Raw genomic sequence first — 60,948 nt, 5'->3', positions numbered from 1 at the left:
GTAGGTATTATCATTCTCATTTTACAGATGAGGAAACCAAGGCACCCAACCAAAGGCATATAGTAGGAACTGGAAGAGCTGGGATTAAAAACCCAGGAAGTCTGGCTCCAAACTTTATATTCTTATTCACTATATAGTAAACCATCCATCTTGTAACCCTAACACTCATCTGTAACTAATGTGTTGTTTCCCACCAGAGCAGTAGTTCTTCACCAGGGTGATTTTGCCCTCCAAGTTCACCTCCCTTGTCCCCCAACAATCCAACTGGGGAACATCTGGCAATGTCTGGAAACATTTTTGGTTGTCACAACTTGGGGGCTGGGGTGGTGTGACTGGCATCTAGTGGGCAGATATTAAAATTCCTATAATGCACAGTAGAGTCGCCAGAATACATTATCAAACATAAAACATCGATAGTGCTGAGGCTGAGAAACTCTTCAATAGAATATAAATTCTAGGAGGGCAGCATTTTATAGTTGATCTTGGTTGCTGCTACATCCTTAGGCCTAGAACAATTTTTATACTTAAGTACTTAATTTGTCCAATGAATGAATATTTAGCTGTTTGAGCCTAGAACTGGGCCTGGTACATAGCTGGTAGGCAGCAAACATTTATTAAAAGTAATTATTGAATAATGGCAGTATCAATGGATGTAACAGGACATAGTAAATTGAAGTAATTTTAGTGTTTCACAGTCCCAGTTTTTTGGGCTTCATTTTCTTCCCAAATGATTATAAATAAAACCAGTTCTGCCAAAACAAGTCCCTTTTGTAAAGAATCAGACTTTTTTCTTAACATGAAAGCCTTTAAAAATGTATCAAACAGCGTGTATTTAGGGGATTAGCAGATACCCTTCTATTAGATATTATCACTAATTAATTGCTCCAGTAGCTGGCAAATACTTTCAAAAAGTTTTTTAAGAGCTTTACAATTTTTAAAAAGTTTTAAAATAATTCTATAAGAATTCAGTTCTTACAGAATTCAATTATAGCATATTTAAGAAAAATATCAATTCTCTAAAAGTGCTTAATCCACATCACTCAAAGATTTTTATAACCACAATATTCTAACTTCAATCCTATATTTTAAAAAATCCACAGTGTAACATCCATGAAAGTATGTTAAATCGTTCTTCTTTTACCTACCTCATCAAAGAGCTACTGAACATTACCCAAAGGCATTTGTTCATAAGTAATACTGCTTGATTTACAAAATTATTTCTCAAGGAAAAGTTCAAAAGGTGGTTATGTGGATATTCAAACAATATCAGAAAACTCGCTACTTCCTTATTCCTGTAATTAATGAGTCTGGCTTGCCCAGATGTTAAATTATGAAACCACGCTGTGTAAAATGCACCTATTACAATTAAAACCAGGGTAAACCCGTATTTATTTACTAGCACTGTTAAAACATTACACAAAACACATTCAAGTGGCAAGTAATTATAATGCAAGCCCTTGCATGGCAATCCAAATTTATTGAACTACTGATGCTAAGTTATACAAAATTGCACCACTTTAATTAAGGCTTTTAGTTTACATTTGGCCACCTCAAAGTAGTTGTAACATTAGGTTGGTCAATTTAAATACTGTGGCTCCCTGTTGGATAGACACACAATCTTTACATCCAAACATTAATGCATACAAAGCAACAAGGCATTGTTAAATAAAACAGCAATAGTTACTGCAAATTAGGCCTTGTGACCAATTACATATGATTAAAATTACTTCCCACATTCACATCCACAGTACTCGTCCACCATTTAACATCTCAACCAAAACGTTACACATGTGAAACAATCACTAACAGGCAAAAATACTAAACCTGTATATTTGGTATTGCAAATACACTTATGCATGAGCAAGCAAGGGATTCACAGTGAGAATCTACAGCTGCAGAAGCCTGAAAATGATTTACAAAAATTGTTAAATCATTAAAAAATTGTTTGAAAATATACACTTCTTGTTGTAGACCCCCACTGTACACACGACTATAAACATTGTTCCCTATGTAAACAAAAAAAGGAAACATATAATAAGAGATTTGAAAAGTCTGGACATTTCCTTCCCAACAGATATTAAAGGCAACGTCTTTAATCTAAGACATTATACTGAAAGGACTATCATATTTTAAAGACAAGATCACTGTCTCCACAGGTTTTTTAAAAATTAAAAAAACTATATAGCTGTGTTAATCAAAGCGCTTATTTTGTACAATAATAATGACCTTGAATTTCTTAAAAAAAATTACAATAAGCTACAAGTATCAAAGAAGCGAAGTTATCTGGAGTAGTCTATATAGGAGCTCTTTGGACTTTCTTTTATTATGCTAAAATAGTGGTGCTTTTAGGATTTACATTATTGTACTCTCCAATACAAAGTATGGGGCATGTTAAAGTATACAGTACACCATTTTCATACATGTACAACATTGGTGGATGAAGAATGTCTCTTAGCAGTAATACTGGATGTAGCCTCTGGTTTTACCAGCTGCATACTCTAGGACTATTATATAAGTAAAAATCTCTCTTGTGATACTGGAAAGTGATTAGAATGTGCAAACTGATATAGTAGCTTTCATCCGCCTCTTAAAGGGTACCACCACAGGAAAGTCCATTTAAGATGTTGGTAGGTTTAACAAAGTTGGAATGCTGGCACTGTTGAATTGGGCAACAGTTCTTCAGACCTGTCAAAAGGAAAAAAAATAATTAAAAACATGGGCTAGAAAAAGTAAAGACCCAAAAGCAAACAGTTAAGAAAACAGTCTTAAAAGTGTTAGAAATGAATATAATCTAGGCTCTTGTTCTAGGCATTACATTAGTGGCAACATACCACAATTCATGGCAGACCTTTTCATTCCAAAAAGATGAAGTCTATTCTGCTGCCCTCTTGAAAGTCAGTTAAATGAAAATCTTAGGAACAGAAAGGGAAAGTACCTTTGTGCAAATTTTTGTGCATTACCTTCCAAGGATTAAAAAGGAAAAAAATCACATTAAAATTGTTAGTCAAGTCAACCTTATTAGAATTAGGATTGAAAAGTCAGATAGCAATATTAACAAAATGGGTGATCCTGTGTTTACACAATCGTAATGTACTCCTAGAATTAGATCATAAGTATAGAATGCACATCTAACCAAGGTTTCTAGTATCAGATAATCAAGTTCTTCCTCACTCTTTCAATAAAAGTGGCTAAAAAGCTCGTTCAGAGCAGACAAATAGAATTTATTTCATGATGGTGTTTTACAGATTTACAATCACGTTATATACTTTCTAATTCCATATTTAAACATTCTATTAAGACTGATGTCAGAAAAAGGTGGTATTATACTAAAATCACATGTAATTAAAGTTTTTTAAAAAGTAAACTTAGAACTGTTAAATATATACTTTGAATAATTTTCTGCATGCATGCCTCGGCTAAAAAAATGTTCCCTATTATATTTTCCTGGTGATCAGACTTGTTACAAGCTCCAGAAGAGTTGTTAATACATATGTGGCTGCTGAAATAATTTTCCCCAATGCCTAGAACTTTAGGTCCTCATTCTGAGTCTGAATGAGGTTTGCAATCAAGTTTTCTAAATCCTGGCAGACTGTTGTAAATTAAAAAGGACAGATGGAAGTGTGTGAGCTCAAGCACATGTGTGCTGCTAAGAATGGGCATGCGGTCAGGAATTACAGGATATTAGAATGAGAGGATATATACCACTAAACAGAAAGCCCTAGATGGAAGGCAGGAATAAAAACTCTGAAAAGACGCAGAATCAAAGTGCTATGGCAGCACTGAGTCAATTAACATAGGAAGAAGTAAGAGTCAGGAATGTCAAAGGTTCTTAAGAATAAATAAACAGTTTAACAATAAACAGTTTAATGACAGCTGAAGAGGAAACAAATTATCATTGGCAAACAACAGCAGCTAATAGTTGAGTGTTAACTATGTGCCAGGTACCGATGCGAGATCTGTGCAGCAAACCCCATGGTACACCTTTACCTATGTAACACAAACCTGCACATCCTGCACATGTATCCTGGAACTTAAAAGTTGAAGGAAAAAAAAAAAGTGGCACATGATGAACATGTCAGGGGTGTGTGTGTGTGTGTGTGTGTGTGTTTTAAATTAGGGACAGGGTTGGCTGGGAGCGGTGGCTCACGCGCATGTGTGTGTGTGTGTGTGTGTGTGTTTTAAATTAGGGACGGGGTTGGCTGGGAGTGGTGGCTCACGCCTGTAATCCCAGCACTTTGGGAGGCCGAGGTGGGCAGATCACGAGGTCAAGAGATTGAGACCATCCTGGCCAACAATGGTGAAACACCATCTCTACTAAAAATACAAAAAAACTAGCCGGGCGTGGTGGCATGCGCCTGTAATCCCAGCTACTAGGGAGGCTGAGGCAGGAGAATTGCTTGAACCCGGGAGGCAGAGGTTGCAGTGAGCCAAGATCGCACCACTGCACTCCAACATGGTGACAGAGCAAGATTAATCTCAAAAATAAATAAATACATATCAATAAACAAATTAAGGACGGGGTCTAGCTATGTAGCCCAAACTGATCTTCAACTCCTTGCCTCTAGCAATCCTGCCTCAGCCTCCCAAAGTTCTCAGAATATAGGCATGAACCACTGTACCTGGCCATGTTAGGGGTTTTTATTAGCAACACTACCCTGTATTTATCTTAATACAGAATGTATCATGTTTTGCGATTAACTTTCTCTTTCAGTATACCTGAATTAGCTTAAGTAATTAAGAGTCAAGGAGAGGCTGGTCTTGTTCACCACTGTATTGCCAGCACCAACCAGTATACTGAATGAACCTATTTAGAATATTCACTTAGTTGGGTGTGGTGGCTCACGCCTGTAATCCCAGCACTTTGGGAGGCCAAGGCGGGTGGATCACTTGAGGTCAGGAGTTCAAGACTAGCCTGGCCAACACGGTGAAACCCCATCTCTACTAAAAATACAAAAATTAGCCGGGCATGGTGGCACGTGCCTGTGATCCCAGCTACTCGGGAGGCTGAGGCAGAAGCATTGCTTGAACCTGGGAGGCAGAGGTTGCAGGGAGCTGATATTGCGCCACTGCACTCCAGCCTGGGTGACAGAGTGAAACTCCATCTCAAAAAAAGAATACTTATGTGAAATACTTTACTCATGATGATAAGTAAATAATTAATAAGATAGCATACTAACTCATGGATATCTTATAAAAATAAACCATTTATTTTTCAGAACAAAAAGAAGTCTATACTTGCTTTCATGACAGAGTGCCCTTAATAAGGTTGAGTGATTAAAAGTTAGAGGAAAGATAAGTGAACATACCTGGCTCAGAGCTACAATGCATTTAGTATATTAAAGCAGCTGACATGATGACTTTTTGCGAGCCTTCCCAGGCACTGGAGTTTTTCTGTTAATTTGCCGCACTAGGTCATAAAAGATCTGCAAATACAATAATTTGTTTTAATTTACAGGAGGAACACCCACCCCCCCCCAATGAAAAAAGTAAATTGAAAAAACAGAAATTTCCATGGATATAAATTAATCCCCAGAATTGTTCAGCTAAGGAATGAGAATAAAATCAGGTGTTATAACTGCCAAGCTCAAATTTTTGGGGAGTGTTAATATTGTGCTCCTTAAAATACTTAGTTGAAGGAGCTGCAGAGATCTTAACTTAGTTCAATTAGAACATTTACCATCACACAAAGAAAAAATCCTTTTAAAAACTGTAAGTTTTTGCTCTACAACATGACTTGGAGCCTTTCAAGAATCATGCATACTTTTCGGAATTTTACTCTCTATTTTTTATATAACATCCTTCATATACCTGAAGTCTTAATCTGTCTTCCCTATCCCTGTATTTTCTGTCCAGTCTTCCTTTTTCATGGTAAATATCAATGTACAAGTATTTAATAGAGACTGAAATAGTATTGTTGTTTATTTACTACATAGATACATTTAACATGAGGCTTTTTTTTTTTTGCCTGTAACATCAACATATTACCCTGAGTACATATTAACTTGGGGTTAAGACATTTTCCATTCATCTTCAATGTTGTACTTCAAATGAAGACCCATTTTAAGTATATTTGACCATACCTCATTAACATTTATTTTTGATTTTGCAGAAGATTCTAAGAATGCACAGTTGTTCCATTGTCTTGCTAGATTTTGACCTTGTTCCTTCCCTACAACTCTTTCATCTTCCAAGTCACACTTATTACCAACAAGAATCATTGGAACCTAAAAATACATTTGTGAGAGTAAAAATAAATAAGTAAATATGCTATATGAATTCAAATCAGAAGAATTCTAAGAGTCAAATCTAAGAATTACTTTTCATATAATGCCACAAAAAATATTAAATAATGTAAAATAAAATTTACAGCCTTAACAATTTAATCTGTAACATAAACGTAAGTATTAACTTTGATGTCAATTATCTCCACTGCCTTCTCTTTTCATGGAGATGCAAACGATAACTCCAAAGGGAAGAAAAGAGAGAAAGAAAACTCTCATATGTTAAGTAAAATGAACACAACCTAGTCAATGTAGACATAAATAAGACACTTTTACATAAAATTTTGAGAAAACAAGCTATGATCCTGTTATGAGAGATGGGGGAAAAAACCTTAAAATTTTATCATAATGGACGGAAGGCTCCCAAAATAGAATTTTTAGTTTCTCATAGTCTTCTATTAAAAAAGTCAATCAAGGCCAGGCACAGTGGCTCACGCCTGTAATCCCAGCACTTTGGGAGGCCGAGGCGGGTGGATCACCTGAGGTCAGGAGTTGGAGACGAGCCTGGCCAACATGGCGAAACCCTGTTTCTACTAAAAACACAAAAATTAGCTGGGTGTGGTGGCACACACCTGTAATTCCAGCTACTTGGGAGGCTGACACAGGAGAATTGCTTGAACTTGGGAGGCAGAGGTTGCAGTGAGCTGAGATCGTGCCATTGCACTCCAGCCTGGGCGACAGGGTGAGACTCCGTCTCAAAAAAAAAAAAAAAAAAAAAAACCAATCAAAATTTACTAAAAATCAAGCCACTTATTAAATGGATTTACAAATTAAAAAATGTTCCCTGAGGTTAATTATGTAGGGTCCCCCCAAATTCCCTTGTTTCAGAAGTCCAGAAAATAAAAGCATTTACCATGGGTGTCTCCCAGCTCTCACAATATTTGCTAAAATTAAACTGCAGTACAATGAGTCTTATTTATGTATTTATTTTGAGACAGAGTCTCACTATGTCACCCTGGATGGAGTGCAGTGATGTGATCTCAGCTCACTGCCAACCTCCACCTCCCAGGCTTAAGCGATCCTCCCACCTCAGCCTCCCAGATAGCTGAGACCACAGGCACGCGCCACCATGCCGGCTAATTTTTTTTTTTTTAAATTTCTGGTAAAGGCAGGGTTTTGCTATGTTGCCCAGGGAGGTCTTGAACTCCTGAGCTCAGGGGATCTACCCGCCTTGGCCTCCCAAAGTGCTGGGATTAGAGGTGTGAGCCACCATGCCCAGCCTGGTTCTTACAGTATGCAGATCAGCAAAACCAACACCACTTCGAAACTTGTTAGAAATGCAAATTCCTGGGTCCTACTGCTGACCTACTGAATCAGAAGCTCTGAGATCTCAGCCCAGCAATCTATGTTTTAACTGGTCCTACAGGTGATTCTGATGCAAAAATCAATTTTGAGAACCACTGCTATATTTAGTGTGATGAGGAATTAAACTCCATTATGGTAGACTCTGAAGGGGCACCTAAATTAATAATGTTAGAATCTAATGTATTTGTTGCCTTTCTTTAAAAATTATTATTATTGGCTGGGCACAGTGGCTCATGCCTGTAATCCCAGCACTTTGGGAGGCCAAGGCGGGTGGATCACCTGAGGTCAGGAGATCGAGACCATCCTGGCCAACGTGGTGAAATCCCGTCTCTACTAAAAATACAAAAATTAGCCAGGTATTGTGGCGTGCGCCTTAGTCCCAGCTACTCGGGAGGCTGAGGCAGGAGAATTGCTTGAACCCAGTAAGGTGGATGTTGCAGTGAGCCGAGACCATGCCACTGCACTCCAGCCCGGTGACAGAGTGAGACTCTGTCTCAAAAAATAAAAATTTAAAAAAAAAAAAAAAAAAAGGCCGGGAGCAGTGGATCACACCTGTAATCCCAGCACTTTGGGAGGCTGAGGCAGGCGGATCACAAGGTCAGGAGATCGAGACCATCCTGGCTAACATGGTGAAACCCTGTCTCTACTAAAAATACAAAAAACTAGCTGGGCATGGTGGCAGGTGCCTGTAGTCCCAGCTACCCGGGAGGCTGAGGCAGGAGAATGGCGTGAACCCAGGAGGTAGAGCTATCACGCCACAGCACTTCAGCCTGGGCAACAGTGCAAGACTCCATCTCAAAGGAAAAAAAAAAAGGAAGGGTGTAACATTTAATTTTCACAGGATAATAGCAAAGGAGGAAATTTCTCACTTTCCACATGATATATATTTGAAAACATGTATGGGTATTTTTGCCTTTCAAGGAAAAAGTTTAAAAAAACCAACACCCCCCTCCCCACCAAAATACACAAGCTTTAAAATGAATTTAAATTTAGACTTAAACAATTATAATCAGGGTTTTGAAATAAAATATATTTATTTGGAAGTCAGCTTACATCATCAGTGTCTTTAACTCGAAGAATCTGTTCTCTCAGGTCTTGTAAATCGTTAAATGTGGACTGTGCTGTGATGGAATAAACTAATGCAAATCCCTGTCCATTTTTCATGTATAAATCCCTCATTGCTGTAAATTGCTCCTACAATAGAAAGAAAGGAAAGTTAAAAAACAATAATGTTTTGACAGTTATTTTTACAATTTTCACAGTCTATAATTATAGCTCAATGAAGAATACTGTAGTATTATGTAACTTTGTTAAAATTATAATCTATGACAAGATACTATTTGAAAAATTGGCATTTTAGTTTCTTTTTTTTTTTCGAGACGGAGTCTTGCTCTGTCACCAGGCTGGAGTGCAGTGGCGCGATCTCGGCTCACTGCAACCTCTGCCTCCCGGGCTCAAGTGATTCCCCTGCCTCAGCCTCCCGAGTAGCTGGGACAACAGGCGCACACCACCATGCCCGGCTAATTTTTTTCTTGTATTTCGGTAGAGACGGGCTTTCACCATGTTAGCCAGGATGATCTCCATCTCCTGACCTTGTGATCTGCCCGTCTCGGCCTCCCAAAGTGCTGGGATTACAGGCGTGAACTACCACGCCCAGCTGGAAATAGGTTTCCTATTTAAAAATAATACACCAAAGTCGATTTATATACAAAAAATATACTCAAGTGGAACAGAAATATCCTGTCCCCAAAAGTTACTAAAGGCAGCTTTTAAAATACATCATCATGTATAAAGCACCCCAACTGTATCTGCCAAGTTAATCTATTAGCTATGACTCAAATGCTGTAGGGCTCCATCAGCATGATCTAGACCATCCCATTTTCCCACACTACTTTTTCTTTGCTAGACTGTGAGCATTTGAAGGTAACAACACTGTGCCTGACATGTATCAGGTATTCAAACATTAGCTGAATGAATACCATACACCGAGAACAAATCTTCCCTTCATCTTCACATACCTACAAATTTAGTTTGTCTATAAATACGCTGAAGGAGAACAGATACCAATCAAAATATTTCTTTTTCTTTTGAAATGGAGTCTCACTCTGTCACCCAAGCTGGACTGCAGTGGTGTGTTATCAGCTCACTGCAACCTCTACCTCCAGAGTTCAAGCGATTCTCCTGCCTCAGCCTCCCGAGTAGCTGGGACTACAGGTGCCTGCCACTGCACCTGGCTAATTTTTGTATTTTAATAGAGACGGGTTTCACCATGTTAGCCAGGCTGGTCTTGAACTCCTGACCTCAGGTGATCCACCCGCTTTGGCCTCCCAAAGTGCTGGGATTACAAGGCATGAGCCATCATACCCATCTCAATCAAAATATTTCACACAGCTGCTGATGAATGTATGCCTGTATTATTTGAAATATGGTAATATATTGTTTTAAAAGTACTAGTGAGACTGAAAATTTTTCTTCTAACACATTTTCTAAACTTTTCAATAACTGACCCACTGCAATTACAAAAAGTGCTATACTTCCTCCCCCTCCCGGGTTCAAGCTATTCTCCTGCCTCAGCCTCCCAAGTAACTGGGATTACAGGTGTGTAACACCACGCCCGGCTAATTTTTTTTATATTTTTAGTAGATACGGGGTTTCACTGTGTTGGCCAGGCTGGCCTTGAACTCCTCACCTTAAGTGATCCACCCACCTTGGCCTCCCAAAGTGCTGGGATTACAGGCGTGAGCCACTGCGCCCGGCCAATATAAAATTAAGGATTCAATGGAACAACAACAAAAAGATTTAAAGTTTAGCAACTAGTAGTCTTATTTTTTTTTTGACACAGAGTCTCGCTCTGTCACCCAGGCTGAGTGCAGTGGCACAATCTCCACAGTCTTGGCTCACTGCAACCTCTGCCTCCTGGGTTCAAGAGATTCTCCTGCCTCAGCCTCCTGAGCAGCTGGGATTACAGGCTCCCACCACCACACCTGGCTAATTTTTGTATTTTTAGTAGAGATGGGGTTTCACTATGTTGGCCAGGCTGGTCTCGAACTCCTGACCTCAAACGATCCAGCAATCTTGACCTCCCGAAGTGCTGGGAACAGAGGTGTGAGCCACTACAACCGGCTGCAAGCAGTACTTTTAAATAAGCTTAACTAATATTTGTCTATAGAGTACTAGCATTTATAAAGTCAATACTGTACAAATGGTGTATATACTTTGGTATTTAGTTTTACCTACCGTTCCTGCAGTATCCAAGATTTCAAGCATACACTGTTGTGCATCTACTTCAACTTGCTGGTAGAAAAATTAAAATACATATTCATTTTTTCAATGTACATAAAACTACCTTAATATACACAAAAAAGCTAATGTATCAAAAATAAGACACAGATTATAACAACTTTACAAACTAATATCCAGCAATACTTCAACAAAGCAGGAGGAAAAATAGCTAAGTAATCAAGATTCAAAGACCCCCAAATTGTAATCAAGTTCAAAAGCCATGTGTTCTCAAGTCAACACAGGGAAACCTACACGAACCAGTCTCAATATGGATCTCTCAGCACTTAATTCTAGAGAAAAAAATAGTTTCGAAATAGCTCAAATAAATAAACAAAACCAGCAATAGTTCCAACAGTATCATAAGTAATTCTGTCTAAATTCTCCCATGATACTTTAGATGTACCTCATTTCTCTAGGTAACTATATGCCCTCACCATACTGGAACAAGATTTCTGGAATTAAGGAAGCAGTGGCACAGCTATTAAATAAATTACACATATATCCCTGTTACCCCTTTCCATCTAATATTTCCTAGGGAAAAATAGGTATTTAGAATTAGATGAAGAAAGAAAAGAGTAATACTGTCTCACAGCTGGGGTGCAAAAGTTTCCAGTTTTTTTTTTTGGTAGACTATGCACATGGAGGGAGGAACGGAAACACAGTATTTGTGCAACAGCGGGGCCAGGTTGGCTGCTTCACAGAGGTTGGGAAATACCTCTTTCCCTACTAAGTTAAAAATGTCTACACATTGTTTTATTGTCACATGCTGTTAGTGGACACAGGAATTCACCTTTCTATAGGCTGAGCATCCCTAATCTAAAAATCCAAAACTTGCAATGTTCCAAATCCAAAAGTTTTTGAGCCATGTGTGGAACATCACGCTACAAGTGGAAAATTCCACACATGAGCTCATGTGACCAGTCACAGTCAAAATGCAGCCAAAACTTTGTATCATGCATAAGAATATTAAAAATATTATGTAAGATTATGTGTATGAGATGTATATGAAACCATGAATTGTTTAGATGTGGGTCCCATTCTATTTCATTATGTATATACAAATATTCTAAAATCAGAAAATAATCTGAAATATGAAATACTTCTGGTCCCAGTTATTTCAGATAAGGGATATTCAACCTGTATTGTGAGTGGTGGCACTTTCTCAAGAGGTTAGTAAGTACAAAGCTTAGGAAGACTTGTGTCCACCTATTTCTAGGTTAAAAAGAAGGGAGCTTGAGAGTAATCAGTCTTGCTAGGTAGGGGACTGGAAGTAACATGGGGCTACTACTTGAAATGGATGGTTTGCTTTGAAGTTTATGTGTCAAATTACAAAAAATTCTGTGAATATGTGAGAGTATGGGTGTTTATGATCCTCTTAAACTGGTAAATATGCAATGCCAGAAAGTGTAAACTTTTCCCACTAATTTTATAAATTAACTCTGCCTCCATCCTTTGTATAAAACATTCAATAATTATAAAGCTAAAATAAGTATTTATATTAAAATCAAAAGCAAAAGGCCTTCCAAAGTAATATATACCTTTCTATAAGAATCTTCTATCGTAGGATCGTATTTTTCTACAAAAATTCCTTGAACAAATTGTACAGTCTGAAAAAAAAATTAAGAAACCATTATACTTCTAAAGAAAAGAGTACATTCAATCTTTAATGTAACTGTAAACTGATTTCACATAGGGAGTTACACCATCGATGAAAAAAAAACCACAGCCAATACTACATTCGAATGTGTACATTTGGGTAAGAAAATTACCTCAGGAAGCTGTTTATTTTTAAATAAATAATCACTATGCTCCTTATTGGGTAATTCTAAATTTAGAGATCATATATTAAAAATTTTTAAATGTCTCGTTTCAGTCCTTTGTTTTTTTTCTTTGAGACAGAGTCTTGCTCTGTCTCCCGGGCTGAAGTGCAGTGACGCAATTTTGGCTCACTGCAACCTCTGCCTCCCGGGTTCAGGCCATTCTCCCACATCAGCCTCCCAAGTAGCTGGGATTACAGGCATGCACCACCACACCTGGCTAATTTTTGTATTTTTAGTAGAGACGGGGTTTCACTATATTGGCCAGGCTGCTCTCGAACTCCTGACCTCAGGTGATCCGCCCGCCTCAGCCTCCCAAAGTGCTGGGATTACAGGCGTGAGCCACTGTGCCGGCGTTGTTTCAGTCTTAAGAGCTTAAATTTGATTTTTAAATTAGAAATTGACTAATTGTTATGTATACACACATACATGCAGGATCAACTGACCTCCCCATCACTTTGGATACAAATGAAAAAGCAGTTCATTTCACATTGTATGTACTTCTCAGTTTGTTCCAAGCATGACACTTCTCAGCTAGGTGGCCTTTCTAAGTGGCCAAGATGGTTTATCTTATGAGTGAGACAGAAGGTCAATCAATTTGCTTGTGGAGCTTTGCTAAGCTCTGAACTATTCATCAAATTATTTTCCCTACGTTTTTCCTCTTTCCCAACCCTCATTACCGAGTTATGTCTTCATTCTTGCTATACCATTCCTTGATGCAGAAAACATGCCGTTAAAAAATATAAAGCTGGACAGTCAAAGGTAATATTTGAAGACTTTTTATAAGCTTTGATATTTTCTAACATAAAATGTACAGGGTAAGACTATTCATAAGAAGAAAGAGCAAGCCAGGCATGGTGATTTATGCCTGTAATTCCAGCACTTTGGGAGGCAAAGGTGGATTACTTGAGGCCAGGAGTTTAAGACTAGCCTAAGCAATATAGCAAGACACCATCTCTACAAAAAATTTTAAAAATTAGCCTGGCATGGTGGCACGTGCCTGTAGTCCCAAGCATTCAGGAGGCTGAGATCACTTGAGCCCTAGCCTGGGCAACAGAGTGAGACCCTGTTTCAAAATAAATAAATAAATAAAAAGACCAAAATGTATTCCTATCTGGCTCTGAAATGCGAATGCAAAAAGACATATATTTGTACGCTCTCAATCTCTGTGCTTAGCTCAAATTGTATTCCAGCCTAACTCGTGTCATTCTGGAGTCAATGTTCCAGAGAGAATATGATCCACCCAGATATAATTAAAAGTTGAATAAAATTACAAGAAAAATATTATATTGCTTCTAAAGTCATTAAGGAATTTTATCATAACAAAGACAAATCATCAAAACCTAAAACTCAACAGAAAAAGAACGTCTTGGAATGAAAGGCTTAGGTAAAGTAAGAATGACTTACCAAAGCAGACTTTCCAACGCCTCCTGAGCCAAGAACGACTAGCTTATACTCACGCATGATGCAAGCTTGTCAAAACCTAGTACCTTATTAAAGGAAAAAAAAAAAAAAAGAATTCTAAGTAAAGTTGTGTATTCCTGTGCTTTTCACAGAAATAAAACATTCAGGAAAATAGATTTATTTAAAATGCTTACTATACAACCCTAATATGGAGCACCCTATAAGCAGACTTATTAAAAGATGCTCAGAGGTAGAAGAAAACTACAGAATTACAGACATGACTTTGAGCCCGATCCAGGATAGAGCACAGGTCTGAAAAGAAATCCAACCTATCACCTGTTTTGTTACATCAAGTTTTACTCAAACACAGCCATATCCACTCATTTGTGTATTGTCTGTGGTTTCTTCTGCGCTGTAACAGCAAAGTAGTTACAACAGAGCCTAAATATTTACGTATCTGGCCAAGCCCTGGCATACATAAATGGTAAATATAATATGTTGGTAGAGGAAGCAGAAGACCAAATATTTATTCCTAAAGTGGGGGACGTACAGACAACCTGAAAATGGTCTCGAATCAGAGGCAGAACTGAAGAATATGAGTTCCCAGACTGAAAACGTCTACTTAGAATGTTTAGTATGATGAAATAGTAGAAATAAAAACAAAATATATCCAGAAAGAAACAATCCATACCAAGGCTTATCATTATAAAATTTCAGTATGTGAACAATAGACAGAAGGTCTTAAAGGATTCCAGGGTGGGGGCATTACATGAGAATAAAAGGCTCCTACATTCCTAGAAAAAAACTAAAGAGTCAGTAAAGTGGTACGAAGGTAGCCACCAGAACAGGTTTTAAAACTTCTAATCAATAAATGACAGTTTTTTGGGTTATGGTTAACAAAGCTACTATAACTGATTTAAATGATTTTAATCAACTAATAACAATTTGCCTCAGAGGATATGCTTCTACAAACTAACCAGTTAATGAGGGTTCCTCACTTCTGAAACTCAGGCAATCAAAAATGGCCTGTTAAACAGACACATCCCAAAGCCAACCAATCAACAACTGTCTTCACTTGAGTGACAGTGCTTCTATAGCTAACATTAACCTGCTCCTGTCTTTGAAAGTTTGCCAACCATTGAACTTCCTAATTCCCCAAAATCCTGTAAGACCAGCAGTCTAGCAAGGTTGGGGAAATTAAAAAAAAAAAAAAAGGAAAAAAAAGAGCAGTGTATCTGACCAGGATAGCTTAGGTAATCAAGAACTCGGCCAGATGTGGTGGCTCATGTCTGTAATCCCAGCACTTTGGGAGGCTGAGGTGGGTGGATCACTTGAAATCAGGAGCTCAAGACCAGCCTGGCCAACATGGCAAAACCCTTTTTTTTTTTTTTGGTGGGGGGGAGTGGAGTGGGGGGCAGGGACAGGGCTTCACCATGTTGGCCAGGATGGTCTCGATCTCTTGACCTCATGATCCACCTGCCTTGGCCTCCCAAAGTGCTGGGATTACAGGCGTGAGCCACCACACCCGGCTTCAAAACCCTGTTTCTACAAAAAAAGACAAAAATTAGCTGGGTGTGGTGGTACACGCCTGTAATCACAGCTACTCGCAAAGCCGAGGCATGAGAATCGCTTGAACCTGGGAGGTGGAGGTTGCAGTGAGCTGAGATCACGCCACTGGGGTCCAGCCTGGGCAACACAGTGAGATTCTGTCTCAAAAAGATTCAATAGGATACAAAATAAAAATTGATTTAAGGAAATTTTCAAAAGTATTCTGGCAAAGACCCAACAGTTAAAGAGATGGCCTTTCTTTTTGTATATGGGTTCAGGTCTGAAATAGGAAACCTAAAATGGAAAATTGGTAATCTGAAAAAATCTACAATGGTTGAGATTTTCAGTCTTACAAACAAACTAGAAAAAACTAAATAAAAAGGTCTTTGTTTTCAAAGAAATGAAAGCCCACAGATGAGGCTACTTGTACAAACAGAGCCACAGGAAGAACTGATGTTGCATGTTCACTAACAAATGGAAGTACAACAACCCCAAATCTGTTCAATATTGCTGCTCCAAAGGAAATATGAGCATCCAGTTCTCCACCCTTCCTCCACTGGGAGTGAGAGTGGGACTGACTACATATAGTCACAGGAAACCTTTTGGGGGTGATGGAAGTGTTCTAAAAACTAGTTGTAGTGGGCCGGGCGCAGTGGCCCACACCTGTAATCCTAGCACTTTGGGAGGCTGAGGCAGGTGGATCACGAGGTCAGGAGTTCAGCCTGGCCAATATGGTGAAACCCCGTTTCTACTAAAAGTACAAAAATTAGCTGGGCGTGGTGGTGGGCACGTGTAATCCCAGCTACTCGGGAGGCTAAGGCAGGAGAATCGAGTGAACCCGAGAAGCGGAGGTTGCAGTAAGCCAAGATCGCGCCACTGCACTCCAGCCCTGGTGAGACTGCGAGACTCCATCTCAAAAAAAAACAAAAAACAAAAAAAAACACACCAAAAACTGGTTGTAGTGATGGTTGCATAACTATATATATTCACTAAAACCTCCAAACATAACACAACTGACCGAAACAACATAAAAACTACAATTTTAAAATATTGAATATAAAAACTATACATTTATCACAGGTGATTTTTCTAAGAGACGTATGCCTTTCTTATTTCACAAAGGTGGCTGAGTTGGCTGTGGGAGTTACACTTCTTAGTGAGGTGACTGGGACTCTTTTTCCCAGCTGCTTCATTTATCCATGAATGAGCATTATTATTTGTTGCTAGAATGAGTCAGGTTCATCCATATTATTGTATCTATCAGTAACTTGCTCCTTTTATTTATGACTGTTGATTAAAATATACCACATGAATACATGATATTTTCTTTACCCATTCACACCAGCTGATTTCCAGTTCGGGGATATTATCAGGGTATTTCTGTTACCTTAAACAGCAAAACAAAACAAAAAAACCCTAACAGTACAATAGTCAAGATTTGAATCAGTATTTTTCAAATCTGTGCTTTCTACTACACCAGCCTTGAAAAGACTGAAAAACAGATTTTTATTGCGAATGCCAACTCCGACTGACTGGCAACAGCCATTATCCTGTTTTTAGGATGGTGTGGTTGCATCTAGTTTTGCAGAAAAGACAACTCTGTTCAATAAGCAACATAATTGGCTTGTGGTGCTGGTAGGGACTGGGAAAGAGCTGTAGCACCTGTATTTGTATAGCGTATTTGTGATCTTTAGGCATAACCTTTCTGTTCAAGTGTTCTTTTCCTGAAGTCCTTAGCTCAGGTTAAGAATGAGCACTTTGAAATATGTCAATTCCCTAAAATTTCATGCACAATTAAAAATGGGAATAGTTACATCAGATTTTCAAAGACATTTGTGACAACTACTATTTGAGACATTGAGACTAATTGTTCTCTTTCACAGAACCCCATGGGGGGGACAATTTTGACAGCATAGCATAGTGGCTAATGGTACCTAAGTTTCAAATTGTGGTTTTCTATAATCTTGGGCAAGTCACGAAACCTTTCAGAGCCTCACTTTCCTTCCAGGTAAAATTAAGATAGTAACAGCTACATGATAAGGTTGTGAGAAGGATTACAAAGAATGTAAACTCCATGAGGATAGGGATTTTTTTTGTTTTACTCACTGCCATATTCCCAGAACCTGAAACTGTGCCTGAAATATGTGATCAATAAATTAAAGAAAGAATAAGGAAAGAAATGTAGTAATTCTTCAGAGTCACTGACACAACACCTTGCATATACTCGTCAACAAAAGATAAATTTCAGGCCAGGCGTGGTGGCTCACGCCTGTAATCCCAGCACTTTGGTCAGAAGTTCAAGACCAGCCTGGCCAACATGGCAAAGCCTCTACTAAAAATACAAAATTAGCCGGGTGTGGTGGCACATGCCTGTAATCCTACTTACTCAGAAGGCTGAGGCAGGAGAACTGCTTGAACCCAGAAGGCGGAGGTTGCAGTGAGCCCAGATTGCACCACTGCACTCCAGCCTGGGCGACACAGCAAGACTCCATCTCAAAAAAAAAAAAAAAGTAACTTTTAAAATAAGAGTAACAACAATGGTTTGAGCTGCCACTCAGTACACTAAAGAGGACTGCTATTCCTTCAGTTGAGAATCACTGCTCGACTTTTTTTTTTTTTTTTTTTTTTTTTGAGATGGAGACTTGCTCTGTCACCCAGGCTGGAGTGCAGTGGCGCCATCTCGACTCACTGCAACCTCCGCCTCCCAGGTTCATGCCATTCTCCTGCCTCAGCCTCCTGAGTAGCTGGGACTACAGGTGCCCACCATCACGCCCAGCTAATTTTTTGTATTTTTTTAGTAGAGACGGGGTTTCACCGTGTTAGCCAGATTGGTCTCAATCTCCTGATCCGCCTGCCTTGGCCTCCCAAAGTGCTGGGATTACAGGCGTGAGCCACCGTGCCCGGCCCACTGTTCCACTCTTTAATCTACTAGCTCAAAAACATGTAAGAACCCTCCCATGTCAATATAAAAAAGCAAAAACCTGTGCATACATCAGTATTTTGAATCATTTAAAAATGTTCAGAGATAATGACTGGGAAATAGCCCTCTTTTAAGTATTTAAAAAACAAATTACTAAACAAAAATCCTGTAATATTGACATTGTCTCTGACTGCTAATATTAATCACAGAAGTCTTAATGAAATCTATTGTACCTCAAGTTATGCAGACTGTAATTTTGACAGCCTAGGAGGAATCTCATTATTACATTACCTCAAGAGTACGGAAAAAATCTTGAGATTATAATAGAAAATGAATTTCAATTCCCTGGAATAAAAAAAAGAAAAAAAATACATAACAAGGTGGGGGGATAGGGAATTTTCTTTTCCTTTTGCTTATTTTTTTTCCTGACAGTTCTATTGTTAATAAATAGAAAAAATTATAAAACAAATGAAACAAAAACTGAAGTTAACAGAGGAATTGTGAAGTTGTTCTATAACTACCCCAATATTATTATAAGAATGCTGATAATTACTGGCATTTTTAAGAAGTAGACTTTAAAAAACTCAAAAATACCAAGTTTAGCCACTCAACTCATAGAGTAACTATAAAATATTGATGTTGGAAAAGTACTGGATTAATAAACTAATGGTGAGGGTACCTTTTTAAAGAAATAAACAGGTAAGCATAAAAGAATCAATTAAAGTTTAATTCTATTCTTTAAGTCTTAATTACTTCTCAGAAAACACTTCTCAAAAAGGACTAAGAGATCCTTAACTACTGAAAATTACAACATTAAATATATTTTAAGTGCTTTATAGAAAAATACTCAATGTAAATAGTGACATATTAAATACCTATCTTATATCAATGTAATATTTACAATTAGCAAGCAAAAAATTTATCTAGAATGAAAAGATAAATATGGTAGCAAAGGACTTAAGTTAGTACTTTAACTGGTGTGCCACAAGTAAATGATTATATTCTGAGAAGCTTGCTCATTTTTAACTACTTGTACATCAGTAGAAAATAAGGATTAAGTCAAAAAGAGGATAGGAAGTAATACTAGAATACCTGATATTATAAATTATTAAAGAGTTCTGACTATTAGAAGGTATTACTGCCATGTCCTACCATTTAAAGCGAAGAGATTTTGGAAGAAAAACAAAAACTATAATCAACAGAAAAACTCTGAAATAAATTTTAAAATGAACAACCTTCAAGAAGTTAAAGGCGGCTGCAGTGGACCGTGGGCAGCCAGGGTCGTTGAAGAATCCCAACATGGCTGGGCGAAAACTTGCTCTAAAAACCACTGACTGAGTAGCTTTTGCAGAGATCATACCCCAGAACCAAAAGGCCATTGCTAGTTTCCTGAAATCCTGGAATGAGACCCTCACCTCCAGGTTGGCTGCTTTACCTGAGAATCCACCAGCTATCGACTGGGCTTACTACAAGGCCAATGTGGCCAAGGCCGGTTTGGTGGATGACTTTAAGAAGTTTAATGCCCTGAAGGTTCCCGGGCCAGAGGATAAATATACTGCGCAGGTGGATGCTGAAGAAAAAGAAGATGTGAAATCTTGTGCTGAGTGGGTGTCTCTCTCAAAGGCCAGGATTGTAGAATATGAGAAACAGATGGAGAAGATGAAGAACTTAATTCCATTTGATCAGATGACCACTGAGGACTTGAACGAAGCTTTCCCAGAAACCAAATTAGATGAGAAAAAGTATCCTTATTGGCCTCACCAACTAATCGAGAATTTATAAAATTGAGTCCAGGAGGAAGTTCTGGCCCTTGTATTACACATTCTGGACATTAAAAATAATAATTATACAGCAGACCAATAGCACCATAATTTAAGGCACAGTAAATTAGCCAATATCTCTCATCGCTAACTCAGTTTCATTTAACTTCTTGTGTTGCCTTTAACAACTTTTTTAAAATATCATTCTCACTTGAATTTCCAGTATAAGTGACAAGATTTTCTTCATTTACATGTGCTCTCTTTATGGTATTCCTTATAAACAAGAGCATTTATTTGTAAAAACTGGATGCAGTTTGAAACTATCTGTACAGTTAAGAATTGCTAGTTAACAATAATATGCCTATGTATGAGTTAATCTGCAAATGTAGTACATTTGTATTCATCTTTAGTCTATGAATTAACCAATTATACCAACTAATGAGGGACTCCTGGATCTTCATTTTCCTCAACCCGTTAAACAGAAAAGACTGTAGCATATATGCGAAATGAACTTAATGTTATCAACAGTGCAACTATACGATACTTCATCAGCAAAAAGGTGCAATTTCTACATCATGTAGGCACATACACAATTATAAACTTTATGCATGATTCACACTGCCTCTTCAACACAATCTAAGATTACAGATGAAGAAAATCAATTAAATTTCTAAAGAAAGCTATCAAAATGCTAAAAATTCCACTACTGTTCAAAGTATTTTCTACACTGTTTTAATTTTTTTTTTTACCTTTGATTCAGAGGAACTGTGGAATGCATTGATTTTTTCAAATGCATAAATATTTCTTCTATTTATCTTTCAATATATTTTTTTGGGTAGTTTTTAGTATGAGGTCATTTACATTTAAAGATTCCTAATTTGAGTTCCTTACGTAATCACCTAAAATTTGTGTGACTACAACTAACCTGATTGATGAAAGTAACTGACAGCTTTTACACTTGGCTATTTACTTCTTGCAAAATATCTACTACCTTACTCATTTGTTTAAAAGTAGTTTATTATTACTTCTACAACTTTTTCCATTTACTCTACAGACCGGAGTTTTATTTGCATTGGTTCTTTTTATCAATTTAAAAAGCTGTTTAATTCTAGTTTCAGAGCAAACCACAGCAAAGACATGGAAAGACAAGAAAACAAAACCTCCTTTGGCATCGTCGAGAGTCCGGTTTCAGTGGCTGCTTCATAACTGTTTGAAATGAAAGTGGAAGAAGGGGGTGCCGGCTCATGCCTATAATGCCGGCACTCTGGGAGACAGAGACAAGCAGACTGCTTTAACTCAGGAGGAGTTCAAGACCAGCCTGGGCAACATGGTGAAACCCCGTCTCTACAAAAAATATGAAAATTAGCCAAGTGTAGTGGCACACACCTGTAGTCCCAGCTACTTGAGAGGCTGAGGTGGGAGCATCACTTGAGCCCAGGAGTCGAGGCTGCAGTGACCCATGTTTGTGCCACTGCACTCCAGCCTGGGTGACAAGTGAGACCTTGTCTCAAAAACAAAACAAAACAAAACAAAAAACATATTCTACATTAAGTTCAGTAAATTTATCTAAGATAATTATTTCATTAACCGGAAATAATTAACTAGTATTTTCACAAAACAATAATGAATGCTATAATAATTCTGAGTTAACAGAAAATCCTGAAGACATGAATCAAAGAAAATAAAAACTGGTCTTATGGGGTAGCTTTTTTTTTTTGGTCTAAATGTGTTCACTATATTACACATCAAAATGCAAATAACTGATTTAATTATCCAACATTCTGGATTGCCTATAACATTCTTCCTAAGGTTCAACTGTAGATATTACTGATCCAAATTATGAACAAGAATTATTCTAAAAAATCACTGAGGAAACTAAAAAGCATAACAAAATGATAAATTTATGTATTAAAAAGAAAATTCTTGTTTATCTGATGCTGAGATTTATTGAGGACATACTCCATCATCCCAAGAACTGTGCTGGTCAGAAAAGAAAATCTAAGAAATGACACCTTCCATTAACACTACTATAATACAGCAATCAATATTTGACATCAATAAATATATAATGAGTACCTAATATATGTTAGGCACTATTCTAGGCAGTGGGAATATAAAGCAGTGAACGAAAGACCCTGTCCTCAGAATTTATAATCTGGAGTAAAGGGTATAGAGGGGGAAACAAAGTCAGTATAAAGTGTCAGCTGTGATAAGCAGTATGGAGAAAAAAAAAAAAACAAAGGAGATAAGAATGGATGGTTTTCTATGGGGTGGTTATGAAGAACTTCTATTAAGGTGAAATTACTATATAGCTCAGTACACAAAGAGTCCTGTCAATGGATTGATATTAAATTTTGTTTTTAACAAAAGACTACCATTAGGCTTTGTCCTGTTGAGCATTTAAAAAATCATCTTTGGGCCGGGCACGGTGGCTCATGCCCGTAATCCCAGCACTCTGGGAGGCTGAGGTGGGTGGATCATGAGGTCAGGAGATGGAGACCATCCTGACCAACATGGTGAAACCCCGTCTCTACTAAAAATACAAAAATTAGCCGGGTGTGGTGGTGCATGCCTGTAATCCCAGCTACTCAGGAGGCTGAGGCAGGAGAATCGCTTGAACCCAGGAGGCAGAGGCTACAGTGAGCTGAGATTGTGCCACTGCACTCCAGCTTGGCACAGAGCAGGACTCAGTCTCAAAAAAAAAAAAAAAAAAAAAAAAATCTTTGGTGGGGTGACATGCTAATTAGTTTGTGGCTGAAGTTAAATTTGGATTTGGGAGTCAATCCAGCCCCTTCCTCTGCAAAAAGGGGCATAAATGGGATTTCTGGAGAAGTCTAAATGTAGTTGGTCTTATGAGGTGCTGTTTTTCAATATGTACAAAATGCCCTTTGGTGAGTTCCTGTGCCAGCTCTTTAGAGGAGGACATGTATCTCTTTTCCTCAGCTGTGTAGCAAAAACAACACAGATCAGGGCAGCATATCTCAAGATGCAGTTCTTAGGAGGTTAGTGTCAAGGAAATGTCTCTGAAGCATTCTTGTACTAACTCAGCCCACAGTGATCATTCTCCTTCATGACAAGTTATACCAAATACTTTAGGACTTGTTTATGTATTACCTTGTACTATTTTCTAAGGAGACAACAAGCTGTAGAAAGTAACATTAACTTTGAATTTAAGAAGCTCTATTTAAAAAGTCATATATCTTGAGACAAATCACTTAATTCTTGGTTTCCAGATTCCTTGTCTACAAAAAGATGGAATGAGGGAAAGGGGAAATACTGAACACTCAGATGCCATGTAAACGCTTGAAGCAGTTAAGGTCTTATTAGGTAATAACACAGACTGTGGTCAAGTAGGGAGTGAATGCTTTATGGGTAAAGTCATTTGAATTCTAAAAATTATGAATATTGTATAAACCAACAAAATCAATTTGAGAGATAAGAGATCTGAACCCTGGTCCAGCAGTTTTTGACTTCTCGACTAGATCCCTAAAGTCCCTTTCAATTATAAAATGTTTTGTTATAATAATGTTACATGTACCAGACTTTGAAGAATTACACATAAATGGAATTTTAAAAGCATCTTAGGTTAGGCGTGGTGACTCATGTCTGTAATCCCAGCACTTTGCGGGGCCGAGGCAGGCAGATCACTTGAAGTCAGGAATTCGACACTAGCTGGCCAACATGGTGAAACCCCGTCTATACTAAAAAATACAAAAATTAGTCGGGCATGGTGGTGCACGCCTGTAATCCCAGGTGCTCAGGAGGCTGAGGCAGGAGAATCATTTGAACCTGGAAGGCCAAGGCTGCAGTGAGCCAAGATTGCGCCACTGCACTCCAACTTAGGCATACAGAGTGAGACTCTGTCTCAAAAAAAAAAAAAAGTTAGATTCCTTAATTACTATAAAAAATATAAATTGCACTGGTAATAAAATGTAATGATAATCTAAATATTATTTCTCTAACTTCATAATGCTGGTTTGAAATTATAGATATTTTGGAGTCATTATCTTTCAAAAACAATACACATTTTAAAAAGGAGTGAAAATAAACGTAAGACAACATCCTTACTCCTAAAGTATGCACAACTGGGAAAATCCATTAAGACTAGTGGGCACTCAACCACGACAAGATGCAACCACATTTTCTTTTACCTTCTCGCATGCTAGTCCAAGATGCTTTATGCAATAAAAGCCATGTAACTAAAAATTAGGGCACGGACATGACATCCTCTCTCAGGAAACACACTTCTCTTCAAATAATACCACAAATAAAGAGACTAACTGTATAAGGGATTATACAAATTGGTTACAGAGATTAAGACTGGGAAGTAAAGTATAAAAAGAAGTTAAAAACAAGTTACTACCAAGGAAAAAATCTATATACCAAATATACAAAAAATGTGGACTAGTGAGCCAAGTGTCACCAGACTGTACTATAAAACATTAAAGCCAACAACAGATTACCTTTGAAGACTGCTTTAATCCTATCCAGGATAAAACACAGTTGAACAATGGAATTTTAAAAACTTTAAATTTGTATTAATCCAGTTAGCAAAATTTGCATCCCAGGTTACCTTAAAAACGAATCCAAAATTATCTTGAAAAGCAAACAAATTAACTCATTTAAAAAAAGGACCCATATTTAAATAACATTAAGCAATTCTACATTTTAAGAAGATGAAACCAAATAACTGACATTTTAAGAGACTTCCTGAACTGAGTGAGGCTAGTTCATAATTGGTAAATAAAGAAATCCTGGGGCTGGTTTGAGGCCCAAACTCAGTTTTTCCTCATACACTTAAAAGTAAATACTGTATCATCTTTGGAGCTCAGGGTGATAAAACATGAAATCTGGAAATAAGGAGACCAAAACTAGCTACGTAATTTACCAGGGGGTGGTCATTTATTTCTAGGCTGGCATCTTGTTTTTTTTTTTTTTTTTTTTTGAGATGGAGTTTTACTCTTGTCGCCCAGGCTGGAGTGCAGTGGTGTGATCTCAGCTCACTGCAACCTCAGCCTCCCTGGTTCAACTGATTCTCCTCTCTCAGCCTCCCGAGCAGCTGGGATTACAGGTGCGTGCCACCACACCTGGCTAATTTTATATTTTTAGTAGAGGTGGGGTTTCACCATGATGGCCAGGCTTATCTTGAACTCCTGACCTCAGGTGATCCACCCGCCTGGGCCTCCCAAAGTGCTGGGATTACAGGCGTGAGCCACTGCACTCGGCCTCTAGGCTGATGTCTTAATCTGTGAAATACGGACAACAATACTGACTGTACCGAGTTGATGGACAGATTAAATAAGAATGTACACTGTTTATTAAAGATTTACATGTTAGTTATTACCATCATCAAGCAGCTGCAGGGTAGTCCTTATTTTGGTATCCACTATTTGGTCTATAAATGTTTGCTGAATAAAGACTAATAATTCATTTCCGGCAAATGACAGAAGTATATAGACTTTTAAAAGAAGAGTAGTAAGTTATGTTTTTATAGGTAAATTGCCATTTAAGTTCACATCAATTATTGACAGATGCCATGAATCCCAACTGAAGATGAAATACATAAATCTTGGCATTAAAAAAAGTAGGGACAGGCCGGGTGTGGTGGCTCATGCCTGGAATCTCAGCACATTGGGAGGCTGAGGTGGGTGGATCACCTGAGGTCAGGAGTTCGAGATGAGCCTGGCCAACATGGTGAAACCCCATCGCTACTAAAAATACAAAAATTAGCTGGGCATGATGGTGCACACCTGTAATCCCAGCTACTCTGGAGGCTGAGGCAGGAGAATTGCTTGAACAGAGACTCTGTCTCAAAAAAAAACAGTAGGGATAGGCGTGGTGGCTCACACCTACCTGTACAATCCCAGCATTTTGGGAGGCTGAGGTGGGAAGACTGCTCAAGACTATTCTGGACAACACAGCAAAACCACACTTCTACAAAAAATTTATAAAGTAGCTGGGTGTGGTGGTACGTGCCTAGAGTCCCAGCTGCTCAAAAGAATGAGGTTGGAGGATCACTTAAGCCCACGAATTGGAGGTTACAGTGAGCTATGATTGCATTACTGCACTCTATCATGGGTGACGCAAGAACTTGTTTCTAAAACAAACAAACAACAAAAAAACAGTGCTTATACTTGCCTTCTAGGAATCACAGTCCAGTAGAAATGCCCTGCAGCAGAAACTCTAGTGTTAAAACCAACTTCTGGGTTCCAGAGACAATTGCTCTTAACTTTGTAACCTGATTTCTTTCTTAAATCTCATTAATAAATGAAGAAGTAGCTTATAAGAATCAAATCCTTGAAAAGCAATAAGCAACATTTAAAAAGCATAATTTCTGTCCCTTAAAATATGCCAAAAAAATAGCTGACTGTCATGGCTCATGCCTGTAATACCAGGACTTTGGGAGGCCAAGGCGGGCAGATCACTTGAGGTCAGGAGTTTGAGACCAGCCTGGCCAACATGGTGAAGCCCCGTCTCTACTAAAAATACAAAAAAAAAAAAAAAAAAAAAAATACCAGAATGTGGTGGCGGGCGCTTGTAGTCCCAGATACTCAGCAAGCTGAGGCAGGAGAATCGCTTGAACCCAGGAGGCGGAATTTGCAGTAAGTAGAGATTTTGCCACTGCACTCAAGCCTGGGCTACACAGCAAGACTTGGTAACAAAAAAAAAAAATCTCTGCATGGGTATAACCAAAATGGAAATTTTGCAAAAGCAGTTCTCCAATCTCAAGTTGTTTAACTACTACACTCACCCCCTAACCCCAGTTTGAAATTCTGTGATCCTAAATTATAAAAACAGGCCTAAGTAGGCCAGGCACGCTGGCTCACGCCTGTAATCCCAGCACTTTGGGAGGCCGAGGCGGGTGGATTGCTTGAGGTCAGGAGTTCGAGACCAGCCTGGCCAATATGGTGAAACCCCGTCTCTACCAAAATACAAAAATTGGCTGGGTGAGGTGGTGGGCGCCTGTAATCCCAGCTATTAGGGAGGCTAAGGCAGGAGAATTGCTTGTACCCAGGAGGCGGAGGTTGCAGTGAGCCGAGATCGCACCACTGCACTCCAGCCTGGGTGACAGAGTGACTCTGTCTCAAAAAAAGAGGCCTTAAATACTGGTTCCTGAAGTCAGGTAACATTACTTCTCCCACTGCACTTTCTGGAAGAGAAGATACTTGATTTCTCCTTTCCACCTCCAACTCCAAAAGTAATACTTTAACAGCTAAAGAGGATAACTGTGTCCCTTTCTCATTCCCAAATAAAATCAACTAATTCAACTGTCAGAAGGACCTGTTATGAATCTGTTTAACACAATGACAGACTTTAAAAATTCTTTTTGAAGGAAAAAATAAGGGGCCCAAACACTGCCTCTCCTACCCTCTTTTAAAAATAAAACTTCTAACAAGGAACTATAAAATAAATAGAAAGCTGCTAAAATGAAGACTGCTTATCATATTTACTTTGAGTTGTCTGCCTCTCTCATAATGAGGACACATGGAAAATGTTTCCAATCTTACTCATTCTGCCAAGAAAGATCTCCTGTGAACAAGATTTCTAAATCTAGAAAGTGCAAAATTTGTAGATTATCAAACTGTGTATAACATTTTCTCTATTCTGATCATATTTATAATACCTCAAGAAAGAAAAAATTCCCTTGCCCTTTTCATGGATTAATACTGCTAGTAAATCAAGTTTTTTCAATTAATCACACCAACTTTCTCCCTGAAATATTCAACAACATATAATTTGACATGCAACGTAAGGTTAGCTTTTCCAGCTTTATTTCTATAGTTACCTTTTCAGTTCAGTATTTGATCATGTATGGTAGAATACAGAATAGAGGATAACAATTTATCAATAATCTGACAAATGCAGAAGAACCAGTTTAACAGATTTCTCAGCCGAGTCAAGAGATAAGCAAAATAGTTAAGTGATTTTTTAAAAAAGGAGAGACCAACAATTTCAAAAACAGGTAAAAAAATAATACTAATAATAAAGGCTCAAGATCACCTTATTAGTTTCTATCAGATCTTTCCAAATAGGCTGTATTTGTGTAGAACTCCTCCCTGCTCCCAATTCTCTAGATGTGACTTAAAAAAATGTCCTTTTTTCCCTGTCATCTGAACTAGCAGTAAAATCTACAGGGATGCAAACTGACTCAGTATAGGTTTTAGATCCCATTGTCTGGGTTGGAATCAGTTCTACTTGAGTGGCTTTGGTCTCGTTATTTTAAACTGTCTCATTTCCTCATTTGAAAATGGAAATAAAAGTATCTACTTCTTACAGTTCTTAAAGATTCAAATGAAATAACTTACCCTATTCAAAATGTGTAGCACAATGAGTAACACATAGGAAGTAGCCAGTAAATGTTAATTTGCTATTTTTTAAAATTACATCTATCTAGGTGTTTATAGTGCTTAAGACACCTAAAGGACTTCAATAGCATACTATTTTAATAGGTAGCTGTATACCTGGGAGTTGTCATGGATTCTTCTCTCTTCACTCCACTATCAAGTCTGATTCATTCTACCTTGGTATTTCTGGAATCAATTCCATTCTCTCTACTCCACTACCTTATACTGGGCCTTATTATTTCTTACACAGGAAGAGGAGGATACAAGAAGCAACGAGAAAACATTAATTTGCTTTACACCTCAATTTCAATGACCAGATTAGAGATGTTAAGTTTTTTTTGTTTTTTTGAGACAGAGTCTTACTGTATTGCTCAGGCTGGAGTGCAGTGGCACGATCTCAGCTCACTGCAACCTCCACCTCCCAAGTTCAAGTGATTCTCCTGCCTCAACCTCCTGAGTAGCTGGGACTATGAGCACACGCCACCATGCCTGGCTAATTTTTGTATTTTTTAGTAGAGACGGGGTTTCACCACATTGGCCAGGCTGGTCTCGAACTCCTGACCTCAAGATCCGCCTGCCTCGGCCTCCCAAAGTGCTGGGATTACAGGCGTGAGCCACCACGCCCAGCCGAGATATTAGTTTTAACTGTGACAGAGGTTATGTGGCCCAGAAATCTGAGGAAAAGCAAATGTGACAACTACATATTAAAGCCCAGAAGACACTGTTAGTTTTATAAATTAAAATGTTCACAGTGTTTGCGCTGTGTTAGCTCACAATGAAGCAGGGTCTACAGAATAAAGTGCTTGCTGTGGATGCAGAGAAGAGAACAATTGTCTACCTATAAAGAACTACCAGGCAAGGCTTCCTAAGTGGATATTTAAACCAGACCAGTGGATATATAAATCATTAGGGAATAGGGGAGTTCACTTGGAAAGTAAGGGCGCTCTGGGGAATGGGATGAGTATGATTGAAGTCATCAAGTCATGGGTGGTGGGGGGTTCAGTGGAGGTATGGGGGAATTTATTTTGTGATAATAAATCTCAACTTAGTTTTAAGGTTTTAGATGTAAGATGTCACCCAATGAACTATGATGTTTTTCCCAGCTTATGAGAAATAGAAATAGGAACAGAAAAAAATACTGCACAAAACTGAAAACCTTTCTAACTTAATGAGCTTCTCACAATAAAACACGCAGTGAATAGCTTGTATTGTACAATAAACCATAACATATAAAAATCACTTGCCAACTGGGCACGACAGCTCACATCTATAGTCCCAGTTACTTGAGTCTTGCCTGAGTGGGAGGACTGCTTGGGGCCAGGAGTTCCAGACCAGCCTAGACAACATAGTGAGGCATCATCTCTAAAACAATCATTAGCCCATACAGTGCCTATAATCTCTGGATTTGCTCCCATTTCCTCTTTATCTGAAGCCTTTTGTAAAAACGAGAATGAAGTATCTTATATCTTATTTTTAATTTCTCTAGCAATAGACACCACTGTTGTGGTCAAACCACTGCCACCATTTACTCCACATTCTTTTACAGGGTCTACTCTAAAAAAAAAACTGTGTCTACTAACCATAAACCAAACCTACTGAAGAGTCCCTCTGCTTGTGAAAAGGACATCATTCTTTTTCAACTTTAGTCAAAATTTTCCCACATTTTGGCCTTTTTTATCATCTGAATCTGATCTTTACATTTCTACATATGAGTATAATCTTCCAAACATTTGCTTAAAAGGCACAAGTAATTCTGCTTTGTTAATTAAAAAAAATTTTTGTTTGGCTGGGCATAGTGGCACATACCTGTAATCCTAACACATTGGGAGGCTGAGGCAGGAGGATCACTTGAGGCCAGGAGCTTGAGACCAGCCTGGCCAACATGGCAAAACCCTGTCTCTAATAAAAATACAAAAGTTAGCCGGGCATGTTCACACACACCTGTAGTCCCAGCTACTCAGGAGACTGAGGCCCAAGAATCGAACCTGGGAGGCGGAGGTTGCAGTGAGCTGAGACTGTGGCTGCATTCCAGCCTGGGTGACAGCCAAACTGTCTGAAAAAAAAAAAAAAAAAAAAAAAAAATCCAAAACCCAAAAAACTGTTTCCTTCATGTTCATTTTATATGTTTATTCTTTAAAAAGAAAAAGAAAAAGAAAAACCTGCAGTAAAGCACTGATATGCAAAAAAGATGGCTACATCATGAAGTGGAATCAGGGTGACCAACGGTCCAGGTTTAAGCACTGAAAGTCTCATGTCTGAGGAAACTCTCCATCCTGGGAAAACAAGAATGGTTGGCTATTTTAGGTGGAATATGTTCTGACAGGAATTTGCTTCTTATTTCATATTCTGAAAGATGGACAAAACATACCTGCTCTCAAAAAGCTTACAATTTTGTAGGAAAAGATGGAGACATAAAAATATGAAAAATATCATGAGATGTACAAAATACTATGGGAGTTCAGAAGGAGAGATCAGGAGATTTATGAAGAGGGTGGCAAAAAAAAAAAAAGTTACAATATTTCAACAGGAAAGAACATACCAGGGATAAGAAAAGTGAGAGCAAAGGCACAAAAGGCAGCATAACATGAGAACATTAATTAGACTATAGCGGAAAAAGCAGTCTGACTGGCTCACAGGGCACAAAGGAATAGGAAAATAAAAATAGCAGTAATCTTCAGTTAAGATTAAGGAGATCTCTAAGTATCAGTGAAGAGCTCTGACTCATTTAATAAGCAACAACAATAGACATTTTGAAGATAAACATGAATACTGAGAAAGCTAAAGATACTTTTAAATTAACGAAAGAAGTTCTAACAGTAGAAGGCTGAACAATACATCTAGGCATGGTAAGCATTTCATTAAAATATGAGTAATATGTGGTAATTTTTAAAATGCGTAAGTTGATTTGCAACAAAAACCTATATTAAAATGGTGAAAAACAAAAAATGAGGTCAGAAATAGCATACCAAATGGAAGAAACTGCAAGAAACTGACATAAGGATAGTTAAGAAACTGGTAATTTCAGCTTTATTCAATATTATATGGATATTAAGTATCTGCTATGTGCAGCCAGTGTAGGTATCATATACAAACATTTTTGCTTCCCTATTTTTTATAACAGGATATTAATTTTGATACCATGGCATCTAATATCTAAGGCACATTGAAGTTACATTTAGTTATACCACTATCACAGAACATAGCACTTAGGGTATTTGCCTACAACCTCACATGTATTAACAAATAAAGCAGATGTATGGGGCAGACCCCATTTTTCCCTCAAAAAAGTACTTCGAATCTGCCAAAGTACATGGAAAAAAAACCAAATTCAGGCTGGATGCAGTGGTTGACACCTGTAATCCTTGGGCAACAAGGCGAAACCCCACCCCTACAAAAAATACACAAAATTAGCCAGGCGTGGTGGCTTGCGCCTGTAGTTCCACCTACCCAGGAGGATGGGAGGTGAAAGGATCACCTGAGCCTGGGGAGGTTGAGGTTGCAGTGAGCTGTGACAGCGCCACTTCACTCTAGCCTGGGTAACAGAGTGAGAACCTGCCTTGAAAAAAACAAAAAAACAAAAACAAAAAACACCCCAAAACCAAAAAAGCAAAAAGCCCCAAAACCATACTCAGTTAAGGGTTAAATACCTCATGACCTGGGGCCTACATGTAATGATTATTGCTATATAATCAAAACTTAACACAGTGCCTGGAATATGGAAGACACCTAATTATTTGGTGAATGAATCAAAACCAGTTTCTTGCCCTAGAGGGGAGGTTGGCCAACTAGAACTCCCAGGCCAAATCCCATTTGCTCCCTGTTTTTGTTTTTGTTTTTTTTGGTAAATAAAATTTTGTTGGAACACAGTCACACTCATAAAGTTTTAATGGAACATAGTTCATTTGTTGTGTCTTGTCCACAGTTGGCTTCAGGCTACAATAGCAGAGGTGAATGGCTGTGATAAGAGACTGTATGGTTAACAAGGCTTAAAATAGTTATCAGGTCCTTTACAGAAAAAGTTTGCCAACACTTGCACTATAGGCTACAGCCTGGAAGAGACAAGGATAGACCTTGCCCATTAACTCACAGGTGGCAAATGGGTTTTAGCTTAGTCATCAACTCAAAATATTAATAGCTACCTGTAGCTAAGTGCAGTGTTGAGAATGATTTTTGAGATCAACTAGGACTCAAAGGGAAAGAATCTAGTTCTCAATTACCAATGGCTACTGTGGTTTAAGTGAAGGAGAGACACGGTTGTATTAATGATTCCAAAAACATTTGAAAATTTCTGCCGTAGAATATTTTAAACATCTAGCACTGTTGTCTGATGGTTTTACAAAAATGAATTAATTAGTTGCAAAATATATGCCAAACAACCCCCTCAAAACAAATCAAAACACCTATAAAGAATTACTGAGAATGATCGTGCTGAATGCTGAAGTCTGTCTACCAAAACCAACGATTTCTGGCATAGATAGCTATCATATTTATAACATTCATTCAATACCTCTATGTGACAGGTACATTATTCACTTAGTTAACAGATTGAGTCGTTTAAGATCATTCATGAGGATGATAAAATAGTATATATAAAGGGAACCTACAGCAAGAAGGTAAGCCCCCAGTACATATAAAAACTTTAAGATTTATAGATAAAATTGAAAAGGACAGCTTGGGTAAAATATATTTCACATTTAAAATGAAAATCTAATCTGTTAATTTTGTGCATTTAGATTCTTCAAGTGGTTAAAATACACACGGTCTAACATCAAAGTATTCATGCCACTGAGGTTCTGAAGTTTCTCTTCAGATTATTTTAGAAAAATCCTTTGTTAACCAATAAATATATTTCTAATCTGAACACTGACATGTCTGTATGGTGTTTTTAAAGCTCTTACCATGTCCTTCCATATATTAAATTTCAATCTTCAGAGCAACAATGAAGATAAGGTACTGTCTTTAGATAAAGGATTTGGCTGGGCACAAGGGCTCACACCTGTAATCCTAGCACTTTGAGAGGCTGGGGTAGGTAGATGGCTTGAGCTCAGGAGTTCGATACCAGACTGGGAAACATTGTGAAACCTCGTCTCTACAAAAAATTACCTGGGCATGGTGGTGCATGCCTGTGGCCCCAGCTACTCAGGAGGCTGAGGTGAGAGGATCACCTGAGCCCAGGGAGATTGAGGCTGCAGTGAGTTGTGACTGCACCACTGCACTCCAGCCTGGGCAACAGAGTGAGACTTGTCTCAAAATAGACAGACAGACAGACAGATAGAAGATAAATAAATAAATAAAAACAGATAAAGGATTTGCGATTCAGATTACTTACCTGAGGTTGCAGAACCACAAGACTGTAGATTTAGGATTAGAATCCAGACTACTGCTGTCCAATAGAGCTTCCTGTAATGATAGTGTTCTATCTGGACTGTCCAGTATAGTAGCCACTAGCCACAGATGACTATCAAGGACTTAAAATGTGGTTAGTGTAACTGTAAAACTAAAATTTTGATTTTATTTAATTTCAATTAAAACTCTTTCTACACTTTTGGATTTTTGCTTATGAAACTACCGAACAAGGCATCCAGAGCTTCAATATTCATGAAAAGCTTGGATCTACCAAAAGTGTCACCATCAGGGCCTCTTTATGTCTGGAAAAGCAGTTTGCCCCAGTCTCATTCTTGTACTTTTCTCTCACAAGGATACCACTCATTTTCTTCACATAAATATCCCTTTGAAAAGTTTTTGCTAAATTTTCTAAAATCACACATTGGACAAGGTTTCCTGTTGGAAGTTATACAAATCACATTTACATATAAAAATAAGTCATTAAAAAATACCAAGCAACTTACAAAATTACTGTGGAAAACTAGAGAACGAAGTTGGAAGCTAACATAGCCACAAACACCCAAAACCGTATTACAAAACTGGCCAGGTGAGGAAACTGCTGTCACATCACTAACAGTAGATGCTTCAGTTTGTATCAGTTGTTTCTGCAGCAGAAAACTGATTTGTGGTGTACATCAACTAAGAGAAAAAGAGAAATCTATCAAAAATTTATCATCTCTTCCATCTCAAGTTAAAGTACGTGTAATTTTGTGGGGCTTAGGTCAAGTACTTGTGCCCTAGCTGCAAGGGAGGCTGGAAAAGCTAGTATCTGGCATCTTCATTTCCTTCTTTTTAGGAGACAGGGTCTCATTCTGTTACCCAGGCTAGAGTGCAGAGGTGCAATCATAGCTCACTACAGCCTCAACTCCTGGGCTCAAGCGATCTACCCACCTCAACATCCTGAGTAACTGGACTATAGGCGTGTGCTGCATGCCTGATTAAATTTTTTTTTTAAATTTTTTGCAGGTACAGGGTCTTGCTATGTTGCCCAGGCTGGTCTCAAACTCCTGGCCTCAAAAGTGATCCTCCTGCCTTGGCCTCCCAAAGTGTTGGGATTTCAGGAATGAGTCACCACTGTCTGGCCCATTTTCATTTTCTATAAAGCAAGGCTATCTACCAAAACTTAGGTCTGTTTTTTTCAGTATACTGGGGAGTCTCTCTAAAGATAAATTAACATACCCTGTACATCTATCTATATGATAAAAGACGCTTTTAGTCAGGTATTATGTTTGTTAGATGTAGTTTGGCTGGTATGGGTCACATTCCAGCATGACGTGAAGTAAGGAGCTACGCATGGGGTATTTCGAAAAGTGGGTAAAACAAAAGTCACGCTGGGAATAACGAGAGGTGAAGTTTCAAGGTCAGGTCAAATTTAAATATGAAGGCCCAGAAGCCCGGGAGACCTAATCAATTTTAAAGTAGTGGTTGGCTACCAAACCATTTATACTCCTAACACTATTATTAGTAAAATCTCTCATTCTAGTAGGGACTGGGTGTATTTGTGTGTTTTAAAAAACACCCTGCTGCAGCCTATTAAGTCGACTGAGTTCCTTTCCTCATGGGGGCCCAGTGTGCAATGGCTGCAAACAGCAGCTTCCTTGGTAGTGTATGCAGCCTGTGTGTTGTATGGGTTGCTCTAAGGGACCTTGGAGACAGTCCTTTCAGATGGATGTTCATGTTTCTGACCTTGCACTACCCCAGTGTAGGTTCCAAACAGGCATGCAAGGTGCTTTTGGGAAGCCCCAGGGCACTGTGGCCAGGGTTCACACTGGCCAAGTTATCATGTCCATTCGCACCAAGCTGCAGAACAAGGAGCATGTGATTGAGGCCCTGCGCAGGGCCAAGTTCAAGTTTTCTGGCCGCCAGAAGATCCACATCTCAAAGAAGTGGGGCTTCACCAAGTTCAATGCCAATGAGTTTGAAGACATGGTGACTGAGAAGCGGCTCATCCCAGATGGCTGGTGGGTCAAGTACATTTCCAATCGTGGCCCTGTGGACAAGTGGCGGGCCCTGCACTCATGAGGGCTTCCACTGTGCTGCCCCCTCTTAATACTCACCAATAAATTCTACTTCCTGTCCACCCAAAACAAACAAACAAACAACAACAAAAAACACCCTGGAAAATTCTGATACTACCTTCCCTCTTCCTTAAGACCTTTACCCGAGACCAGAAATATTAGGGGCTGTCTACTAGGACCATTTTATTCATCTTTTTGCCTATAAAATAAATTTCCCCAATTTAATACAGAAAAGGGTGTCTGCTATTCCTCAGATCTCCAGAAATCAGATTATTAATACTTTAAATAAGCTACTCAAATGCCTTAACTTCCACAAGTCACAGATTAAAAATGAGACACTACCTCCAAAGGGATGACTGAGACTGGGGGGAAAAAGGTTATCCAAGATGGTTCTCTATGTCCAAAATTTAAAGATACCATCAAAAACGCCCTATAATATTTGCTGAACAGGTTGCAAAGTAACTACAACCACCACAGAAATATCCCTATTAGTTAGGGAAAATAACTACTTTCATATATTTCAAGCAAATACTATACTACATGCAGTTTATAAGCTGTTGGGTTAGAGGTATAAGAAATTGGAAGTGAGGAACTTTAGTATTAGTAGATAAATCAAGGTAAGAACTCCAGAACAAAGCATACCCATTTTCATGAATGGAAGAATGCCATAAATATCTTCTCAATATAAATGCTTAAGTGGGGTGGTGCTTTTGCAAACCACCACCCTCCACAAGGATGGGTGAAGCTTTTTTAAAACATGATTTTACAGTCTGTTTCAACACAAGGCCGAATATAGAAATAAACAGAATTAGTGTCTTCCATGAGAGGAGAAACAAATGGCTCAGAAAAATATTTTATTTCATTTTGCTGTTAACCTCATAACCAGGATCAGATGACAAGCTTAATATGACCACTCCTGAATACACCTGAAACTTTTTTTTTTTTTTTTTTGACGGAGTCTCGCTCTATCGCCAGACTGGAGTGCAGCGGCACGATCTTGGCTCACTGCAACATCTGCCTCCTGGATTCAAGCAATTCTCCTGCCTCAGCCTCCCGAGTAGCTAGGACTACAGGTGTGCGCCACCACGCTCGGCTAATTTTTGTATTTTTAGTAGAGACGGGGGGGTTTCACCATGTTGGCCAGGATGGTATCGATCTCTTGACCTCATGATCCACCCGCCTCGGCCTCCCAAAGTGTTGGGATTACAGGCATGAGCCCCACGCCCAGCCTCATCTGAAACTTTAAAAAAGAATGCCTTGATTTTAGATTGTGGGTTCATAATCTGCATGATTATATTATACATTCAAAATGAAACTTAAGGACCAGAATATTCCTAATGGAAAATTCCCCAGTAAACCTGCCAGAAGTTCAGAGGAGAAAAATTAACCAAGTAACAAAACATAGTGGGAGCATAGGTACTTCCTATAATTTTCTCTAATGATAATTTTAGTATCTCAACCTAAGCATTTATACTACCTGCTTACGCACCCACTGGCTTATGCAGCTAATTATGTTATAAAGTTGTTTTTGACTAATTTAACAGTTCTTCCTTTTATAATCTACCCTCTTCAGTTTATTCAAAGATCCATTTAGTATTCCATAAAATAAAGACCACTCAGAAAAATGAAAGGCACACCACACTTCACTGAAAGACATAAATGATGCTTACATTGGGCTTTCACGTATGAATAAACACTTAATTACTTACTTGCATAATTACTAGGCCAGCAAGCACTTAAAGTAGCTCCAAAAAATGCCTATCATGGCAATTCTACAAGTGATAAGACGGTATCCAAAAAACATCACATGCATTATGTGTGCATCGTTGAACATTAGTATATACACCAAACAAATGGATAAAGGCAATGAGACCCAAAGTCTGGGTGGTTAACTAGGCTAGTAGAATAACCAGAGCATCTGAAGAAAACATGGAAAGCGGGCAGTCACTTCCTGTAACCAATTCTGAGTTTCTAAGTAGCCTCTTCAGATACTTACTTCAATCCCTGTCACTACCAAATGGTTCCATCGAGGAGCTTTTGTTGTTGTTGTTGTTTGAGACGGAGTCTCACTCTGTCGCCTAGCCTGGAGTGCAGCGGCATGATCTCAGCTCACTGCAAGTTCTGCCTGCCAGGTTCCAGCGATTCTCCTGCTCAGACTCCCGAGTAGCTGGGACTACAGGCACACACCACCATGCCTGGCTAATTTTCATATTTTTAGTAAAGATGGGGTTTCACCATGTTGGCCAGACTGGTCTCGAACTTCTGGCCTCAAGTGATCCGCCCACCCTGGCCTCCCAAAGTGCTCTGCCTGCCTTGGCCTCCCAAAGTGCTGGGATTACAGACGTGAGCCACCGTGTCTGGTCTGAGGATTTTTAAATGAGGATTACATTAGTCCTATTTATAATATTCCTATTCTAATCTATTGTATTCTTACAATTAAATGTATCAAATAATTCTTAAAAACATTATTAGGAAACAAACTGCCTAATACCTTATAAGACTAAAAAAATCACCAAGATGAAACTGTAGTTATGAGCTCTCAATATTTAAACATTTAAAAAAAGTTAGTGTTTGTTAGGCACCAATCTTAACTATTTCCAAAGATTTAACTGGACTCTGCAATTATGGAATTAGGTGATTCTCCCATACCCTAAAGACTCATCACCCTCAGCAATGCATTCCATCCTGAGTCAGGGTCAAACAATTCCTTGGCAAAGAGGGTTTCTAAAGCTAATTGCTTCAAAGTAACATTTTCAGACCCTGGTATCTTCTCCAAACAGTAATGAATAAAGCCTTTTTAACTCATTTGAAACCAATTTCTTCTCTCTCTCTCTCTCTTTTTTTTTTTCCTGAGATAGAGTCTCACTCTGTCGCCCAGGCTAGAATGCCATGGCGCGATCTCAGCTCACTGCAACCTCCGCCTCCTGGGTTCAAGCGATTCTCCCGCCTCAGCCTCCTGAGTAGCTGGGACTACTGGGTGCGCCACCACGCCCAAATAAGTTTTTGTATTTTTAGTAGAGACGGGTTTCACCGTGTTAGCCAGGATGGTCTCGATCTCCTGACCTCGTGATCCACCCACCTTGGCCTCCCAAAGTGCTGGGATTACAGGCGTGAGCCACTACACCCAGCCTGAAACCGACTTCTTATAGAAATTCTGAAATCCTAAAATCTCTGAAAACTCAAAGTTCTATAACTATGTTGGTGGCAAAGCTTAATCCTAATATATAATGGCAAAACTTCATCTGGGCACTGATGGGAGACTATTTTTATCTTTTATTTCTCTCACTTAATGTGACTATCCATGTTCCACATTAATATTTTGTTTGATTACTCTTACCAAAATCTAAAACAAATCTTTCCTCAAAATTCTGAAATCCAAAAATACCTGGCACCAAAGGTTATATATAGATAAGGGATTATGGCCCTATAATCAATTTTACAAACATCTACCAGGGCAAAACACTCTTGAATTTACTTCAATTTCTGTAGTGCTGCTCACTGTAATTCACTGTTAATCTAAAACTCCTTTAATATGCAGATTCTACCTTATTTTTACTGTCTTTTCTAACTACTAGATCCTAAGGGTTTCACTTCTTCCTTTGACTCTAATAAGCACTCATTTATATCACTCATTTGGATATTCTGAACTGCTAACAATTTTATATTGGTTAACTTTTCATGTCTTTGCTAAAAACCTTTTGTGCAAAATTACTCAATTTAATCCTAACATATAGTAACTAAGAACAATTAGCTTTCAATAACATGCAATCAGATCAAATAGTCCTCAAGAGACAGATGACCTAAATAAAAAATGAGGAATTATAGTTGGACATAGATATAAAACTTTAAAAATTAAAGTTTAAGGCTGGGTGTGGTGGCTCACGCCTGTAAATTCCAGCACTTTGGGAGTCTGAGGCAGGAAGATCCTTGAGCCCAGTAGTTCCAGACTAGCCTGGGCAAGATTACGAGACCAGGCCGCTACCAAAAGAGTGAAGAAAAAAAACAGTTTAAGGAGTAGCTTATTATGGGAATTGATATGGACAAACCGTTACACACTTTATATATTTTTCTAACTAAAATAATTCTCTTGAGCACTAGGCAGTTATTGGGCTAACCATATGAGATAGTGGTGGAAAAGTAACATGATCTTCCTGTCCTGAAACAGTTTAGAGGGGATGAGAGGCAAACAAATGGATAAATATAATTATTGATTATGATTAAGAACTACAGAGGTAAAGAGGAATGCTCCTTTATATAAGGTGATCAGGAAAAAACTCTGTAATGTGACATCTGAACTGAGATCCACTGTTGAGACTGAGGCAGAATTGCAGAGGGCTGGCAAAAGATTGTCACAGAAAGAAGTATAGCTGGCTAGAGCTTAATGAGTAATGGGGATAAAGTTGTGAAGTAAGCAAGAACTGGATTATGCAGTACCTTCTAGGCCTTGATAAGGAACTGGTTCTTAAGGGTAAATTGGGACCGGAGGGTATTACATGATCTGATTTACATTTTTAAAAAGGTCACTTTGTATTCTGGGTAGAAAATAATGTGGGGAAGGACAAAAATGAAAACAAGTTAGGAAGCTCCTGTGAGTCCAGACAAGAGATGACTGTGGCTTAAACAAGGGTGGTATCACAGAAACACAGGATTTGAAAGCCCGAAAAGACCTTAACAGCCATTTAGTCCAACTTTCTCTACATAAAGATAAGGTCCTAAGAGAGGAGTTAACTTGTTCAAAGTTTCATGACCAGTGCCAGAGACTAAACTGAAGCCTGTCACCTAGGTCAATGTTACCACCACTAAACCATGCTTTTTAAGACAACAGAGTACAATACAAGGTCTAACTACTTAAAAGAAATACCTGAGTTCTCAGATTTGATTTCACACCCAATGGAATGAGCTAAAAAAACATATGAGGACAATGAAATAAAAGTCTAATTTGAGCACCTGAAGGTCCAGAGAAAAGTACACAAGGGACTGCTGGGGAGCAGAACTAGTCAAAGGCTCTCCAGTCAAACTGCTTAGTGATGAAATTTTAAGACTATAATCTCTAACTCAAATATAATGCCAGTTTATCCTCTACATAAGGACCTTCTGATGGGTAAGATGTATCAACCACTAAAGCATCACAAGTGTTTTTCAATGTTGAGTTTATCATTCCTGTTGACCAGAACTGTGAAGTGAATTGCTTTTAACAGTAGTCCTGCACTTAACAAGAACCTCTTAATCACCATCCTCACTCTCTTTTCTGCTCTACTTCCTGCCCTTTCACCTCTTCATTGCCTATTATCACCATCATTAACCATCATCACTTTCATCTAAACAGAGAAATGTTATAAATGCTTTTTCTGTCCTTAAAAGCTTGCAAACCTAGTCCTAATTCTTTTTTGCTGAAGGATGATTAAGTTGAGAGCTCCTGGAAGAAAAAAACACAAGTATAAACAAGCTAAAATAGAAGGATTTAATGCAATATTTTCAACTAGCAACTAAAACTCTATAAATAATAGTCAGTGACAACCTTGTGACTAATTTGGATGTCCTGGACATAAAATACGATCTCAGTATGTTCCCTAATTCAGAACTGCTAGAACAGCAGACCAGTTAATTATTTAATATAGGGAGCACTAAAGCTTCCTGTTAAATTCCCTTGCTCTCCATGGGATTAGCACATGCAGGCAGGAGTTCTATAATGCTTAATCCCTGAAGCTACCCTGAAGTTAGCATTTTCACATGTATTCCTTCCCTAAACCTTTTTCTTCCTCTGGTGTCAACTTTGTTCTTTGCAACACTGGTGTTCAGACTGAATTATCTTCTCTCCATTTTAATCTCTCTAGGGAAATAACTGGCACTAAATTTCCAAGAAACTGTGCACAATACAAACTGTAACTTAACTATCTTTCTTAACCCTTTCCTAATCTGAAACTGATTACTCGATCCAAACACAGTCTAAAAATCCTTTATAATGTGGAACCAGACTGGTGTGGTGGCTCACTCCTGTAATCCCAGCACTTTGGAGGAATGAGGTGGAAGAACCGATTAGGCCAAGGAGTTTGACACCAGCCTGGGCAACATGGCAAAACCCTGTCTCTACAAAAGTTAGTTGGGTGTGGTGGCATGCGCCTGTAGTCCCAGCTACTCGGGACACTGAGATGGATCAACTGAGCCCGGGAGGTCGAGACTTCAGTGAGTCGTGGTTGTGACACTGCACTCAAGCCTAGCTGACAGTGAGACCTTGTCTCAAAAAAAAAAAAAGGAAAATAAAATTTGGACTTATCCCATGAGTTTATAAAAACAGTTTAACAAGGATTGCTACAAATGTTTTTAAATTAACATAAAAAAGAAGGCCACAGAGTGGCTCTACCCAGTACTTTGGGAGGCCGAGGTGGGTGGATCACCTGAGGTCAGGAGTTCGGGACCAGCCTGGCCAATATGGTGAAACCCTGTCTCTACTAAAACTACAAAAATTAGCCAGGCATGGTGGTGGTGCCTGCAATCCCAGCTACTTGGGAGGCTGAGGCAAGAGAATCGCTTGAACCTGGGAGGAGGAGGTTACAATGAGCTGAGATTGCACCACTGCATTCCACAATCCAGCCTGGGTGACCATAGAGAGACTCAGTCTCAAAAAAAAAAAAAAAAAAACAAAACAAACAAACAAAAAAACAACCACCAAGAAACAGCATTCTCCTGAAAGGTAAAAAAAGGATCATTCTACAGGTGTGTTTTTGAAAAGTGTCTACTTAAGGTAAGACAACACACCAAATTCTCAGGTCAAAAAGACATTACTAAACTTGAAACTTACAGCTTTACTATGGGAAAGTTATCAAATATTTTAAAACTGAGAAAGTCAACTACTAAAAATCTACTTAAGGATTATGTTAGACTTTGGACACAAGGGAATTCTGTCTATAGATGAGCAGTCAGGTATACAAAACAAATATTAAAACCAAAAATAGGCTTAAAAATAACTATTATCTAATCCATTACCAAGACCAAAAGTTGAATGGACTGCACAGAGAAGACTACAAAGAAGTTAAACTGATTATATATTAATAGGAGATTTTAAGATAAAGCACATGAAAACATTGCTTCACATTTATCTATGGCTCCCATTCCTGTTTCCAACAAAAATATAAACAAAATAAATCAAAGAAGACATTAAACACTGAGAGCAAAGCATGGAAAAATAAGTAATACAAAACACATCAGACAGTTGGGAATATTTTAATAGCATTTTCAGATAAATCTGGATATTGGTCTTTGACACTACACCAAAGCTCAGCAATTGGTTGCAATATGGAACAGGATACCTTATTGATAAACTTTATGTTCTCTGTAACATTAAAATCCATTGGACTAGCTGACACTTTGTAAAGATTTCTTACCCATGTACGATTTTTATAATACTATGCATTGATCATTTGGAAATACTGACTCAGTTATGCAGATAATCAAATAATGACAGATTTCATTATATACTTACAGCAGCTGATACAAGCTTTCTAAAATTTTTGCTTAAAATCTAGGAACTTTATCATCGACCATAAATACTACCACTATTTTCCCTAAAGCAAAGCCTCACTGTTTTCAAGAAAATGTCAGCCTAATGCCCAAGTCTGGCATTCTTTTAAGCAAAAATGGCATTATATGAAGACTGATTCAGCGTGTGACTCAATCACACAAATACTTTCCCTAGAAACAACCATTATATTTCAGTATGCTGCCAAGTGTTTTTGTTTTGTTTTTTGAGACAGGGTCTTGCTCTGTCACCCAGGTTGAAGTGCAGTGGCACGATCACAGCTAACTGCAGCCTCCAACTCCTGGGCTCAAGAGATCCTTCCACCTCAGCCTCCAGAGTAGCTGTAGGTGTGCATGACCACACTAACTTTTTTTTTTTTTTTTTAATAGGAGAGACAGGCTCTCACTACATTGCCCAAGCTGGACTTAGCCTCCCAAAGTGCTGGGAGGCTTGCTGCCCATGGCCTCGACAGTGTTTTAAGCATACTTCCCATTTTGTTACAGTATATTAAAGATGTGTACAAAGGTAGAGATTTAGTTTAAAATTTTTTTACTTCTTCATCAAGAGCATTTAGGTGAAACTTAAAAAAAAATCTGAGTGCATGGCAGTGAATAATACAATGATTACTAGGACAGTGAAGTACTCTAATCTGGTTTATTCTAAAGCGCCAGAAGTTTTATCCACCACTGTTTTTACACTACAGGTACAAATGTCACTACAAAGAAAACGGCAAAGAATGTCTCAGTATTATAAAAAGTTTTGCACTTGTAGACTCGCCAAAAATGTCTAGGGGACCTCCAGGATTCCTTGGACCATACCTTGAAAATACTGATCTAGGTAATTCATTTGTTACACTAATCAAAACTCACATTTATTAGTCCTTATTCATACTTTAATGGGATTCTTAAGCAATGCCATAGGAGAATAAAAGCTTTATAGGGCCGGGCAAGGTGGCTCACGCCTGCAATCCCAGCACTTTGGGAGGCCGAGGCGGGCAGATCACAAGGTGAGGAGTTCGAGACCAGCCTGGCCAACATGGTGAAGCCCCGTCTCTAAGAAAAATACAAAAAAAATTAGCCAGGCGTGGTGGCGCATGCCTATAATCCCAGCTACTCGAGAGGCTGAGGCAGGTGAATTGCTTGAACCTGGGAGGCAGAGGTTGCACTGAGCGAAGATTGTGCCACTGCATTCTAGCCTGGGCGACAGACTCCATCTCAAAAAAAAAAAAAAAAGCTTTATAGAACAAGAACTAATACAGCTGGGTATGGTGGCTCATGCCTGTAATCCTAGCAGTTTGGGAGGTGGAGGCGGGCAGATTACTTGAGCTCAGGAGTTCAGACCAGCATTGGCAACATGGTGAGACCCCGTCTCTACAAAAAATACAAAAATTAGCTGGGCATGGTGGCATGCGCCTGTAGGCCCAGCTACTTGGGGAGCTGAGGCTGGAGAATGGCTTGAATCTGGGAGGTTGAAGCTGCAGTGAGCCAAGTTTGTGCCACTGCACTCCAGCCTGGGTGACAGAGTGAGGCTGTCAAAAAAAAAATAGTACATTACTGTATTATTTTATGGTTTATAAAACATTTATGAGTAATACTGCATTTGATCCTCAACAACTCTAACAACAGTATGTCATCATTCTCACTGAGGAGGCAAGGAGGCTGGAAAGCTTCAGAAGGAAAGTACACATTTTGCTTTAAAAAAGTCATTGTAGTAATGACATTACGGATGATACTCATTTTCTTCTTTATACTTTTCTATATTTTAAACATTAGTAAGAACATCAAAAAGACATATTTGAACTCAGCCAATCTTATAAATACAAATCAGTACACTATCTCAAGTTTGTTAATTTCAAGAGCAGTAGGAGAAAACAACAGATAACATATGTTATATATCTCATCCTATCCCTCAATTCAAGATTCCAGAGGAATTCCTGCATTTTGCTATTGTATTGAGAAGCTTGTGGATAACTTAGAAGCATCAGCCACAAATATGTTGGCACAATGTAGTAACAGGATTCCACCTTCTAACTGCAACTTTAAAACACAAGGTAACAAACAGCTGGATGCAACACACATACCTTTTGGCGCATAAAAACTAAGTAAAAATAGATTATATATATAGTCTTTATTTTATTGATACCCTTTCAGTTCTATTAACTGAGAACTTAGAAAGTCCCTGAATTTAGTATAAAGTAACTTTGAAAAATATATTCTAATGTGAGGATAAATTTTAGAATACACAGATAATTATAATTTCATTTTACCCAGCATTTTCCATTTCCTTTCCAGAAGCTTTCACCAAAAATTGCTACGAAATAGACAAAACATGTTTCCTTTCATCTTTTTCCCTTCCTACAAGGCAAAGAAAAAGGAAACAGGTAGAGGCAATCCACCACTTCGGCAATCAGTTCACTGTGTATTTTTAAAATAAAGTTACATAGTGAAATGCTGGGCCAGGCACAGTGGCTCATGCCTATAATCCCAGCACTTTGGGAGGCCAAGATGGGCAGATCCCTTGAGCCCATGAGTTTGAGGTGAACTTGGGCAACATGGCGAAACATCTCTACAAAAAATAAAAAACCTGGCCGGGCGCGGCGGCTCATGCCTGTAATCCCAGCACTTTGGGAGGCCAAGCCAGGTGGATTACCTGAGGTCAGGAATTCGAGACCAGCCTGACCAATATGGTGAAATCCCCTCTACTAAAAATACAAAACTTAGCTGGGTGCAGTGGTGTGCGCCTGTAGTACTAGCTAAGGCAGGAGATCTGCTTGAACCTGGAGGTGGAGGTTGCAGTGGGCTGAGACTGCACCACTGCACTCCAGCCTGGGGGACAGAGAGAGACTCCGTCTCAAAAAAAAAAAAAAAAAAATTAGCCAGGCACAGTATTCCCAGCTACTCGGGAGGCTTAGACTGGAGGACTGCTTGACCCCTGGAGGCGGAGGCTGTGGTGAACTGAGATCGTGCCACTGCACTCCATCCAGCCTGACAGAGCGAGACTCTGTCTCAAAAAAACAAAAACAACAACAACAACAAAAAAACAAAGGCCAGGCACAGTGGCTCACACCTGTAATCCCAGCACTTTGGGAGGCCGAGGCAGGTGGATCTGGAGGTCAGGAGATCCAGACCATCCTGGCTAACACAGTGAAACCCCGTATCTACTAAAAACACAAAAAATTAGCCAGGTGTGGTGGTGGGCGCCTGTAGTCTCAGCTACTTGGGAGGCTGAGGCAGGTGAATGGCGTGAACCCTGGAGGCGGAGCTTGCAGTGAGCCGAGACTGTGCCACTGCACTCCAGCCTGGGCGACAGAGTGGGACTCCATCTCAAAAAAAAAATACAAATTATTTACTAGAGTTTTTTATGGATGCTCACTTCCTTTATTCAGTCTATCTGCACAACAGTTAAAAACATTCAATCCCCCAGTACCGGAAAAAAATCCCAAGTTATGAGACCAGAATTCAGCTAAAATTTAAAAGGTCTCACTGATACACATATATGTGTCTGTGTGTATGTATGTGTATATATATACACATGTATAACTACAAAAACATAAAGTAAAAGTAATTACAAGTAAGCTTTAGGAAATGGTTTGATATAAAACTCAAACTCACAAGATTAAATAATTACTCTCTATGGTCAGAGAGACAGATTTGTAACTCAAAAGAACATTTCTAGTATGCAGGCACCTCATACACAATCAAGTAATTTTTTTTTTTTTTTGACAGTCTCACTTTGTCGCCCGGGTTGGAGTGCAGTGGAGCAATCTTGGCTCACTGCAACCTCCGCCTCCCAGGTTCAAGCGATTCTCCTGCCTCAGTCTCCCAAGCAGCTCGGATTACAGGCACCTCCCACTACGCCCAGGTAATTTTTTGTATTTTGAGTTGTATACTGATATCACAGAATATACTCCTCCTGTACAATAAAAATCAGATGGAAATTCTGTAACTCATGTTGTAAATATTTTTATTTTAGGGAATTTAAATTAAAAAAACGGGTACATTTCCCCTACATTTTCATTTTTTCCTGTTTTAAGGTTCTTTGGAAAGTTTTAAAAATTTTGACCCTCTACTGATTCAAAGGAAAAAAAATCTTTCTAAACTACTACTTAAATAATCAGTTGCTACAGTACCCTTGATTTGACCAACATTAGGAATAAATAGTCCAATGTTAGGAAATACGGAATGTAAGTGATACTATTTTTTGTTGCTGGTGAATTTTAAAGTGATGTTTTTAAGGCAGCACAAAAGTTCCTGATAACTTTTCTTGTTTAAAATAGAAACTCTCTACGACCAAAGAGACTTGTTTTAGAATCCAGTGCTCAACTGGGTTCAAAGTACAACAGATTACATACAAATCAGTTTTTACTGCAAATGGATAAATTCATCTATTCTCTGTAGCTACTGCTTCCACTGTGCTCATGAGATTTACAAAGAACTTAAGACCTCAAATGGTAATTAGTACCTTTCAATACCATTGCAAAATAATCTATGAACACAGAAAAACACTAGCTTCCAGAGTCATGGTACAGTACTCCTGTTTACAGATGGCTGAACTAAAAATTTTGTCCAATGTTACAATGAATCATTGCATCAGCCAAAATGTCTTAACTTGTTCTAAAATTCAATTCAATTTGAAAAGGCTAACAAAAACTTCAGCCTAATCTCTTAGACCATGGAGTCCTCAATAATGACAGGAGGGAGAAGAAAACCCAGGGCATATTTTTAGTCACAACCTATGTCTCAGAAAGTTTAAGAAAGACCAATCTTTACCTAACTTTTCTATAGAGTGAACATGTGACATCACTGCTATAAAACAGCAGTAAATAGCTAATTCATAAATGCTAAATTACTCCTAGTGCCAGTCAAATCTAGAAACTGCAGATCAATACCCAACCTCCTCTTTAGCAACACAAACATACAGAGAAAGTTATTTTACATCTTTAAGGAAATGATGCAAATCAGTAAGATCTGTGTGATAGTCGATAAAACAGCCTATTTAAACAATACTTATGGGGAAAAAGTAAATGGACACCTTGTAAAATCGGTCAAATTCTCTGTATCAAATCCAATTTCAGATTAGTTTCACTACCTCAATAAATATTTATCGAGTACCTACAACAAAAGGCAAAAAAAACCTGAACTTGAGCTTTTCATCCAAATCTTAGACTGCATTTAAAATAACATGTCTAATCAGTTACCATGTTATCAATCTTTGCATAGACCTTCCACCAATCTTGAATTAGATAGGAAGATACAATTGAAAGGATCCTTATAAAAATGGATCTAGTTATTTTAATAATTAATTCTTTGCTATACCCTCCTTACATGGTAGCTCTTTATTATGGGAGGGGGTCACTTTACCTTTATACAGCTAAGAGAAAATATTGGAATTCTGAAAAGGATTGAGGATAAAACGAAAATTAATTTGTCAAGTAAAAGGGATTCCAAAGCCAATATGTAAATGTTTCTTTTTAAAGGATTACACTGTTCTCTTCAAGTATCCTCTCTTTGAATGTTCATTACCATTAATCCCTAAATTCAAACGCTAACCATTACACTGTGCCCAGGCAACGCGCTAGGAAGATTACTGTGAAGAACGAAATGGATCAAGTCCCTACCCTCATGGTACTTACATTTAACTGGTGTTGAATGTCTATTGCAAGGCACCATGCCAGTGCGTTAAGGCATACAAAACAATATATATCTTGTGGTTGGAGTTCACAATTCAATGGAATAAATAATATAAAATGGTAACAGGAGGCAGGAAGTAATGCGTGTCATAGAAGGTGAGAGAGATGACTTTCACGCGGTCGGGGGTGAGGGGAGAATGTAAAAGAGAGCAGAGCAATCATTTTCTTATCTCCTTTTTTTTTTTTTTTTTTAAGACAGGTCTAGCTCTGTCACCCAGGCTGCAGTACAGTAGTGCAGTCTCGGCTCACTGCACCCTCCGCCTCCCAGATTCAAGCTGGTTCATTCAATCTGAACCTCCCAGGTTCATATTCTCGTGCCTCAGCCTCCCAAATAGCTGGGATTGCAGGCGCGTGCCACTACACCCGGCTATGTTTTGTATTTTTAGTAAAGACGGGGTTTCACCATGTTGCCCAGGCTGTTCTCGAACTCTTCACCTCAAGTGATCCGCCTTCCTCGGCTCGGCCTCCCAAAGTGCTGGAATTACAGGCGTAAGCCACCACGCCCAGCCAGAGCAATCATTTTCATGCCCCATACAACATTTTAAAATTAAGTCAGTTTAGTATTGGTTCTTCAGTTATATTTTGATACCTGGCATATTAAAAACAAACTGGCTACATGTGTTCCAATGATTTACTTTAGGACTTCCTCAGATAAGGCAGCTTCACGATTTATTGTCAACGTCAAACAAGGAAATGCAAGTGAAAACACCTAACGTAGTACAGATTAAAAGCACAGATGAGCTCAAATAAGACTATCATTCAGGCTCTGTGTGCTTAAAGTTATTTAATCTGAGTATCCGTTTCCTCACCTAAAACCTGAGGATGAAACTACTCAAGTGGTTTTTCCTCCTATTTGACTAAGGTACCCACTTTTTAAAAGTGCGATATGGGAAGAATATTCTTTGTAACATGATAATTCACTATAAAAACGATGTATTTCTTTCTCCATGTTGTCTCTTATGGATAGACTACTGTCCTAAAGGTCAGTGGACCCACTAACTGGTTATCTTATCTAGGCCTCAGTTTCCTCCTCCATAAAATGACAGGGTGGGACTGGATGATCGAAATAGTCCCTTCCGGCCCTTAAAAAGTCCCATGACTCCACTATGACTCAATAAATACTATTTCAAGAGTCAGCTTTTAAGAGTAATATGGGCTTGAAGTTAAATGAATGTCTCCCTTTTCTATAAGTTACTTTTTGTTAAGATAAGGTCTTGTTGAGCAAGTCCAAACAGTATTCTAATTACAAAAAAAGAGAGCTGAAAAATAAATTTACGAGTCAGAGCTTTAAATTGTTAAGTACTCGACATATATTAGATGCTGCCTGCAAAACCAAAATCCAATTAGAGGGAATTAATTTTAAAATACTAAAATCACAATCTTCATTTAGTGTCAACTTTCTACCCCGTAAAAATGTGATTTCCCGTTACTGCAACACAGAACTGCTTCTATTCATACCAATCAGAAGTTACAGGGCCAAAATGTTTTTCTGAACTATTAAAGAGAGTGGGAGAGGGGGGAAAGCGAAGGGGAAGGAAACCATCTGCTTTAACTTGCAAAAATGATCTTTTCTCCAAAAGACATCAGTGTTTTTCAGAAGAAAAATCCGGAGAGCCCGGTTCATTGGGCGTAGTTTTAAATAAAATTCATGGCGCTGATAGTTTTAGGATTAGACACCTCGAGATGGCGAAAAAGAGAAGAGGACAAACTTCCTGGATTTTCTCTCCCTCTAAGAGAAAGAGATTTCCTCTTGCTGACGAAGGGAAAGGCCCCTTTAACAGTTTTTCTCTACACGGTGGCTGCTGCCAGACTAGGTGGGGCTCTCTCCGCTGCCTTCCTCCTGCCACTTCCCGCAACAAATGGAGCAAGCCAGCTCCGTTTCAGGCAAACTTTTTCCCTGTCAGGCTCAAGCCCGCGGGGCGCCTGGGAGTGGTTTCCCCCGAAGGCTCCTCGCCCTAGCTCGGGGCTGGGAGAAGCTGGGTGTTCGCAAAGGACAACTTTCTGGTTTCCGTTCTAACTTCCATCCATACCACGGAGGGAACCCAGGCGACAAGCGAGGGGGCTCAGGGCGGGGAGCGAGTCTTCGGGGGAGCCGGCGGGGAAAGGAGGGCAGCGGGAGAAGCTGCGGCGGACGCGGGCTGAAGAGAGCGGGCGGGTGGGGGGGTCCTCGGGCTCTCACTTCCTCCGCCATATTTCAGACATTTGACCCCTTCCGCAAAGCGCGCTGTTCTCCCGCGGCGGCGGCGGCGGCTCCTCCTCGCCGGCCCGCAAGGCAGCACGCTCGCCGGCCCGGCGCCTGGCCCTCGCGCCACCTGCCACGCGCCGAGGGGCTGCCGCCGCCGGGGCCCCTGACCGCCGCGCCCGGCCCGCGCCTCGCCGCACCCCACCCGCTCCCCTCGGCCGGCGCCCGGCCCCCGCCCCGCGCGGCCGCCGCCGCGGCTTCCCTCAGCGGCCACGCACTCACTCTGCGAGCCTCTCACGCTGTCACCGGGTCCCTGCAGCCAGCGTCGCCCCGCGCTCCCCCCGGGTCGCTACTCTAGGCGCCACGGCGGTCCTGCCGCTGCCGCGCCGCTCCGGCTGGTTTACACGCCTGAATCTGGGCGAGGTTTGGCGATGTCGCCTTGACGTCAGGCGTTCAGCCTCGCTCCAGCTTCCGCCCGCGGGCGGGGCGCGCGGGTGCGCGGCCCGGGAAGGGGCGGGCCCTAGGGGGCGGGGCGAGGGAAGCCGAGGGGGCGGGGACGCCGCGCCCTGGGTCCTCGGCGCCGGCCTCTAGCCGGCCTGCAGCGCAGCGGGAGCGCAGGCCCTGGCCACGGGCCCCTTAGCTGCCTCTGGGCGGCATGTCTGCCGAGGTTCTTCTCTCTAGTTGCGCCGAGCCTTCAGGCTCGCTTCCCCAGGCTGTCTGGTGGGCGGAATCCGCGCGTCGGTATTCCTGACCCTCGTGGGTTCCAGTGGAACCCTCCGAAACCCAAAAGGCGCCGCCTCTTAATGCAAACTGTAGTCACCGACTCGTCCAGTCTGTTGGTATTCGCGTCGTCCTTTGTGCTGGGCAAAGTAACCGAGAAGTAACGGAGAACGCGCATTTTCTACACCTAGAGCTCCCCGAGGGAGCCTGGGCCAGCAAGTCTTTCCATTCTTGAGATGCCTTTTCTCCTGGATTGACAAGTGTTTTATCCATTGGTGTCTTAACCCGGGCGAACTCTTTCCAAATTCCCATGCCAAACGCAGTTAACAAATCGATGATTTCTAAATAAGTTTGTACCCTGCACCTAAACCAACCCCATTTATATAACTAAAATAAATTGCGTATTTAAATGCATGTCCTGGACGCTTTATTCACTTCACAGGATTACCCATAGGCAAGTAGGTTTATCGTGTGACTTCAGGGCACCAGAAAACACTTTCTGTTCCAAAATGCCTCGTTCCAAAAAGGGCGGGAACTTAACACGGGAACTTACCATTCTTACCCTTAGTACAAGAAATTTATCAGAACTTTTTCTTGAAGCAGTTTTGATGGGCGAGGAGATTAAGAGAGCAAAGTGCAGGGAAAAGTGGGGATTGAGGGGTCATTTAAGACTAACTTTCTTGGTTCATAATTTAATTAGGCCCTGTACAAATTATTCTTGAAATAAATCTTAATAAACGTTGATAAATTTGGAAGATAAATGGAATGTAACTAATTTCACTCCGTTTAAGAATATGTAGTGTTTGAAAACTAAGCTAACCTAAGTTAAATGAATAGAAGAGAATGAATTATAACAGTTCTCTGTGTTTTATAATGTTTTACAATTTAGGTTAATTGAGTAGATTACCTATTTCGATAATTTCTATTTCCTTAGAAAAATATCTTTTTAAAAATTGTTTATTGTCTGCATTTATTGTGTATACAACATGATCGTTTGAAGTAATGTATACATTGTTACATTACCTCACAGAGTTACCTTTTTTTTTTTTTTTTTTTGAGAGTCTTGCTCTGTCACCCAGGCTGGAGTGCAGTGGCATGATCTTGGCTCACTGGAATTTCTGCCTCTCAGGGTCAAGCGATTCTCCTGTCTCAGCCTCTCGAGTAGCTGGGATGACGGGCGCGCGCCACCACGCCCAGCTAATTTTTAGTAGAAAGGGGATTTCGCCATGTTGGCCAGGCTGGTCTCGAATTCCTGACCTCAGGTGATGCGCTCGCCTGGGACCCCCAAAGTGCTTGGATTACAGGCGTGACTCACCGCGCCGACTGAGTTAGCATTTTTTTTTTCTTTTTTGAGACAGAGTTTCGCTCTTGTTGCCCAGGCTGGAAGGCAATGGCGTGATCTCGGCTCACCGCAACCTCCGCCCCCACCTCCCACCCCCGGGTTCAAGCGATTCTCCTGCCTCAGCCTCCCGAGTAGCTGGGATTACAGGCATGCGCCACCACGCCCGGCTAATTTTGTATTTTTAGTAGAGACGGGGTTTCTCCATGTTGGTCAGGCTGGTCTGGAACTCCCGACCTCAGGTGATCCGCCCGCCTCGGCCTCCCGAAGTGCTGGGATTACATGCGTGAGCCACCGCGCCTGGCCTTGAGTTAGCATTTTTTTATGAGAACACTTAACATCCATTCTTTAGAAAACCTTTTTAAATGAAAGTTTCAAAGGCAAATTTCAGAGCAGTCCGTTGGAATTACTGTAACTTCTCAATGAATGAGTGAATTACAAATAAATTTGACTTTACTAACTTTTCAGTTATTGCATAAAAATTTGATAACTGAAAGTCTGAAACTTTGAGCTCACAGAAGTGTTACCTGGGAACACTGTGCTTTTTCTTTCTTTCTTTTTTTAGAAAAACTCTTTGTCCTTTGGGCAATTAATTTTTTTTTCCAGAAAGAAATTGGTTTTAGAAAATTGAAGCTAGAATTTTTAGAGTTTGAGAGAACGTGTAAAATAATCTATTTAATTAAAAACACAGTTTCTCTTATTAGACTGGAAATCATTGTTATTTGTATTAAACTGTTATCACTATGCAGAGAATACCATAATCTGCATCTCTTAACACTGAACTCACTTTTCGGTTTGAGCCTCTTTCCTATTTATTTCCTTGACTTCTTCTCCAGGATATTCCACTGGCAATTTGCACTGGTCATGTGTGCAAACTGAACTCATCCTCTTTGTAACCAAACCAGTTTCTTTTCCTTTTCCTTTGTGAATTGTATCACCATCTTTTAAATTACCCAATCTTCAAGCCTGATACTTAGCTCTCTGCTCTTCTTGAATAATCCATCAATTGGCATATCTATTAGATAGTAATTCGACAAGGTCTTTCATTGTGTTTCCTCTTTTCCATTTCAACTAAGACCTTACTTAGTTTTTAGTTGCCAAATTTAGTTTGGCAGAACTCATCTCCTGGACCTTTGCAGCCTGGTGGCCTCCAGTCTGTTCCTGCTGTGATCCATTCTACACATTGTTGCCAGATGATTATCTTAAAGCATACCAAGCAAGTCACTCCCTTCCTCAAAGAGCCTTCAATTACTCCCCTACGCTACCAAAATAAAATTAAAATCCTGTGTCTCACTTTTTCCTTTCACTCAAAACTGATTTACAGTCAGAATGGACAGTGGACTTTTCATCTTGCCCACATAATTTGCTTCCCCATCTCTCTGTTGTGCATAGGTGAATGATTTCCTCTGCCTGGAATGCCCCTTCCCATTCCATCTTATTCTGCAAATACCTTGCCCATTATTCAAGGTTTATCTACTTTCTCTTAAGAATGAGCTTCTTGGCCAGGCGCGGTAGCCTATAATCCCAGCACTTTGGAAGGCAGAGGCAGGCGGATCACTTGAGGCCAGGAGTTCAAGACCAGCCTGGCCAACATGGTGAAACCCCATCTCTACTAAAAATACAAAAATTAGCTGGGCATGGTGGCACATGCCTGTAATCCCAGCTACTCGGGAGGTTGAGGGAGAAGAACTGCTTGAACTGGGAGCCGGGAGGCGGAGGTTACAGTGAGCAGAGATCGCACCACTGCACTCCAGCCTGGGCTACAGAGTGAGACTCTGTCTCAAAAAAAAAAAAAAGAAAAAGAGCTTCTTTTCTGATACTTCTAACCTTACGTATTCTCTTCTCTTTAGAATCCCTGAAACATTTTATTGCTGCTTTTCTTTGTCACTTGTGTTTGACCTTCCTGTGAATAGGGATTTGCAAACTTTTTCTGTCAAGGGCCAGACAGTAAATATTTTAGACTTTGTGGGCCAGACAGATGGTCTCTGTTGCAACCACTCAACTCTACAATTGTGGGACAAAAGCAGCCATAGATAATACATAAAGAATAGACCTGACTATATTCTAATAAAACTTTATTTATGGACACTAAAATTTGAATTTCAAGTAATTTTAACGTGTCACAAAATGTTCTTTTTTTTTTCTTTTAGCCATTTAAAAATGTGAAAATCGGCTAAGTGTGGTGGCTCACGCCTGTAATCCCAGCGCTTTGGGAGGCTGAGGTGGGAGGATCACTTGAACCTCAAGAGCTGGAGACCAGCCTGGGCAACATAGTAACAAGTAAGACCTTGTTTCTACAAAAATAATTTAAAATTAGCCAGGTGAGGTGGCACATGCCTGTTGTCCCAGCTACTTGGGAGGCTGAGGTGGGAGGATGGCTTAAGCCCAAGTCGAGTTTGAAGTTACAGTGAACTATGATCATGCCACTACACTCCAGCCCTGGTGACAGAGCAAGACCCTGTCTCAAAAAGAAAAGAAAAGAAATGTCAAAATTGTTCTTAGCTTATAGGTGCACAAAAACAGGGGCGGCCTGGATTTGGCCAGTAGGCCATAGTTTGCTGAGCCCTGTACTCAGGGCCAGCTTCGCATGCATATGACCCATGCATGCAGTTGTACAGAGCCCTGTACTTAGAAGGGTGCCATGATTGGTTTAATGTTCTAATGTCACTATCTTGATTTTTTGTTTGTTTTTGAGATGGAGTCTTGCTCTGTTGCCCAGGCTGGAGTGCAGAGGTGCGATCTGGGCTCACTGCAACCTCTGCCTCCCGGGTTCAAGCGATTCTCCTGCCTCAGCCTCCCTGGTAGCTGGGATTACAGGCGCCCACCACCATGCCTGGCTAATGTTTTGTATTTTTAGTAGAGACAGGGTTTCACCATGTTGGCCAGTCTGGTCTCGAACTCCTGGCCTCAAGTGATCCACCCGCCTCAGCCTCCCAAAGTGCTGGGAGTACAGGAGTGAGCCACCGCGCCTGGCCATCTTGATGTTTTAAATTAATTTTTTAAATAAGAAGCTTGAATTTCCATTTTGTACTGGGTCCCACAAATTATGTAACTGGTCCTGCCTATACTAGAAGATAAAATCCAGATCAGAATGTGTATGTGTGTATGTATATTTCCTACAAGATCAGGATTTCCCTCCTCTCCTCCCCTCCCCCCCGCCCCCGTCTCCCCTCTCCTCTCCTCTCCTTTCCTCTCCTTTCCTCTTTTTTTTGAGACAGAGTCTCACTGTTGCCCAGGCTGGAGTGCAGTGGCGTGATCATGGCTCACTGCAGCCTCCAACTCCCAGGCTCAATCAGTCTTCTGCCTCAGCCTCCCAAGTAGCTGGGACTACAGGCAAGTGCCACCACACTCGGCTAATTTTTCTATTTTTTGTAGATACAGGGGTCTCACCATATTGCTTAGGCTGCTCTTAAACTCCTGGGTTCAAGCGATCCTCCCACCTTAGATGCCCAAAATGCTGGGATTACAGGTGTGAGCCACTGTGCTGATCATATTTCTTATCTTTATAAGAAATACATTTTGGTGCTTTCCACATAATAGGCATTTAAGATATATTTGCTGAGTTTTCTTTTCCTAAGGTAGTGTGAAATGGCAGAGAGGGTGAGAATCAGAGTCCAGCTCTTATTATACTTATTAGCCTAGTGGTCTTGGAAAAATCCCATTACCATGTTGAGTCTCAGTTTCCTCATCTATAACATGGGGTGATAATATCTGCCTTAGAGAACTGTTGTAAAATAGTGTGTAGAAAATAGCAATGTCTCAGTCTCTGGAACAAGAAGCAGCTCAAAGCAAGTTTTTCCCCTTTTAAAGAAAGTGAATTAATAGTGTCCTTAACTATTTAACCTATAACCGTATTTCTAATTTTTCATATTATTTACTTCCTTAAAAGTTTTACTTTTTTTTTTTTTTGAGACAGAGTTTCACTCTTTCCCAGGCTGGAGTGCAGTGGCACAATCTTGGTTCACTGCAACCTCCGCCTCCCCGGGTTTAAGTGATTCTCCTGCCTCAGCCTCCCAAGTAGCTGGGATTACAAGCGTGCGCCACTACACCTGGCTAATTTTTGTATTTTTGGTAGAGACAGGGTTTCACCACGTTGGCCAGGCTGGTCTCAAACTCCTGACCTCAGGTGATCCGCCCACCTCAGCCTCCAGCCTCCCAAACTGTTGGGATTACAGGCATGAGCCACCGTGCCTGGCCAAAAGTTTTACTTTTAAGGAATAACATCTATGCTTCATTGGTTTCACTTTAAAAAGTCCATATGAGTAGCAGTCTTATTGCAAATCCAAAATTGGATTTTTAAAAGACCCAGATTTATAATTTTCCTAATTGACAGTTAATGATTATCAATGTAAACATTTAACTTCCAATTTATCATGGTTATCAGTAACATTAATGTTCCTTAACATTAAACATTAGTATATTATTTCATTCACAAATTAACAATATTGAATTTGATCCTTTCACTTCCTTACTGGCCTTTCCCTCTGATGTGTGTGTGTGTGTATGCATGTATTATATAAATCTATGTATGTGTATATAGAGTATGGTATATAAATACAGTTCTGTACCTTTGCAACACCCTGTGTGACTGGGTTGGGAAGTTGTAAAGAATAAGAAGACTGCTTATTAGATGCAAAGGAGAAAAAACACATGGCTTACATCTCTAGTTATTAGTTTGTAGACAGCTGCTTTAAAAAAAAAGAAAGCAAGAAAAAGAAAAAAATTACATCTTCAGTAGTTTCATTCTATTTTCTTGGTCAAAGATTGCATTCCAAACTCAACGCAGTTATTTTATAAATTCTACCACTTAATCACACAGGAGACCAGGTAAGAGCATATTAGACCATTGCTATTATGAGAAAACAACTCAGAACTCATACTCTCCTAGGGTAGTTTGTGTTCCTCTAAGATTTCTGTTTTGGGGAAACCATGCACTTATATATAAGAAAAATGAAGCAGCTTGGCATGTTTCTACTCTGTGTAATAACTGTAATAACTGCTTATTTGTCTCAAGATATATTTCAAATTCTGTCTATATTCAGTTTCAGCAGTTGTGGGCTTGACCACCAAACCTGCCTACACCACATTAAATAAATCTAACAGCCCTCTAATTTTGTCATTGCTAAGATCTGTGATGTAAGGAACAGATTATACTTAAAATTTCCCCATCTCAAGTCTTAGCTGAGAAAAACCGTAAAAATGAAAATGGCATTACCAGAGCCATCATGTAAATGAGTGTTAAAAGCACAAAACTATTGGAAAAACCAACTTCATAAAATATACCCTATTATGAAATTTTCAAAAGAAATTTTAAATTAAGAAAATCTTCAAAAACCACATATACTTTCAGAATCTGGGCTGTCCCCAAATCAAACAGCTAATATGCCCAATATGCTCGAGTCAAGCATTTCTTGGGACTTTATTATTAGGATAGTATTTAGCTTCTGGTTCCAGTTATGGCCAAGTCCTGTGTATGAGTCACATATCTCAATAATAGTTATCAAATTCCAAGAGGTAGGTTTTAATGACCCATTATAAAGATGAGAAAATTTCTTCTATTTTGTATTTATCTAAATCTTAGTCATTCTTCAAGACCCAGTGGTCCCTTCCCTCTCTGAATTTCCCAAATAATTGTTGTTTGTACCACTCCATTTGGTACTTATCATACATTGCCTTACTTAAGTTGCTTTTGTCTTCTTTCCATTCTGAGATCCTCAAAAACCCAAACTGTATCTTAAACTTCTTTGTACCTACTATACTGCCAGGCATTACAGATTAGAATCAAATGTAGGGGGAGGTCTTTCTAATCTTGGTTAGAGTCTCCAAATTAATCATAGTGGATTTACCTCTGGCAGTTATTTAGCCTTTGAAAGTTTCTCTTTATTAGTCTTTATTCTTTTTTAAATTTCAAGACAGGGTGTTGCTCTGTCGGCCAGGAGTGCAGTGGCATGATCACAGCTAACTGCAGCCTCAACCTCCTCGGCTCAAGAAATCCTCCCATTTTAGCCTCCTGAGTAGCTGGACTACAGGCAGGCACTACTGTGCCCCACTAAATGTTTAAATTTTTTTTGTGGAGACAGGGGTCTCTCTATACTGCCCAGCCTGGTTTCAAACTCCTGGGCTTGAGTGATCCTCCTGTCTTGGCCTCCCAACATGTTGGGATTCGAGGCGTGAGCCACTATGCCTGGCCTTTTTATTAGTCTTTAAAATGCTCATAACAATGTTTATAATTTAGGCCTTTTAAAAGGATTTAAAATAGGTCACATGTCAAAATGGAAGTAATATAGAGTAGTGGTTAAGTGGACCAGCTCTGATGCCATACTCCACATGCTGAAATACAGGCTCTACTCATCCTGAGGAATTTACTTCGGGTACTTCAGTTTTCTCATTTGTAAAATGAGTACAATAATATAACCTATGTCATGGGTTATTGTGAGAATTAAATGAGTTCACAGTACAAATAGAATAGTGCTTACCACAGAGTAAGCACTCTGTTAACTACTGGCTATCATCATCTAATGGATTATCAATATATGTTGCTTTCTGCTACTTCCTCTGGCACAATAATGCTTTGTGCAAACATAGTAAGAATTCAACAAATGTTTATTAAACTTTCACATTGCTTTGCTTATGACAGTTCTCAAAAATTGGTTGTGTTTGTCAGTAGTTTGCAACTTGAAGATATTTCTGCAATGGAAACAATGCTATAAAGTTTATACCATGAGTACGTTAACATGCTACTTGATTATTAGGGAAGCTCAAAAAAAGTCTATTTTAGGCCAAGTAATCCCAGCACTTTGGGAGGCCAAGCCAGGCAGATCACCTGAGGTCAGGAGTTTGAGAGCAGCCTGGCCAACAAGGTGAAACCCCAACTCTACTAAAAATACAAAAAAATAGTCAGGTATGGTGGCAGGCACCTGTAATCCCAGCTACTTGGGAGGCTGAGGCAGGAGAATTGCTTGAACCCGGGAGGTGGAGGTTACAGTGAGCTGAGATTGTGCCACTGCACTCCAGCCTGGGTGACAATAGTGAAATTCCATCTTAAAAAAAAAAAAGTTTTTTTGTTCCTTTAGTTTTTACAGCACCACATTCTCATGGTTTCCTCCTTTCTCTGACTGCTCCTTCTCAATTTCTCTTTGGCCTGTCCCTTCCTCTTCCTGTCCTTTAAGGGTTGCAGTCCCTCAGAATTTGATCCTGGAGTTTTTTCTTATATATTTCTGCTGGGCAATTTTATAGTCTTGCCCATGATTTTACATGCTGTCTAATAGCCAATAACTCATAGATCCCTATCTGCAGTTCAGACTTCTCTGCTGAGCTCCAGATGCATAGAGCCAGTTGCCTCCTGGAAAGCTTTCCTTGATGACCTCCTTCAAGACTGCTCTTCCTCCAGGAATCCTCCTATCAATAAATGGCACCAGCTCCCTGAAACAGAAATCT

At 39.5% G+C, this 60,948-nt stretch overlaps 2 protein-coding genes, 1 non-coding gene and 1 pseudogene across 4 annotated transcripts; 3 read left to right on the top strand and 1 right to left on the bottom strand.

Moving 5' to 3' along the window:
* Positions 1-1,442: 1,442 nt before the first annotated feature.
* On the bottom strand, positions 1,443-52,603 carry RAP1B (RAP1B, member of RAS oncogene family). Of its 2 annotated transcripts, XM_055357015.2 has the most exons (9): positions 51,735-51,948; positions 34,512-34,686; positions 14,093-14,175; positions 12,407-12,475; positions 10,824-10,880; positions 8,640-8,780; positions 6,081-6,224; positions 5,307-5,423; positions 1,443-2,685 (listed from the first exon to the last, which is right to left on the bottom strand). In XM_055357015.2, the coding sequence occupies exons 3-8, from the start codon at positions 14,147-14,149 to the stop codon at positions 5,337-5,339; spliced, it is 555 nt and encodes a 184-aa protein (XP_055212990.1). In that variant the 5' UTR covers positions 14,150-14,175; positions 34,512-34,686; positions 51,735-51,948; the 3' UTR covers positions 1,443-2,685; positions 5,307-5,336. The 2 variants fall into 2 exon arrangements, with proteins under 2 accessions (XP_055212990.1, XP_018894084.1); XM_019038539.4 differs by lacking the exon at positions 34,512-34,686 and having other exon boundaries at positions 51,735-52,603.
* On the top strand, positions 19,831-20,404 carry LOC101127458 (ATP synthase subunit d, mitochondrial-like; annotated as a pseudogene).
* LOC101127816 (large ribosomal subunit protein uL16-like) lies at positions 34,848-42,679 on the top strand. The gene has a single exon (XM_055357016.2). It carries the CDS (start codon positions 35,656-35,658, stop codon positions 36,067-36,069), a length of 414 nt encoding a protein of 137 aa, XP_055212991.1. The 5' UTR covers positions 34,848-35,655; the 3' UTR covers positions 36,070-42,679.
* On the top strand, positions 35,571-35,705 carry LOC115930318 (small nucleolar RNA SNORA70). The gene has a single exon (XR_004066958.2). It is a non-coding gene; the product is annotated as a small nucleolar RNA SNORA70 (small nucleolar RNA).
* Positions 52,604-60,948: the final 8,345 nt, after the last annotated feature.

This window comes from Gorilla gorilla, chromosome 10 (genome assembly GCF_029281585.2).
Source record: "Gorilla gorilla gorilla isolate KB3781 chromosome 10, NHGRI_mGorGor1-v2.1_pri, whole genome shotgun sequence".
NCBI lineage: Eukaryota > Metazoa > Chordata > Mammalia > Primates > Hominidae > Gorilla > Gorilla gorilla.
Note: the sequence above shows the minus strand (reverse complement) of the source record. Positions and strands in the feature narration are given on the sequence as shown.

Bases quoted from the DNA above. Each gene is read 5' to 3' on its own strand.
- RAP1B (XM_019038539.4), bottom strand. From the start codon at position 14,149: ATGCGTGAGTATAAGCTAGTCGTTCTTGGCTCAGGAGGCGTTGGAAAG. The intron at 10,881-12,406 runs GTATATATTACT...TTTTTCTACCAG, and splicing joins TAGAAGATTCTTATAGAAAG to CAAGTTGAAGTAGATGCACA. The intron at 5,424-6,080 runs GTATGGTCAAAT...TTGTATTTGCAG, and splicing joins CAAAAATAAATGTTAATGAG to ATCTTTTATGACCTAGTGCG.
- LOC101127816 (XM_055357016.2), top strand. From the start codon at position 35,656: ATGCAGCCTGTGTGTTGTATGGGTTGCTCTAAGGGACCTTGGAGACAG.